Source organism: Periplaneta americana, chromosome 16 (assembly GCF_040183065.1).
Source record: "Periplaneta americana isolate PAMFEO1 chromosome 16, P.americana_PAMFEO1_priV1, whole genome shotgun sequence".
Classification (NCBI taxonomy): Eukaryota; Metazoa; Arthropoda; class Insecta; order Blattodea; family Blattidae; genus Periplaneta; species Periplaneta americana.
This window is the reverse complement of record NC_091132.1, coordinates 44,408,899-44,480,987: the sequence shown is the minus strand read 5'-3', so window position 1 is coordinate 44,480,987 and position 72,089 is coordinate 44,408,899. Positions and strand designations below refer to the sequence as shown.

The 72,089-nt window shown below is 34.9% G+C and overlaps 2 protein-coding genes across 2 annotated transcripts; both read left to right on the top strand.

Moving 5' to 3' along the window:
• The first annotated feature begins 20,588 nt into the window (after positions 1 to 20,588).
• Positions 20,589 to 26,455, top strand: LOC138716183 (larval cuticle protein A1A-like). The gene is made up of 3 exons (XM_069849022.1): positions 20,589 to 20,648; positions 22,629 to 22,973; positions 25,738 to 26,455. Exons 1-3 carry the CDS (start codon positions 20,634 to 20,636, stop codon positions 26,284 to 26,286), a joined length of 909 nt encoding a protein of 302 aa, XP_069705123.1. The 5' UTR covers positions 20,589 to 20,633; the 3' UTR covers positions 26,287 to 26,455.
• A 24,428-nt stretch (positions 26,456 to 50,883) lies between these two features.
• LOC138716185 (cuticle protein 7-like) lies at positions 50,884 to 66,978 on the top strand. The gene is made up of 3 exons (XM_069849024.1): positions 50,884 to 51,013; positions 60,443 to 60,616; positions 66,500 to 66,978. Exons 1-3 carry the CDS (start codon positions 50,999 to 51,001, stop codon positions 66,848 to 66,850), a joined length of 540 nt encoding a protein of 179 aa, XP_069705125.1. The 5' UTR covers positions 50,884 to 50,998; the 3' UTR covers positions 66,851 to 66,978.
• Positions 66,979 to 72,089: the final 5,111 nt, after the last annotated feature.

Below are 72,089 nucleotides of genomic sequence, written 5' to 3'. Positions count from 1 at the left end.
AGTAACAAAAAAATCCTTACTTTATTGCCCTTTTCAGAGATCCTATTCAGGGACGAACAGAAGTAGCGTATATTTAAAATGAAATTAATGGTTTGGAATCGAATTCCAAATGTCACTGAATACATCAACGCACTTATTTTCGTTTCAATACTACAGACAGTGCATTTACGACTGCAATTTGTCCCGAAATTTTACTCGTAAATTTTTATACAGCGAAATATTTTAACCCAAGAGCATTTTACATTTATATTTATATTTATTTATTTAACCTGGTAGAGACAAGGCCAGGCCTTCTCTTCCCCTCTACCAGGGGATTACAACTACAATATTAAGAATACATTTACAATTATAATTATAATTAATATTAAATTTAAAAATGCAATAAAAATCAAAGTACTAAAAGATTAACTGATTAATAAAGACTAGACAGTTTATTGTAGAAGTTAAGAACTTAGAAATTTTCTTTATTAATTAAGTAAAAATTAGACCTACTCTACGCTGTAAGAAAATGCTTGATAAGTTTGTTTTTGAACACTGCTAAATTCCGACAGTCTCTGATGTCACTGGTAGGGTATTCCACAAACGCGATAGCGAGATTGTGTATGAAGATGAATACTATGATGTCTTATGTGTTGGTTGGCTAGTATGCGGCTATTTTGATTGCGTGTAATGCTTCTTTCAAATATCTCTATCCAAGCATTTAAGTTGGGATAAACATGATTCTTCTTTATGATATAAAATTCGTAAAGAATTTATAAGTGTATTATTCTTCGCTCTTACATCACTATAGGCCTAAATATTCCGCGATTACTTTATACAGGTTTCGTTCTATCTGTCTCCCAATATGATATACGTAATTGGAGGGGGGAAGAACAACAACATTTTCACACTTTCTCCACTGATATTTCTTCAAAAGCGGATAATTAAAATTTATTTAAAGAAGTGAAGTGATCATCCAACAAATCAGGTTTAATAAAAATTTAGTTATTTCCAAATTTTTAATTATATTAAAGGCTTAGGTACAGTTTACAGTAGTAAACGTTTGGAAATATTCAACATTTCTTTCCTCCATTACTGTATTTTGTACAATAATGAAAATTAGTATGTGTAAAATACTGTCTTTCTGCTGTATAAAAAATATTTTTACGATTAAAAAAATTTATTTACATTTTTTTTTTTTTAAATTCAGTTCACTGTGCAGTGATGAAACGTTTCCCACGTAACTCAAAAACTATCCAACATTCTGTGATGAAATTTTTTGTGTGTATTTATGCATGTCATATCTACAATATAATGCAAGACCACTTTTCTACCTTTGATAGATTGTGTGATAAAAAATAAATTCATTTAAAAATAGTCAAATATCAGTATTTTCTTCTAACACAAAATAAAAAAAATATATTATTTATTAAGGAATGTAGTTGAAGGAGCATGATATTGTAAACATGAGTTTCAGCAGTAAAATAAAAAAGAGAGAACATAAAAAAGTTAACACGTTTATTAGTTATGAGGGAAATGCTTCATCACTGCACAGTAAACATTCACGATTTTGAATTTTGAAAAGAAATATATAAATAATTTTTATAATCGTAAAGATATTTTTTAATATAGCAGAAGGACAGTGTTTTGTACATACCAATTTTCATTATTGTACAAGATACAGTAATGGAGAAAGAAAATGTTGAATATTTCCAAAAATGTTACTGGTGTAAGTTGTAGCCTACCTAACCCCTTAACTTAATTACTATTTATATTTAGCTGAAATGTTATCTCTAATTTAAGTACACTTATTACTTTTCACTAGAATGAAGTAACAAACCAGTTCTCAGAAGTGGGTGATAGACAGAAAATGTTTGAGAACCACTGAAATAAACTATAAAGAATAGAAAACAAATTTTGAGTTTTTACATAGCAGTAGAAATTTTTTTTGAGGAACAACATATTTCTGTTCACTTTTTTATTAATGCAATATGATTCTCAATGATCAATTACTTAAGGGGTTAGTTACAGCTCACAGCAGTAAAATTTTTCAAAATATTCAACATTTTTTTCCTCCATTACTGTATCTTGTACAATAATGAAAATTGATATGTGCAAAACACTGTCCTTCTGCTATTTGAAAAATATATTTTTAAGATTTAAAAAAATATTTATATATATATATATATTTTTTTTTTTCAAATTTTCAAAACAGTGACAGTTCACTGTGCAGTGATGAAGCGTTTCCCTCATAACTCATAAACTTGTTAACTTTTTCATGTTCTCACTCTTTTATTTTATTGCTGAAATTCATGTTTACAATATCATGCTCTTTCAACTACATTCCTTAACAAATAATATATTTTTTTTTATTTTGTATTAGAGGAAAATACTGATATTTGACCATTTTTTTAAATAAATTTATTTTTTATTAGACAGTCTATGAAAGGCAGACAAGTGATTTTGCATCATATTGTAGATATGACATGCATAAATACACACAAAAATTTCATCATAGAATGTTGGATACTTTTTGAGTTATGAGGGAAACGCTTCATCACTGCATAGTGAATTTTTAATTTTGAAAAAAAAAAAGTAAATAATTTTTCTTTAAATCGTAAAAATATTTTTATTGTATACCAGAAGGACAGTGTTTTACACATGCTAATTTTCATTATTGTACAATATACAGTAATGGAAAAAAAATGTTCAATATTTCCAAAATTTTACTCCTTTAAGCTGTACTTAATCCCTTAAGTAATATATCTCTATTCGCACGTGGATGGTTAGCCAGTAACCCAAAGAAAATCAGCTATTGAAATGAAAGGAGGATGTAACCAGTTCGAAATTGGTATGCAAATGCAGCACGTTAGCTTGATTCTGTAATAGTAACGTATGCATTGGGTAACAATCACTTGTGATGGATGTAGTCCACTTCCTGAGTAAATACCTCGCAGTTCCTCCTCATCAGACGATATGTGGGATCGGAAGAATTCCCATGAAATTTACAAAACCATTATGGCCTACAGTTCACATATTTCCGACAGCGAGTCGTGCCATCAGCACGCATTTAATATCCATGCGCGTCACGAAAATCTGGGCATATATCAGTTGGAGAAGAGGAAACAGACAACAGTGCATTCACCTTTCAGAAAACCGGAGGTATGCAAGTTCCTACATGTATTTAAAAATATCGTCTGCAAGTTTAATTTCACCCTAAAGGGTACAATAAATCAAATACCGGTAAGTCAAGGAAAGTCTGGTCTACGAATGTCCCAGAACACCAGTTATTTCGCTCATGGTTTCACTCAAACGTAACATGATTCTGTAAGACACTCTTCTGGAGAAGATATTTCATTAGTACACCCACTGGATCACTTTACTTTTTTATCTAAATCTACGTATTACTCTGTGAAAAGATTTATTAAATCTACATACTTAGACTTCAACAAACAAAATTTGATAACACAATCTTAAGGGGAAAAAAATGGAACTCTCTGCATCATAATCCACAGTTAATTCCCGATTTACCACGCAAATCGTCTGTAGCTGCATTTAGATTGGCAACAGACCATGACTGTTTGGCCAAACACCTGCAAAGAATTGGAATATATCAGTCCCCTAACTGCCCATTGTGCAACTCAGACCAAGAAATGGATTCGGAACACCTCACAATCTGTGCTTCAGTGGCTGACCATGATAATATGAAAGAATTCCATATGATAGAATTTCTACCACTTAGTCTAAAAAAAAATCTTATTCAGACGCTTGTAATGCCCCGTTTTGATTATTGCGATTCCTTGCTAACTAATGTAAGTTCACTCTTAGCTGAGAGACTACAACGTGTTCATTATGTGTGCATACGATTCATTTAAAATACTCGTTAATTTGACCATATAACACCTTCCCTCCAGTTACTTTCAGGGTCCGTCTAAAGGAACGAAGAACAATACATTCGCTGTCTCTTCTGTTTAGAATCATGCATACTTCTACTCCGAATTATCTGTTATCGCGCTTTCAATTTCTTATAACTCTTCGAAACCGACATCAAGCACTTCTTTCTATCCCTCATCATAGAACGTCTTTATACTCATCTTCCTATACTGTAGAAATACCTCGCCTCTGGAATTCGTTACCTAATGACGTCAGGGACTGCCGGGCTTTATCACAATTCAAAATTAAATTGGAGAATTTTGTCTTAGTTAATGTTTTTAGGTATTGCTAGAACTATTGAATTGTGTTCTTTTTCTTTTCTTTTTCTTTTTTAATCTAGATTAAAATTGCAAGTTTCTTGTTTATGTTAGTTAATTAGTTAGGATACAATTAACTAATCATTTAAAATTTGTGTGACTGCAACCTGTGCATATTTTTGTGCGGCTTTACTTTGTTTATAGTGTTTTCTCTCTCTCTCTCTCTCTCTCTCTCTCTCTCTCTCTCTCTCTCTCTCTCTCTATTTCTTGTGTAACTTTACTTTGTATATGGTGTATTTTTTCTGTTTATTTCTATTATTGCATTTGTATTCCTGGTGTTGTGGAAGAGAAGGCCTGATGGCCGTAACTACGCCAGAATAAATAAATAAATAAATAAATAAATAAATAAATAAATAAATAAATAAATAAATAAATAAATAAATAAATAAATAAATAAATAAATAAATAAATAAATAAATAAATAAATAAGTAAATATATTTGAAAAATATTGGAGTGCAAGAGGTCAAGACTTTATTGTCAAAGCCTGGCATTAGAAAACAACTTTTTTATTATATCAGACAAGAAGAGCTGAGAAGCCAGTATGGTAGATTTATGTCCCTGATCGAGAATTCTATAAACAGTGTCGGTAATTTCTCATTCACTTTCATCAGTTACGGCTGTGAATTATAACCGCATTTGATATCGTCATTAAATGAAGTAGGCTATACTACATTCTCCGAAAATTATATACAATACACAAATCATGAATAAATAAGTAATACAATGAGATTTTATGTTATATGGTTCTTTACTTATGGGAATAAATGTATTTTTATTATTAATTATATGTTGACTAGACTGCGTCTTTACTGAAGATACAGATACGAAAAAAGTCACATATCAGGCATACATATATATGTAATAGAAAGCTGATAATGGCAATGATAGATAGGGAAATGGGAGGAGAAACAATTAAAAGGTACGTGAGCGCTCGTTTTAGCAAGGGAATTTGAGACTCAGAGGAAATTTCTATGTAAGCTCCAAGCCTGTTGGTGACTTTTCCCAGTTCCGTTTGAAGAAACACAAAAGAATTATGGAGCAGAAAAGCCGAAAATGGACGTAACGTAATAGCTACCACAATACGGGGAGTAATATAAGAATTAACAAGCAAACATTCTCATGGGGGGGGGGCAGGTAAAAAAGTTATTTTGTTTCTTCCACCATGTTAATAATGTCAAAACAGGTGCTTTTACAAATTTTGGCCAATCGAGCGCAATTACGAGGGCCGTAAAAATAAGTTCCCCTGAGGCCGTTTACAGAAAGAAAACACAATTTCATAAAAATATTTATTGGAACAGATATAACAATAATTGTTGAGCTATTTTTCAACATATTCCGCAATGAAATTAAGACATTTGATATACCGTGGGATCAACTTTTGTATCACTGTGTCATAGACGTATGCCGCCTGGGATCGGAACCAGTGTGTGACAGCCGTCTGCACCTCTCTGTCGATCTCACGGTATGACAAATGTCTAAATTCCAGTGGGGAATACGCTGCAAAATAGCTTAACAGTTGTTGTATTTGTTCCAATAAATTTTTCCAATGAAACTGTAAAGATGTAATTAATTCTGTTTCAAAATATGGAATACATTTGTTAAAGTGCTCAGTAATATAATGTAACTTCAATACATCTTCTAGAAACTTATTTATTTCATAAATAAATTAACATAAGACGATCATAAAAATTAGGTACATTTCATTCTCCCTGATATCAAATTAATAAAATAAAAAAAAAACATTGTTTTGAGACAGGCCAATTAACATAAAAGCTACAATACATTACAACCCGTTTTTGTACAACTGTTGAGCCTTAGATGTTCTATTCAAAATTATCTGAGTTGGTGTTACATTTTCTGCAACAGGAACCCGATAGCAGGTGCCCATGTGATTTCTGTTCATAATGAACTATTTAAATATTATAGTTTCATGCATTACAGAAGATTAGAAACATTCGCAATTGCATTGGCTGATAGTCCCTTTATTACTGAACAGAATACCACACCGCGAAACATTTCGTGCACGCATGCGCAATAATCAAACTTGTTTTGTTTGTTACTATACCATATTTTGGAAAGCAGAGAGTATTTATTTACTTACATATACAGAAAAACAAAGAATTTTTATTTATTTATTTATTTATTTATTGAGTGATTTATTGGTCTATCTATCTATCTATCTATCTATCTATCTATCTATCTATCTATCTATCTATCTATCTATCTATCTATCTATCTATCTATCTATCTATCTATCTATCTATCTATCTATCTATCTATCTATCTATCTATCTATCTATCTATCTATCTATCTATCTATCTATCTATCTATCTATCTATCTATCTATCTATCTATCTATCTATCTATCTATCTATCTATCTATCTATCTATCTATCTATCTATCTATCTATCTATCTATCTATCTATCTATCTATCTATCTATCTATCTATCTATCTATCTATCTATCTATCTATCTATCTATCTATCTATCTATCTATCTATCTATCTATCTATCTATCTATCTATCTATCTATCTATCTATCTATCTATCTATCTATCTATCTATCTATCTATCTATCTATCTATCTATCTATCTATCTATCTATCTATCTATCTATCTATCTATCTATCTATCTATCTATCTATCTATCTATCTATCTATCTATCTATCTATCTATCTATCTATCTATCTATCTATCTATCTATCTATCTATCTATCTATCTATCTATCTATCTATCTATCTATCTATCTATCTATCTATCTATCTATCTATCTATCTATCTATCTATCTATCTATCTATCTATCTATCTATCTATCTATCTATCTATCTATCTATCTATCTATCTATCTATCTATCTATCTATCTATCTATCTATCTATCTATCTATCTATCTATCTATCTATCTATCTATCTATCTATCTATCTATCTATCTATCTATCTATCTATCTATCTATCTATCTATCTATCTATCTATCTATCTATCTATCTATCTATCTATCTATCTATCTATCTATCTATCTATCTATCTATCTATCTATCTATCTATCTATCTATCTATCTATCTATCTATCTATCTATCTATCTATCTATCTATCTATCTATCTATCTATCTATCTATCTATCTATCTATCTATCTATCTATCTATCTATCTATCTATCTATCTATCTATCTGTCTGTCTGTCTGTCTGTCTGTCTATCTGTCTGTCTGTCTGTCTCTGTCTGTCTGTCTATCTATTTATTTATTTATTTAGTAATGGCGCAATCAATGTAAATTAAGAACTCCTGCCTCTTCTTATTTTCATTTTAAGTAAAACTATAGACCCTACATTTCTCAGTGTTAAACATAAAGAACAAAATTGCTAACATGTAGGGTAGACTACCAGCAAAGAGCAACTCGTCCTCGTGTAGCCTACTTTCAATACGCTGTACTACCCATAATAATAATATTTTGAAACTATCAATTTTTAAGGTGATTTTTAGTAGAGCCTATTTGAAGATATATATTTACAACAAAGCTTTCTTCTGTAGCTGTAATTTTATTGTTCTCATATATGATATACCATAAATGAAAATAGAAAATAGGTTGCGAATTCTCCGTGTGTCTGTATGTATATAGTGCAATATTTTATTGGCAACTGGTATCAAAGATGTGTTGTTAAACCACAAACGACAGTATCGTTATATGCAATTTTTCAAATATGCTGTAATATCATTAGAATTCAAACAGATAGAGTAAGGGAGGGGATTGTCGGATAGGTCTGGTAATGTCGGATAATCTCGGATAACATATTTCTTTTCCATCGAATGGTGCAATCTGATGTGAAAATAATGCATTACGTTCTCTACAAGTAGACGAACATATGCATGAATAGCCATTACTGTTGAGTGCTTCACTGTGTGTGAATAGCGTGTTTTCAACGTTTCTGCAAAAAAAAAAAAAAAAAAAAAAAAAAAAAACTTTGTGGGGGTAAGTAATGTGATTTATTCGTTACAAGTTATTCTTATATTTACACAACATGGTATGCACTGTTTGATATACCATAGATAAGGCTTCTTAATTCTCTAAATGCAGAAATGCTTCGACAATATGTTTCATGCAGCTGGCTTGTTTTACTGTTTGTGAAGAGTCGGCCAATGTCGGATACTAGCTAAGGGCAATGTCGGATACTAGCAGAGGACAATGTCGGATACTAGCCGATGGCATTGTCGGCTGTCTTTCAATGCTGCTCGCTACATAAAAGCTGCCTTAAACCCATTTATATGTTTTCTATAACAAACCACTACATGTTTACTCATGGGTACTTTTAATTAATGTAAGTAATTAATTTTATAATTAATCGAACATTATGAAGTAACGAATTCTTTCTTCTTCTGATATTTTTAGATGCCTAAAGTAAAAGAAAAAAGAGATTCAGTCTAAAAAAAATGGAAGTCTGAAGATATGGTAAATGCCATTGTCGCAGTACGGGAGAAAATAATGGGCTATCTTGCTGCTTCCAAAAGATTCAATGTACCTCGATCAACATTATTTGATTATGTACGGTCCAACTCTGAGCCCACCAAAGGCGTTAAATCGAAACTTGGACGAAAACCAATACTCCCAGCTTCACTTGAAGAGAAGTTAGTTCACTATGTGTTAATAATGGAGAGAAAAAATATTTTGGATGAACCAGAAATGATGTTAAAAGGCTTGCATATCAGTTGGCTAAACAGAACACTATTGTAATAGTTTCTGATATGCAATATATTATTTTAAATGCATTATCATACCTCCTACATAATAATGTCTAATGTATCCGACATTAGCTTCCCATTCTGCCAGTGATGATATTATTTCTGTTTTCTCTTTGCAAGTTATACAGCAAATACATATTATGTAAATTACCTAATACTTATGTACAATCTGCAGGAAACACAAGAGGTTATTATAATACTAAGTAATTCCAGTTCTAACTTTTTTCAATTACCTTTATTTTGAAACATCAAAATGGTATCCGACAATACCCTCCCTTATTCTACCTAAATATAATATTTACATTTACTTACTTACTTACTTACTTACTTACTTACTTACTTACTTATTTTCTTTTAAGGAACCCGGAGGTTCATTGCCGCCCTCACATAAGCCCGCCATTGGTCCCTATCCTGAGCAAGATTAATCTAGTCTCTATCATCATATCCCACCTCCCTCAAGTCCATTTTAATATTATCTTCCCATCTACGTCTCGGCATCCCTAAAGGTCTTTTTCCCTCCGGCCTTCCAACTAACACTCTATATGTATTTCTGGATTCGCCCATACGTGCTACATGCCCTGCCCATCTCAAACGTCTGGATTTAATGTTCCTAATTATGTCAGGTGAAGAATACAATGCGTGCAGTTCTGTGTTGTGTAACTTTCTTCATTCTCCTGTAACTTCATCCCTTTTAGCCCCAAATATTTTCCTAAGCACCTTATTCTCAAACACCCTTAACCTATGTTCCTCTCTCAAAGTGAGAGTCCAAGTTTCACAACCATAAAGAACAACCGGTAATATAACTTACTATTTTATAAATTCTAACTTTCAGATTTTTTGACAGCAGACTGGATGATAAAAGCTTCTCAACTGAATAATAACAGGCATTTCCCATATTTATTCTATGTTTAATTTCCTCCCGAGTGTCATTTATATTTGTTACTGTTGCTGCAAGATATTTGAACTTCTCCACCTCTTCAAAAGATAAATTTCCAATTTTTATATTTCCATTTCGTACAATATTCTGGTCTCGAGACATAATCATATACTTTGTCTTTTCGGGATTTACTTACATTTAGTAAGTGAAATACCATTTATAATACGTTCTTTTATTTTCTTCTTCATATATAAACTCAATTTCTTACATAATTTGTACTGTATTAAATTTTAATATTTTGCCAATAATTACTACTCAATTTACAGATAGTAAAAAGTGTCTTGTTAACTTAACATTCCACGTATTATCATGAAGCTTAAACTGTGGTAAAGAAATTTTAATAAAACTAAAATATATAACAAAAAAAAAGTTGCTTAATAAATTTTTACAGTTGACTAACAGCAAAATGTAGTAAACATGGCGTGATAAATACATACAAAGTAATAAAAAGTCACCTGATCTCACCAATCAAGTTGAGAATTACAAAATACATTATCGAATTATATAACTTACCACTACCGCCTTACACATATGCACCGAGTGACATGGTTTGTTTAGCTCCTTGTGTTACATTCGTTGTAAATGATAGAAATGTCCTCACACATGGCGCACAAAGACCTGATTCATGCATTTGGCACAGAAAATGTTTCCAAGATTCGAAAGCCTGATTTAGTAGTTGGATAATTTGACACGGCTGCATATAGGTAAACGTATCTATCTATTATGGGCGATAGCCACTTCTTTGCCGGATGATTGGTCACAATTTCCATTGTCATGTCTTGTATATGGCCAGAGATGCTATCGAAAACGAGATTTTTTAAAATAGATTCGTATATGTTGACAATGTAAGCGCCATATTGTTTGTAGACAATTGAAGGAGTGGTCATTCAATAGAAGACAATCACTCAGGCTTCATGTTTAAGTAAATTACGAGACATGTTAATCAGCTTCCATGTGCGATTAAGTTTAAATTACGTCCTTCTAATGCAATCAACAACAAATTTAAATGCGGAGAGATTACAACTGCGATAAATGTACACGACTTCCTACTTCAGTAAAAGGTGCAGACATTTTCAAGCTGCCACACTATTAATTGTAACATTTGTGTTATATAATTTTCTATATATGAATATATGGCGTAAGATTTATGTATAGAATATATTTCCTTTCAGGAAAGTTTCATTTTCACTACGTAGTCCTATTTTAAAATTCAGAAGAACTTTTAAATTCCTAGAAGGTTATTAGTAGTAGTAGTAGTAGTAGTACTAGTAGTAGTAGTAGTAGTAGTAGTAGCAGTAGTAGTATCAGTAGCAACAGTAGTATAGCAGTAGCAGTAGTAGGCCTAGTAGTACAGCAGTGGTTGTGGTGGTGGTAGTAGTAGTAGTAATAGTAGTAGTAGTAGTAGTAGTAGCAATAACAGTAGCAGTAGTGGTAGTAGCAATAACAGCAGTAGTAGTAGTAGTAGTATCAGTAGCAACAGTAGTATAGCAGTAGCAATAGTAGTAGTAGTATAGCAGTGGTTGTGGTGGTAGTAGTAGTAGTAATAGTGGTAGTAGCAATAATAGCAGTAGTAGTAGTAGCAGCAGTAGTATCAGCAGCAACAGTAGTATAGCAGTAGCAGTAGTAGGCCTAGTAGTACAGCAGTGGTTGTGGTGGTGGTAGTAGTAGTAGTAGTAGTAATAGTAGCAATAATGGCAGTAGTAGTATCAGTAGCAACAGTAGTATAGCAGTAGCAGTAGTAGGCCTAGTAGTACAGCAGTGGTTGTGGTGGTGGTAGTAGTAGTAGTAGTAGTAGTAATAGTAGCAATAATAGCAGTAGTAGTATCAGTAGCAACAGTAGTATAGCAGTAGCAGTAGTAGGCCTAGTAGTACAGCAGTGGTTGTGGGTGGTGGTATTAGTAGTAGTAGTAATAGTAGCAATAATAGCAGCAGTAGTATCAGTAGCAACAGTAGTATAGCAGTAGCAGTAGTAGGCCTAGTAGTACAGCAGTGGTTGTGGTGGTGGTAGTAGTAGTAGTAATAGTAGCAATAATAGCAGTAGTAGTATCAGTAGCAACAGTAGTATAGCAGTAGCAGTAGTAGGCCTAGTAGTACAGGAGTGGTTGTGGTGGTAGTAGTAGTAGTAATAATAGTAGTAGTAGTAGTAGTAGCAATAATAGCAGTAGTAGTAGCAATAATAGCAGTAGTAGTAGCAATAGCAGTAGTAGTAGTAGTAGTAGTAGTAGTATCAGTAGCAACAGTAGTATAGCAGTAGCAATAGTAGTAGTATAGCAGTGGTTGTGGTGGTAGTAGTAGTAGTAGTAGTAGTGGTAGTAGCAATAATAGGAGTAGTAGTAATAGGAGCAGTAGTATCAGTAGCAACAGTAGTATAGCAGTAGCAGTAGTAGGCCTAGTAGTACAGCAGTGGTTGTGGTGGTAGTAGTAGTAGTAGTAGTAGTAGTAGTGGTAGTAGCAATAATAGCAGTAGTAGTAGTAGCAGCAGCAGTAGTATCAGTAGCAACAGTAGTATAGCAGTAGCAGTAGTAGGCCTAGTAGTACATCAGTGGTTGTGGTGGTGGTAGTAGTAGTAGTAGTAGTAGTGGTAGTAGCAATAATAGCAGTAGTAGTAGTATAAGTAGCAAAAGTAGTATAGCAGTAGCAATAGTAGTAGTATAGCAGTGGTTATGGTGGTAGTAGTAGCAGTAGTAGTAATAGTAGTAGTAGTAATATAGCAGCAGTAGTAGTAGTAGTATCAAGTAGGCAAAAATAAGGTACAATATCAATTTGTTAGTGTATGACTTCCAAGAGGGAAAATCGTATTTCGGGCTAAAAACGCGATTTCTATAAACTTTAATAAAATCTATAAATTGCAACCGATTGTGCTAGTTCTTTCAGAAAGTGTTTAATACGCGTGTGTACACAGTATTCTTCTCACATTTTACAAAGCTTTAAATCCTGATATACTATATTCGGGGGTACGAAGATTTGCGGCGGAATTTATTTCTAGAACCTATTTGGTAGTACGTACGTATGTGAGCAATTTTCCTCACTTGTAAACCTAAAAAACCAGAACAGGATCTGGATTGTAGTAGTAATATAGCAGTAAGAGTAATAGTAGTAGTAGTATAGCAGTAGTAGTAATAGTATAGCAGTATCAATAGTAGTAGTCTAGAAGTAGTAGTAGTATAGCAGTATCAGTAGTAGTAGTAATAGTAATAGTAATAGTAGTAGTAGTAGTAGTAGTAGTAGTAGTAGTAGTAGTAGTAGAAATAGTAGTCGTCGTTACGCTCCTTTTCTGTTAGTTGAGGACAAAATTCATCGAAGGATAAGTATAGGCCTAAATCCGTGTTGACTGTAGTGTCAAAGAATATTGGACCGATAATGTGTTTCTCAGTGAAGATGGAAGCAACATCTCACATATCTAAGACCTCACTTTCAATTATACATCAATGTTCACTGAAGAGCGGACTGTGAGCAAATGCTTGTGGCCACCGTAGTCACCAGCTTTATCGACATGTGACTTTTATTTATGGGGGTACTTGAAGTGGAAATTTTATGAGCAGAATCCCTATACTATTAATGAACTGTAGGCTAACATTAGGGATAGCATCCGCACTATCATCCGTGAGGAATTGGCACGTGTCTATATGAACATGTTAGAACGTGCACAGAAGTGTCTAGATGTTGGTGGAGAGCACTTTCAACATCTATTATGAAGGTTAGTACAGGATACATTCAGTTATTCATTTTATTCAATTTTTTTTTTAAGTTTGTTCCAAATAAAATAAGCTGAGACGGGCTGGTTTAATCTGCCCAACCCTATAAAAGACCATGTTAAAATTTTATATTTTTTAAAACACGGCACACAGGAATCTTTACTACGAAGTCTAAAATCCAGTGTCATAATTAACTTTATGCTCGACCATGCCGAAATGTACTAATTATACACCCGGTAGCAGTCCTTTAATGTATGTCATTAAAGTACACCTACTCATTAAAGTACAGGTCTTCGGCCAATGATAACTCAGCTTACATGTGTTCAGCCAATGACAAGTCAGCTTTGTACCGTTATAAAACCGCAAGTATCGATTATTCTCGGATATGCAATCGAAAGAGAATTAGCGAAAAGTCAAGGAGGCTGGAAATCCAATACTGTCGCAGAAGGTTATGTTCTGTTACTATAATAATTAGCGTTAATTGTAAATAATATTCAAATAAATTCAATTTGTCATCTCGTTTTACAATGTCGAATTCAATAATCAAGGTTATACCAAGTTTAACGGGATTACACAAGGTCAATGACATTATTGTTCCTCGGAAAAAATCAATACTTTCGCGTCTGCACACATCTCACAATTCACGATCTAGAACAAGGTCACTTCCGATCTTGTCAGATACAAATAAAATGTATACATCTGAATAATTTCAAGTTAGAAGTATGGTCGAGCATAAAAAGTCGTATGAAACTCGCCTATAATGGTAATTAAGAAGCTCGTATGAAAATTATAAAACTCGCTTGCGCTCGTTTCATAAACATCCATACTCGCTTCTTAATTACTATCATTATAGGCTCGTTGCATAATGTACTATTGTTTAACAGTCTATTGGAATTTGCCGAATTGCCCCATACATATTTCGCATGCAGAAGGGGAAAACAAGGGATAAGATTCACGTCCTTTTACAGATTTGAGTATACGATACATTTAACTTATTGGGATTTTAAACAGAAATACGTCTTGAATATTTACAATATGGAAAAGTTAAATATTTTATATTCAGGCTATTTTCTTTCTCTAACGAAGCCTGTAGAAGGCCCTGTTGAAAATATTTCATCTTGCATGTGTGATTAATGTATGTAGTTTAAAAGAAACATTACACAAACAGATACATCTCGAAGCGCATTCATTAAAGAATTATACACAACTGATTTAAGAATATTTCACAATGTATTTTCAGACTGTAACCCATGTCACACTTCGGCATAACATAATTTCCGAGCGTGACTGAATAACCTGGTAGGAATAAGGTCTGTTAATACATAATCGTGCTATTGCCAGAGAATTAAACATGATTAAATTCCGAATCATTAGAACAGCACGATTCGTGGAGCTCTCATTATGAACTTGACTTAATTATTGGCCTACAAGAATTATTTAAGACTTCCTTTTATTTAATCTTATTAATATTCCTCGAATTCGCAAACAAATGTTTCCGTGGCAACACCTTCACTTTCTAAACCACACGGTTCCTAGTAATCTAAAACACAATTTAGAATTACTACATCTATGTATTTCCTATGGGATATGTTAATTATTAGTTTTAACAAAAATGTAAATTAATTAAAATACGAAAGCTCGTCGAGTCCGTGTTTTCACCGGATTGCTATTTGTTCTGTTCTCCACTATTTCGCCATGCAACGAAAATATTCTGTGTACGGTCACTTTCTCAATGAATTAGTTGCTAGTTTCTGACCAATAACAATCAGATTTGACTTCAGATATAGTCTGCGAAATTTTTAGTGTACTAAATGCCCCTAGAGAAGTTCTTTTCTTCTTAACTTTGGCTTTCTCTTCTGTTACTTCAAAATTAATATAGTTTAAATTCTCTGAATGTTCTCTATAATTGCAAATTGTAAACCGAGTTTCGTTAAGAATTGCCAATTATAAATTATTACCGCCAAAATCAATACACAAAAATTAATATACACGATGATTTAAGAGGAATAGTAGATATTTTAAGTGACGGTAGCATGATTATTCCGAGTAAAAGTTTTTTTAAACATGTGTTCCATTATTTTACAAAGTATATGATTATATCTCGTGATCAGAACGTAGAACGAAATGGAAATGTAAAAATTGAAAATTAATCATTTGAAATGATAGAAAAATTAAATTAACTTGGAGCAACAGTAACAAATATAAATGACACTCGGGAGAAAATTAAACGCAGAATAAATGTAGAAAATGTCTGCTATTATTCGGTTCAGAAGCTTTTATCATATAGTCTTCTTTCCAAAAAACTGAAAGTTAGAATTGTAGAAAAAAGACCAGTGTATTAAAGAGTTGTTCTGTATGGTTGTGAAACTTGGACTCTCACTTTGAGAGAGATACAGATGTTAAGGATATTCGGTAATAAGGTGCTTAGGAAAATATTTGAGACTAAGAGGGATGAAGTTACAGGAGAATGGAGAAAGTTGCACAATGCAGAACTGCACGCATTGTATTCTTCACCTGATAGACTATAATTAGGAACATTAAATCCAGACGCATGAGACGGGGAGAGCATGCAGCACATAAGGGCGAATCCAGAAATGCCTATAGAGTGTTAGTTGGGAGGCCGGAGGGAAAACGACCTTTAGAGAGGTCGAGACGTACATGGGAGGGTAATATTAAAATTGATCTGAGGGAGGTGGGATATGATTGTAGAGACTGGATTAATCTTGCACAGGATATGGATCAAACCTCCGGGTTCCTTAAAAGCCATTTGTAAGTAAGTAAGTAAACTATTTATATTTAATTAATCTGGCTGGGCGAAAGAGAACATTGTCTGGCCTGAGGTGTGCCATAATAAAATTAAATTGTATTTAAAAACAGTAACACCACATTTTAAAACTAAGTAGATATATTTATCACATATTAAATATGATGAACCGAAAGTATGATTTTTTGAACCTATAATCTATTATTACATGCATCATGTATGATACATGCATAGTGTTCTACCGAAGGGCAGGTCTTTCACTGCAAACCCAGCATTCTCCAATCTTTCCTCTTTTCTGCCTTCCTCTTAGTCTCCACATATGATCCATATATCTTAACATCTGATTTCTTATTCCCCGAACTCTTCTTTCGTTCACCATTCCTTGCAATGCATCCTTCAGTAGACAGTTTCTTCTCAGCCAGTGATTTAATTCCTTTTCTTCTTCCTGATCATTCTTTTTTCATCCACTCTTTCCAACACAGCTTCATTTCTTTGTTCATTTCACACCTCCATTCTTCTCCATATCCACCTTTCAAATGCTTCTAGTAGCTTCTCTTCACTTCGTCGTAATGTGCATGTTCTGTCCCATACAATGCCACACTCCACATAAAGCCCTTCACTAGTCCCTTCCTTAGTTCTTTCTCCAGAGGTCCGCAGAAAGTGCTCGTTGTTCTGTTAAATCTTCCTTTGCCATTCCTATCCTCCTTTCGACTTCTTGGCAGCAGCTCACGTCACTGCTTATAGTAGACCCCAAGTATTTGAAGCTGTCTACTTCTGTACTGTCTCATTACGAATTCGCACATTTACTGTCTATTATTATTATTATTATTATTATTATTATTATTATTATTATTATTATTATTATTATTATTATAGTCAAGATATTAATAAACTAATAGTACATTATGTAACGAGCCTATAATGAAGGTAATTAAGAAGTGAGTATGGATATTTATGAAACGAGCGCAAGCGAGTTTCATAATTTTCATACGAGCTTCTTAATTACCATTATAGGCGAGTTTCATACGACTTTTTATGCTCGACCATATTTCTAACTTGATATTATTAATTTTTTAGCAATGTCCCGTATGTTGTGAGATGTGCGCAGACGCAAAAGTATTGATTTTTTCCGAGGAACAGATGTCCACATTGACCTTGCTAGGCCATAAGAACCTACAGAGATAACATTGAAATGAAATTAGACATTGAAAAACGAGATGACAAATTGAATTTATTTGAATATTATTTACAATTAACGCTAATTATTATAGTAACAGAACATAACCTTCTGCGACAGTATTGGATTTCCAGCCTCCGTGACTTTTCGCTAATTCTCTTTCGTTTGCATATCCGAGAATAATCGATACTTGCGGTTTTATAACGGTAGAAAGCTGACCTATCATTGGCTGAACAGTTGTAACCTGAGTCGTCATTGGCTGAAAGACCTGACCTTTAATGAGTAGGTGTACTTTAATGACATGCATTAAAGGTCTGCTACCAGGTGTATAATTACTACATTTCGGCATGGTCGAGCATAAACTAATTTATATTATTATGATGTACCGAAGTACATATGATATTTCCGTCAGGAATTCTGCGTTACCATATGATGAAGGATGGATAGAACAAAGACAATTTCTCTCCGGCACCGGGACTCGAACCCGGGTTTTCAGTTCTACATGCTGAATCGAATCCCCTCAATTTAAGTTCTACCTCTCAGTTTTCCCTTTAATGGCCTACCCCAGCCATGTCGAAAATGCGACTCACGAGCACATTGTGGCTCGCAGTGCATTTCCCTTGCTTCCTACCTACAACCCCCACCCTCTCACTCACTGGAGTCAAACTCCGTTCCATTTGTATTTGTCTCTGACCTGCGAGTGGCTTATCGTAGCAATGTCTCTCTCGAAACCATGTACCTCTATAAAAACAAAAGTTTCAAGTAGGATGGGAGGACGCATTTTTTGATGCCAATATGATGAGAATATTAAATGTATGATTTGTTCACAAGTATTACGAGGAAAACGGTTGTATAACATAAAACGGCATTATAAGTTACTACATGTTACTGATGAAACATTAAAAGGTTAAGTGTTATTATTATTATTATTATTGTTATTGTTATTGTTATTGTTATTGTTATTGTTATTGTTATTGTTATAGTTATTGTTATAGTTATTGTTATTATTATTATTATTATTATTATTATTATTATTATTATCTCTGTACGTCAATCCTTTTTCACCAAATGTATGAGTAATACGGTTATATCTTCAATTTAAACTCACAGATTAACAATGTGATGTTAAATGAAAGGTAGATGTAAGGACTTGACAAATGTTGAACTTTTCAAATCTTTGGCAAAAAATAAATATTTGAAGCTTCGTTCTTTCGCTTGCTCTGTTGAAGCCATGTTCGCTACAACTTACGTTTGTGAAAAATTATTTTCAACAATTAAAGTAGTAAAAATCAAATTTAGATCACGACTGACAGACAAATATCTTCGTGATCAACTACGACTGGCAGTAAGTGACATAATTCCTGATTTTGAAACTTTGTCGCAGAGACATTCTGAAGACAGTTAATTTTAGGTTGTGATAATGTGTCCTGTTTTCTTGTTCATTTCTTTCTTCGTTACACGTACTAAACATTAGTTTGTAGCCTTGTACTGTATATAATTTAATTTAAGTGCTTGACTTAAGGAAAATGAAAATCCGTTAATAAGTCAGACAGTTGCTTCACTTTCCCTTCGGGTGTCTGCCTCCCTCCATAGGTGCTATGCACGTTGCAGCTTACTCAGTGGCTCGGCGCACGATGGCATTTTCGACACGGCTGGCCTACCCTCATGTACTGTGTCACAGAATATGTGACAGTGGCATAATGTCCAACGCACTATGTGCAAAGGTGCACTCATTACGAGTGACTAAGTGGCCGGGATCCGACGGGGTGAGCGCCGCGCCGTCTCGAATCACCAAGTGATAAACTAATTTAGAAATGAACTTTTTATTAGTGATGAAAATATCACATGGAAGCATAATCGTCAACCCTATTAAATTCTATGTATAAAAGTTCTTTAAATGATTATTTATTATGTTTAAAATGATTTTAGAAGTATAATAATGAGACACATAATTAAAAGTGAAAAATAGTAAACAGCTATCCATCTAACAACAGAACATAAAAATCAGGAATATAAGGAAATATTAAAATAAACAAAGAATGGAGAAATTTTAAAATTAAGTACAGAATTTAAGAATCATTTCAAATCATTATTATTATTATTATTATTATTATTATTATTATTATTATTATTATTATCATTATTATTATTATTTTTACCCATCTAACAACAGAACATAAAAATCAGGAATATAAAAAAATATTAAAATAAGCAAAGAATGGAGAAATTTTAAAATTAAGTACAGAATTTAAGAATCATTTTAAATCATTATTATTATTATTATTATTATTATTATTATTATTATTATTATTATTATTATTATTATCAGATAAAAATACAAGTAAAAACGAAACAAATTTTAGACACAGAAGTAAATAAATAAATTTATAGGATACCGATCAAATTAAAAAAAACAAAACAAAACGAAGATGATGTCAAAAAGAGCCAAGTAAACAACATTTATAAGGAAGCAGAAGAAAAACTTACAAACTCCATTCGAATGTATAACTGTGAAGATTTTGTTTCAGTCAAGATAATCAGTGATCTTTTTGTACAGCCCTGATTGGATCTGTTTCACATCTCTACATTCTTCACGAAATTCATCCGTAATACCAAATAACACCGTTGTTTTACAGATGACGTAACATATCGTTAGTCCTTTCCATTCCTACTCCTGATTACTATTGTCTTTACAAGGTCCAGATCGTTGAAAAGTATACAGTATCGGAAATCTTCTTTAACGTGGTTCGAAATACAGTATGTCCTTAAATCCCTTTCATTTCCCCATCACGCTTCGGAGGATTGCGTCACAAAACAATCCGTCAGTGGACACAGCTGTTGTTACTGCATTTTTAAACACACATTTGTAGCAGACTGGGTATAGATGGTTTCGTTGGCCTATTATTAGAGGGTACAGAGGAAACAGGGTGTAAAATTAATTCCAATCGTGTAAACAAGAAAGGAAGGCGTGGTGTTCTCTTACCGATGAAGTAGTAAGATTCGTTGCATATAAAAGGAGAGGAAGACTTGATACCATCATCACAACCAAGTCTGTTCTCAGAGGAGTGACAATACCACAGGCAGAAACAATGGCTTACTTCAAGGCAAGATTTAGTTATTTTTCACACATAAGTTTAAGCAGTTCTAAAATTTTTGTTTTTCAGTTTATATCGTGCAAGGTTACAAATATAAAAATCGTTCATTTTCACATCAATTGAAAAGGAAATTGTTGTCTACTTACACACACATTAATTTAATTAATTTTTCATTTTTCATTGTTTGCAACAACACAAAAGTTGTGAAAAGTTGCAAATATTTTTATAAATATTTTTGTGTTAATTGTTGAAAGTTTATATTGCTATTTGTTTTTATTGTCAAGTGTACTTTTCTCAAAATTATTTCGATGGGTTTGAAGTTCTAAAGAATAACAATGTATTGAAGAAGACGAAGAAACCATCTGGCAATATATAATAATTGAAAATATTAAGGATATACTCTTATACTCTGTTCAGCGTGAGTATTTTTTCCTTGCAATGCCCGAAGTGTATTTATGTTAGTACTTCGATTGCAAAAAAAAAGTTAGATATTTGTTTAGATTTTTCAAAATCTACTAACAACGTAGCTTTGGAATACTTGAAAGTTGTGTACTTTTACTGTATATTTGGACACAATGTATTTGGATACAATTTTGGAACAAAAGTTAGTAATAAAATCTATATTTAAAATTTAAAACATAAAAATTATTAAATCAAATCATATCCAAAAGCAGCCAAGAAGAAAATATATTAATATATCTGGTCTTTTAAATTACATCGAAAATTTTACGTGGAATTTGTTTTCAATGTTGTCTTTGTGCTTCTAATCTACATGATTTCAATAGCATTTCTGTAAAATATGTTATAGTGAATCAAGAAATAATAAACAATTTTCCGAATATATATATATATATATATATATATATATATATAAATATAAATTATTTGCAGAATATATTTTGTTTTTAGTGTAATATTTTTACAACACTGTGACAAGTTATAAAATTAGGTACATTGGATATTAAGACATTTCAGTGGTTATGAATTAAAAAAAAATACAATGCATTTGACATTTCAAAATTAACACAAATTTTTGGTATGAATTTAATTTCTTTTCTCTCTCAGTGAAAAAATTATTTCCATGTAGTCTACTGACAGACTAACCTACATCAATTTTTTAACATGGTAAAATATTTTATAAAGTTCTAAGAATACCAAAGGTCTCGGGTTCAATGCCCGGCCCCGAAACAATTTTTCCCTCGAAATTATTGAAATTAACTTTACAGGGAATTATACCTGAAAGCTTGATTTGCATAATACACGTCACTGTTCGTTAACAGAAAACCATAATTTAAGTCACACAGAGTTAGTATTTTAGTTATTTTAGTGTGCACTCAAAAGTTATAAGTTAAGAATGCCTAAAGATTGTGTATTCGACGCGCAAAACTATTAATGTAAAAAAGAGTTTGAAAGTATTAGGCCTATTTCAACATAACTTTCAGCCTAAATTATCTAATAAATAAGGACACCAGACTCAACTACACAAAATTTCTAGGACTTTTTATAGACTCCAGTTTAACATGAGATAAGCACATCGAATACATATGCACAAAGCTATCAAAAGTTTTATATTTGTTAAAGAAATTAACGACTTGCGTTTCTCAAAATTATTTAAGATGTGCCTACTTTTCTTTCTTTCAGTGAATAATCCGATATGCCCTAATTTTCTGGGGAAATGGAACCAAAATTGGAAGCGGCTTGATTTTACAAAAGAAAGCCATTAGAATTTTATGTAAATCAAACTATCTGGAATATTTTCGGCCACTTTTCAGACAATCACGGATTTTAACAATCATAAATTTGAATATATATGATCTAGTACTTTACACTCGACAAAATATCGACAATTACTCATTAGTGGCCAATATACATGATCATGAAATTAGAAATACCTAGTGAACAAATTAATATTCCAAATTGTACATTACACAAGAGCAACACAAACTTTTTAATTATGGGGATTAAATTATATAATAAACTTCATTTCAGATTGCAGTTGTGGCAGCACTGGTGGCGAGCTGTCTGGCCGAACCTGGCTATGAAAGCTCCCCTTATGGTTCCTACGCTGGCGGCAACGGGCCTTACGGTTCATATGCTGCCGGTTCCTACGCTGCAGGCAACGCTGCTTATGCTCTCAACGGGGGATATTCTCACGCTTCAAATCTGAAGTATTCAGGCTCAGGACCGAGATACGCTGGTGCCCTCAACTCAGGATACGCTTCAAATCTAGGCTACGCTCACCCTACAGGACTGGGCTACTCCCAACCTTCTAATCTGGGATACGCTCATGGGCCTGCGGGTTACAACTACGCCGCCGATGCTGCTGATCATTATGTAAGTATAGAGAAAGTTTGTCTATATAATCCTATTGAACACTTTGTGTTACGTTTTAGTTACACAAGAGGGATAATTAAAATAATTATTTACGTTAAAGCTCTATGCAGATAACTGTAGTTACACGTTTAGTACAGCTCTTAAGTATAGAAATCATTAATATGTATATACTTAACCCATCGTTCCAATGTTGGAGCATAGGAGGTTTCAGTTCCTACAAGGAATGTAGTTACACTGATTTGTCGACAGGGGGCAGAGCGAAAAGTGATAAGCTCTTCGCCTCAAACGCTATCTAGTATGCAACTAAGGTATTACTAGGACGCGAGAGAGAATAAATTTGGTCCAGAGGCTCTAATTTAGACTTAGAGGTTTTTAACGTGCCGGAAAACTTAGACACGAGGCAAACGGCTTGAAGTCCCTCCATGAGGACTTGGATTTCGGGTAGAAATGATTAATATATCATGATATTAAATACGGTAAGGCTATAGTTGAAATTAGCAGAATAATACTACAAAAGATGATAGAAATACTCAGGTTGTTATTTTAAAACTGTAGGCTTTGAATGAAGAACAAATTTACATACGCAGATATGTATTGTTGATAAACATGATTACTATAAAATAATACACAAACATAACTCAACATGTATGTTGACTTGATCTGAAAGTCCCATATATTCGAAAGGAGTACACATTCACATGCTTTTTTTTTATAATATACAGATACTAAGTGTAGCTGTGATTTTATATAGCCTAGGTTCTGAGTGACTAGGTCTTTATATAAAACTGTAAATGTCGTAATGATTTCCTTACAAACGGACAAATTAAGTAAAATATGTATTTATTCATACAGAATTAATTACAGTCATTTATTTCTGGTGAGATTTCACTACATTTTAATCTCGAATTTTTATATTAGAGTCCAAATTGTATTTCATCGTCTGAAATGTAAAGAATTTCCAAGTTTATACAAATAGTATAAATATAATAAGCAGAGTGAATTGTCTTTCAACCATACAAATTTTCTGAGATAAGTTTTCAGAAATACAAAGCTAATAATTTCTTTAGATTTAAGAGAGATCGTTCTGAATTTCGAGCAAGTATATACGTTTGTGCTAATTTGTGATTTCGTGCATTTCATATGTAATAGTAAAAGCTGAACGAGATAAGTGAAATGTGTGTTTATTTATGCAAGGGGGACTATGTTTCGTTTCATGTGATCAGCTACGCGTTAAAGTCAATTCTCGGATTTATATCAGAATTTGAAAATATATTTTCAAATTCTGCAACGCAAGATTTTGATAGTTGCTATAAACACTAAAAAAGAAATGTAAATGTACTTTCAAAGACTAAATGCTTGCGTCGTTTATATTTTTAAATATGAAATTACTACTGACCATTATAAAGGAATCAATTTCAGTTTCGAGTAAGTGTCTACGAGGCCAAAACTAACGTGAAATGAAGTTCTAGTTTGTGACTTTATGTGAATATAATTGTAAAATTTTCATGGCATCGTTAGGACTATAAACTCAAAAAATTAAATAAATACTTGTTAATTGATAGGATATCATTGAATTTGACTGAGAGCAAAATAGTTTTATTTTTTGCATTAGTTTATTATGATTATCGGTGTTCAGCCAATTATAATAAATGCTCAGTGATTACCATCAGCCTCAATTCACAACCGCAAGCGACGCGGTAGAATGTCTCGTATACTCTGGAAAATGTATGTCCTCTATTATTTCGGGAGCTGCAAGGATTCGTGTTAATAGAGAAAGAATACACCATGTTTTCATGTAGCCCCACAGAAATAAGTCTAATGGAGGGAGGTCCGGGCATCTTGCAGGCCAATTTACAGGTCCTCGAACACCAAATCGTCCACACCTGTGGAGTAACGGTTAGCGCGTCTGGCCGCGAAACCAGGTGGCACGGGTTGGAATCCCGGTCGGGGCAAGTTACCTGGTTGAGGTTTTTTCCAGAGTTTTCCCTCAACCCAATTTGAGCAAATGCTGGGTAACTTTCGGTGCTGGACTCCGGACTCATTTCACCGGCATTATCACCGTCATCTCATTCAGACGCTAAATAACAGCGTCGTAAAATAACCTACTTAAAAAACACCAAATCCAAATAACATATTCTAATTTGAACCTTATAGTATACGGTATATGATCCGTTCAGAGCAGAGGTGGTGTAAGACAGAAATGGACAATGAGGGTTAAAATATACATTCTATAAAATACAGCACAAAGTAGCAATTAATATTCAATTTATTTAATCCATTAGTAGTCAGTGGATAGCACGAAGGACATATTAATTGCTACTTTGCGCTGTATTTCACAGAATTTTTACGTTAAATCTCATTACCCAATTTTGACTTACACCACTTCTGCTTTGAACGGCTCATATAAAACATCATTATCAGATACGGAGTAATTTCAACTATCCTTTTTTCACAGCAGCATAAAGTCTTAAAATGCAGGTTTCTCTTAACCTGAAATTTTTCTTTGTTTCTCTTTTGAACTGGGCCGTCAAAAATGTCAAATAAATTAAAATTGCGTTTGCCCATTGCGTTACTATCGCCTGTACAATAAAAATATTTCTGATGTTACGTAAACAGGTTAAAGTTAATTATTTTAATTTTCTAGAAAACTTTTAAATCTTGAATTTGTATAAGTTATTTGACGAAAATTGTTTGTACCGATAGCCTCGTAGTGCAAAATAAAGTTGTAATAGGAATCCAATTACATACAAAAATTAATTTTCAGGCTCCACCAAACTATGAATTCAATTACGACGTGCAAGACGGCTCAACCAATGACATCAAGGAACAATCTGAACGACGAGTTGGCGACAAGGTTGACGGCCACTACAGCCTGGTTGAGCCCGACGGCACAACTCGTACAGTCCACTACACCGCTGACGATCGCAACGGGTTCAACGCCGTGGTCACTCGCTCTGGCGACGCAGTCCACCCTTCGTCTGCTGCCGTCGCTGCTAAAGCACAACGGAACCTCGCTGCTGCATCCGGCTACCCCTACGGAGGATACTCTCCTTCCGCCTCTGCCGGCCTCTACCCGCATGCTGCCAAGTACTCCGGCTCCTATCTGGGATCTGCTGCCCACCCTCACGCAGCTGGTCTGAACTCGTATGCGCAGGCGCCCTTCTATTCAGGATCTCCTAGTCCGAGCTACGCTTATGGTGCACCAGCTACAGGTTACAACAGAGGAGCTCTCGGAGCTGGGTACCGCGGGTCCTTCCTAGGGTCTGGGTACGCTAAGAAAGCTCATTTGAACGGCCATGGAGGATATTACTGATATCCTTGGATTACAAGGGCATATTCATCGTAACATTACAACTGGTGCTATTAAACGCTTATCACTGCTCATGTCGACAAAATATTTCACGAATACGCTGGTTCTCACTGTCATATTACTAGTAAACTTGCCTACATATTTTATGAATAAAAGATAATTTTGAAACTAATGTTCAGTAGATCTACTTACTTACTTACTTATGGCTTTTAAGGAACCCGGAGGTTGCCGCCCTCACATAAGCCCGCCATCCGCCCCTATCCTGAGTAAGATTAATCCAGTCTCTACCATCATATCCCACCTCCCTCAAATCCATCTACGTCTCGGCCTCCCCAAAGATCTTTTGCCCGCCGGCCTCCCAACTAACCCCCTATATGCATTTCTGGATTCGCCCATACGAGCCACATGCCCTGCTCATCTCAAACGTCTGGATTTAATGTTCTTCATTATGTCAGGTGAAGAATACGATGCGTGCAGCTCTGCCTTGTGTAACTTTCTCCATTCTCCTGTAACTTCATCCCTCTTAGTCCCAAATATTTTCCTGAGAACCTTATTCTCAAACACCCTTAATCTCTGTACCTCTCTCAGAGTGAGAGTCCAAGTTTCACAACCATAAAGAACAACCGGTAATATAACTGTTTTATAAATTCTAACTTTCAGATTTTTTGACAGCAGGCTAGATGACAAAAGCTTTTCAAAAGAATAATAACAGACATTTCCCATATTTATTCTGCGTTTAATTTCCTCCCGAGTGTCATTTATATTTGCTACTGTTGCTCCAAGATATTTGAATTTTTCCCCTCTTCGGAGGATAAATCTCCAATTTTTATAGTTCCATTTTGTACAATATTCTGGTCACGAGACATAATCACATACTTAGTCTTTTCGGGAATTACTTCCAAACCTATCTCTTTACTTGCTTCCAGTAAAATTTCCGCGTTTTCCCTAATCGTTTGTGGATTTTCTGCTGACATATTCACGTCATCCGCATAGACAAGAAGCTGATGTAATCCGTTCAATTCCAAACCCTCTGTGTTATCCTGAACTTTCCTAATTGCATATTCTAGAGCGAATTTAAAAAGTAGAGGTGACAATGCATCTCCCTGCTTTAGCCCGCAGTGAATTGGAAAAGCATCAGATAGAAACTGGCCTATACGGACTCTGCTGTATGTTTCACTAAGACACATTTTAATTAATGGAACTAGTTTCTTGGGAATACCAAATTCAATAAGAATATCATATAAAACTATGTACAGTATTAATAAATCAATCCACTAACTCCAATCACCCATACAAACTACACATCCTGATATACTTTACCTATTCCATTCATTCATCCATATCTCTCAATAATCCATCCATTAACACATTATAAGAATATTATCCACCTACACACGCATCCATTTTATTAATCTATTTCATCCATTTATCCATCCAACTATCCATGGTAGTCATGCATCCACTAATCTCATCCATCTTCCCTAACCATTCAATCTTCATACATCCATCTACCCTTCCAACTACACATTTATATATCCTATATATACTCGTATCAATAGTCTCTAGACACACACCTTCATCTCAAATAGCAGAAATAAATAAAATGCTCTCTCAACTAATAACATTCAATAAAAGAATTGTATTCCAATGGATACCATCCCATTGTGGAATCCTGGGAATCGAGAATTGGGACGCTTTAGCAAAGAAGGGCAGCACTGCTACTTACAGACCTGTTACTAAATCTACGTATTACTCTGTGAAAAGATTTATTGAATCTACATGCTTAGACTTCAACAAACAAAATTTGATAACACAATCTCAAGGGGAAAAAATGGAACTTTCTGCATCATAATCCACAGCTGATTCCTGATTTACCACGCAAATCGTCTGTAGCTGCATTTAGATTGGCAACAGGCCATGACTGTTTGGCCAAGCATCTGCACAGAATTGGAATATATCAGTCCCCTAACTGCCCATTGTGCAACTCAAATCAAGAAATGGATTCAGAACATCTCAAAATCTGTGCGTCAGTGGCTAACTATGACAATATCTTTGACAAATATTGGAGTGCAAGAGGTCAAATGACTTTATTGTCAAATGCCTGGCATTAGAAAACAACAACATATATCCTATCTATCGAACCATCAATATACTTGATTATTCATAAACAATATCCAGAATTCAACTTATCCTAGTCATTTCATACTCCTACATTACCAATCTTATGAACCTATTCCATCCATTCTATCCGTCCATCCATACGCCAATCCATCCCAGCATACGGATCTCAGTCTCATGTCCTTCATAATCAGAACGTGTGAACGCAACCAAAACGACATTAGGTTGTAGTAGGATCAATGAAACGTATCCTGGGCGATGGCTCGGTCGCGGTGGAATCATTTCTTGGCCACCGACATCATCCGACCTTACGCCATTGGATTACTGTGTGTGGGGTTGCCTTAAGAGCGAAGTCTACAGGCGCAAAGTGGAAACAAGGGAGGAATTTCTCGCTCGCATTTTACATGCTGTGCTCAAGTAAAGGAATGTCCGAATCAGCTCAGATCAGCAACACAGCAGCTGTCTACAAGAGCTGTAAAGTACCTTGAAATTGACGGTGGACTTTTTTAAAATGTTCCGTAAAGAAAGCTACACAATTAAACAGAACATTAAGAACAATGTTTTAATTTACTATCACCTACACTTTTCCCGTTCCTCATTGTTTCTATTAGTTTTCTCTGAAACTGTTAAGAAGAGGACTTATGTTCATATAAACTTTTTTGTTCAGAATCACTAATATTATCACCCCTCAAACTATGTACCTTTTTTCCTGAGTCATCCTGTATAATGCAAGGCAAAATAAAGAAAATGAGTGACAAACAAAAATATGAGGATTAAAATAGGTTAATTGATAATAATTGAAATAGTAAGGAAATGAAGTAGGCAGTACATACCTACAGAAACAAGTAACTATGTACATAAATAAGGACCTCATACAGACGTCGCACTGAGGAAAGTGCGTGACATGAATATTCATAACGATCTTGTCACGACATCAGACGAAGCCTTTTTTCTGGGTTATTAAACTCTTCGTAACAGTCTCCAATACGCTGAATTCTTCTCGCATAACTGAGATGTGGCTCATACGTAAAAATTACGTCACGTCAGTAACGGAAAGCCCCTCAGGCAGAGAGTTAAAATATGAGTATAAAATAAAAGCACATTAGATAACATAGAGAGTCACCTGTAGCTATGGCAGGCCATGTTAACAGCGTGGTACCGGGAACTTGAAATTCGCTACGATGATTATTTGAACAGGGACTCGAATGAGTTCTATTTCCTGTCTGTTTAATTCAAGTCCTATATAATTATAATTATCTTATACTGGCGACATAAATATTACAAAAACCAGTACTGCCATTGTGACAATCATTCACACCAAAGCATCCGCAACTGTCACCAGTATTTCAACCATCACAACCACAACACAGCAACAACCAAAACGTCGCAAATTTCTAGCGCAATAATTAATAATAGATCCCTATTAGAAACAACAACCACCAAGTTTCTTGGCTTAAAAATCGATAATGTGTTAAATTGGAAGGTGCCAAATCTAGGGAATCGTGTAGGGCTATTTTAAAAAAAACTACAAATAATGCCCATGGCTTGTCAGTATATCTTTCCATTAATAATCTTCCTCGTATGTAATCGTGAAAACTTTGTAACTAATTCAACAGTTCATAGCATAAATACACGTAAAAAAAAATGACTTCCATACTCCATCAGCAAGTCTATCGTGCTATCAAAAAGGAGTGCGTTATATGGCCTCCCTATCGATATAAAAATTAAACTCAAAACATAAAATTATTTAGGGCCAAATTAAAGAAGTACCTAATTTCTCAAGCCTTCTATACTGTAGGTGAATTCATGGCATTCAATAACACTTCATGAAATTGATACTAAAACTTTGGGTTGTACTAGTAGACTATATTGTAAATCTCTTCTGTATATATTCCAATTAGACTGTGACTATAAATTAAGATTTCATAAGAGAATTAAGTTTTTTGACTTGTTCCATATTCTAGCTGTAAGCAATGTATGAATACCATGGAATGTTAATAAATACAATACAATACAATACCATCAACAGCAAAGAAACCATCAAACTATTAACAGTACAAGAACCACCACCGCTGTTAAAAAATACATTACTATAATAATACCGAACAGCTGTATATTAGCAGCATTGATGAGAGTGTGAAATGTCGCGGAGCTGACATCTAGCGGACAGGTGTGGTGTTACGACCACAAATACAAATATTAACATAGCAAGAATCAGACTATTGTTTAAAACGTGAGTTACTAATGTGGAATAATATCTGGGACACTTAAGAAATGTTGGATAGTATTTAATGTGATATTATTATTATTTTATATCAAAGCTACATATTATGAGAAATATCACTTCGTATTATTTTCCGTCATTAATTTTTACAAATATGTTCTTTGCTTTAGTGAGACAATAGTAATATGCGTTACAAGAGCGGTATGTTGAAGTTTTCATGTTCGAGGAAAAGTTTGAAAAAACGAAACGTAGTTGAGCTTTTTTAATTTCCGAGAATTGAAAGAAAACATACCGCTCGTGTATCGTACATTATTTTGTGCGAAGATCGTTTATTACATACCTGAAAGAGGAATTTCTAATTAGTTGCAATGAAATCTCTATCTTGGTTTCTGTTCAATGACGGCAAATTTGCAAAACAAAAATATCTATCTTCAACACTGTTGCTTTAAAATGTTTTCTGTGTTTACTATACTCCAGCAGGCCGTGACATACGTCTGTCTTTTTTTCCCCAGTCTATAAATGCGAACTTAAAACAAAAGGTAAGGTATGTAATGATTTATTTTTCATTTTAATATTTTAACAATATTATTTATATAACATATTGCAGTAATAACATAGGCATCTGGAATCTTGTTGATTTTTTCACGGCTTCCTTAATGTTACTTGCATCACGAATGCAGTAACTTTAGTGGAGTTGTAGAGTTTACTTAATTTTTGCAAATATTTAAAAACAATAATTAGCAGTGCAATTTAGGTGAAATTGCAGTGGTAAATTTCAATTTATAATTATTACTATATTGAACGTCTCTAAAAATAATATGTTAAAAGCCTAAAGCAGTAAAATCAATATGTCACTTAAGCGGTAAGAAGAGGGAAATTGTTATGTGTGTTAGGTTGGGAATACTGAATGTGGAATTTTAGACTTTCCGCGGATTGGTTTTGTGCGGAAACCAAGCAAATACGCACAATCTCGCACAAAATTAATTCTGACATTAAGAATGAATTTATAATAACGCTTCATATACACATTGCTGACAGTTGCAAAGATAATCTTGGTATAGTAATCTGATGATTCTAGTAAAATTAGTAAGGACATATGGACAACAATAAAACTTAATTTGATAAAATTTTAAAATTTCCAATATATTTTAACTTCTATTCATTTATTAGGCCTAAATAAAAAACCTAATTTTTATTGTTCTATCAACACAGAGACGAAGGCATTAGGCCTAATAAAGAATTTTGTTGACTCACGTTTCATGACGCCTCGGAAATCAAAACTACGATTTGGAGCAGTTTGTAATGCTGTAAATGTAGCAGTTATAAACAGCACATATACACCTTGACATTTTAACACAGCACTAATTAATAAAACTATTTACTAGCACAGCAAAAATCTACATTATAGTAGATTACAGCTTGTTTCGCGAGTTTCAGCACACCCTGCCGCCTAGATAGCAGCACCTGCGCCATTCGCGCAAAGAACTGCTAGCTGTCCGGGATTATTATAGTAAGGTATTTGCTGTTAATACTACACCAATCTTCACAACTACTAATTGCATAGCTACCACATCAACTAATAACGCCACAACATTCACAACAATCATTAGCAGTACAGAAACCGCCAAAATCATCAACATAGTAATTACCACATACAGAGTGTTAAAAAAAACTGTATCGAATATTTTAAAAGGTGGATCAAAACAAGAAAATAATGCCTAATAAACATTGGTCCTACAACATATACTTTCTGAGATCTGAACACTTGTTCATAAGAGGTGCTCAATGTGACGTCCATTCATGGCAATGCATTCCTCTGCCCTTTGGCGTAAGGATTCACGCTCTCTATGAAATTTGTTGTTAATATGTTAATACGAAAGTCCTGATAACAACTCACAGTGTGTCATTATTTCATCAATATATTCAGTTAATCTCTGTGGTAGCACGTATGGCCCTATTAATCTATCACCAAGAACGCCTGCCCATACGTTGATTGAGAATCGGTGCTGATGCCTTGTTTCTTCAACTGCATGAGGATTTTCCTAATGACTTGAAACTACTTTAAAATAAATTATATTATGGAAAAGTTCCAATAAATAAGAAAGTTGTAGATGTCAGCAAAAGTATGCAGTACGTACTTCCTGAATATCATCAATTTTATGAAGAAATTCTGCAGTGGCCAATAGAAGAAAAAACAATGAAGATGACTGAAAACTTCATAGGAAGTGTTTAATGAATAAACTTAAAAACTTTTATGTTTTTAATTGCTTTATTTCAGAAGTAAGTGATATTGCCTTAGCAAAATAATGTTCTTAACAGTTAATATTTGTTAGCCAGTAATAGTTAAAACACATTTAAGAACATAAAAAATCATTTCATTATGCTTTACTTACTGTTTATTATTAAAAGGGTACAAGTCCATCATAAATAATATTTTTTACAGTTACGTTTTAGTGATATTAACATTAGTTCATGCATGTAAATGTAACTTTACACCTTTGTCGTCGAATAAAAAATATCTGATTATACTACAAAGTTCCATTAACAAAATAAACAGTTTTTGCTTCTCCTTTAAAATTGACAAAAGTGGACATATGACCTTTAAAAAATAATTGGTTCAATTAACGAAGACTATTTCTAGCTATCAGTAAGTAATATGTCTTGTGTCTTGAATAATCCTATATTCATTCATTCATTGTTCTGGCCGAGAGCAGGTCTTTCACTGCAAACCCAGATTTCTCCAATCTTTCCTATTTTCTGCTTTTGTCTCCTCATGTGATCCACATATTTTAATGTCGTCTATCATCAGATGTTTTCTTCTGCCCCGAACTCTTCTCTCGTAATCCTATATATCGCTCTTAATTCTGCAATAAAACTGCTTATTCATCATGAATTGTCGATATGAGGGCATGTAGCACTCCGTATTATGACGCCTTACATGCTATCGTTTAATGCTTATTTCAAGCCGCACGATCGTTAATCACTTAATTCTTTATTGATTAGCAAGACGTGTTACGAAAAGATTGCTTCTATGTCTATTATATAACGCATAACGTGAAAGAACTTTCGGAATTGCTTCACTTTCAAGGTCTCTATTGAAATGTGCTGGAAGCTAACCGAAGCGAATCCATTGCTCCAGACTGCAGTTGGTAATTGCGTTATAACGAGGAAAAGCAGCGAAACGTAGAGATGAATTTAAAGATCACAGACAGTAATAATTTGAATAACGGACATGGACCTTCCTCATGGTTAATACGTGTAGGAAAAACCATCGGCTCGAACAGCTTGAACGCCGGACTTTCACTTGTTCCGCACCCAACTCTAGCTCAGGAAACTGTCGGAAAAATATCAGTATTTTAAACGCGGTAGACCGCATTGAATGGTACAGTTCTCACGACTACTCTCATCCATCCTGCTTATTGTATTCAACTATTTTTCCACACGTAAACGTAATATATGCGAACTTCTTCTATAATTTAAAAGCCAAAGAAATACTTCTTATAACTCATGTGACCCTTACGGTAGCGAGAGGTTAACGTTCACAACTTCTGACTTCTTTCTCTCACAGAAATGCAAACACCCTTGTTCTCCTTGCACTCCATTTGTTTTTCTTCCCTTCCACTTCTTCTACTTGTATTCTCATTATTCTATTTGTATCCCCTTGTTCTCCTTCTATTCCTATAGCTTTCCTTGTATTCTCCTTGTCCTTCTCTCATTCCCCATGTTCTCCTTGCTATCCTCTTGCTCTCCTTGTGTTCCCCTTGTTCTTTTCGTCTTCCCCTCTCTCTCCTTGTATTATCTTTGCTCACCTTGTATCCCCTTGCTCTCCTTGTATTCACCTTCCTCTCTTTGTATCCCCCTTCCTCTCCTTGTATTCCCCTTGCTCCCTTTCTATTCTCCTTGCTCTCCTATTCTCCTTGTTCTTCCTGTCTTCGCCATGTTCTTCTTGTTCTCCTCCTTCACCTTGCCATCTCCTCACTCTCCTTTTATTCCCATTGTTCTTCTTGTCTTCCTCTTGCTCTCCTTGTATTCCCCTTGCTCTCCTTGTATTCTCCTTGCTCTCCTTGTATTTCCCTTTGCTCTCCTTGTATTCCCCTTGCTCTCCTTGTATTCCCTTTGCTCTCCTTGTATTCTCCTTGCTCTCCTTGTATTTCCCTTCCTCTCTTGTATTCCCCTTGTTCTCCTTGTATTCCCCTTGTTATCCTTGTATTTCCCTTGCTCTTCTTGTATTCTCCTTGCTCTCCCTGTATTCCCCTTCCTCTCTTGTATTTCCCTTGTTCTCCTTGTATTCCCCTTGTTATCCTTGTATTCCCCTTGCTATTCTTGTATTCCCATTGTTATCCTTGTAATCCCCTTGCTCTTCTTGTATTCTCCTTGCTCTCCCTGTATTCCCCTTCCTCTCTTGTGTTCCCCTTGCTCTCCTTGAATTCCCCTTGCTCTCCTTGTATTCCCCTTGCTCTTCTTGTATTCCCCTTTCTCTCCTTGTGTTCCCTTTGCTTTCCTTGTATTCCCCTTGCTCTTCTTGTATTCTCTTTGTTCTCCTTGTATTCCCCTTCCTCTTTTGTATTTCCCTTGCTCTCCTTGTATTCCCTTTGCTCTCCTTGTATTTTGTATTTCCCTTCCTCTCTTGTACTCCCTTACCCTCCTTGTATTCTCCTTGTTATCCTTGTATTCCCCTTGCTCTCCTTGTATTTCCCTTCCTCTCTTGTATTCCCTTACCCTCCTTATATTCCCCTTGTTATCCTTGTATTCCCCTTGCTCTTCTTGTATTCTCCTTGCTCTCCCTGTATTCCCCTTCCTCTCTTGTATTCTACTTGTATTCCCCTTGCTCACCTTGTATTCCCCTTGATCTCCTTGTATTCCCCTTGCTCTCCTTGTATTCCCCTTGCTCTCCTTGTGTTCCCTTTGCTTTCCTTGTATTCCCCTTGCTCTTCTTGTATTCTCCTTGCTCTCCCTGTATTCCCCTTCCTCTCTTGTATGCCCCTTCCTCTCTTGTATTCCACTTGTATTCCCCTTGCTCTCCTTCTATTCCCCTTGCTCTTCTTGTATTCCCCTTGCTCTTGTTGTATTCTCCTGGTTCTCCCTGTATTCCCCTTCCTCTCTTGTATTCCACTTGTATTCCCCTTCCTCTCTTGTATTCCCTTACCCTCCTTATATTCCCCTTGTTAACCTTGTATTCCCCTTGCTCTTCTTGTATTCTCCTTGCTATCCCTGTATTCCCCTTCCTCTCTTGTATTCCACTTGTATTCCCCTTGCTCTCCATGTGTTCCCTTTGCTTTCCTTGTATTCCCCTTGCTCTTCTTGTATTCTCTTTGTTCTCCTTGTATTCCCCTTCCTCTTTTGTATTCCCCTTGCTCTCCTTGTATTTCCTTTGCTCTTCTTGTATTCCCCTTACTCTTCTTGTATTCTCCTTGCTCTTCTTGTGCTCTACTTGTTTCTCCTTGCTCTCCTTGTAGTCCCCTTGCTCTCTTTGTATTCTCCTTGCTCTACTTCTATTCCCCGTGCTCTTCTTGCATTTCCATCGCCCTCCTTGTATTCCCCCTTGCTCTGCTCCTATTCCCCTTGCTCTTCTCGCATTCTCCTTGCTCTTCTTAAATTCTCCTCCCTCTCTTTGAATTTCCCTTGCTCTCCCTGTATTTCCTTTGCTCTCCTTGTATTCCTCTTGCTATCCTTGTATTCTCTTTGTTCTTCTTGTCTTCCCCATGTTCTCCTTGCCATCCCCTCGCTCTCCTTGTATTCCCCTTGCTCTCCTTGTAGTCCCCTTGCTCTCCTTGTATTCTCCTTGCTCTTTTTATATTCTCGTTGCTCTTCTTGTATTCCCCTTTCTCTCCTTGTATTCTCCTTGTTCTTCCTGTATTCTTCTTGCTCTCTTGTATTCACCTCCCACTCCTTGTATTCTCGGGGCAGAAAAAGATAAATCAAATGATAGACGACAATAAGATATATGGACCATATGCGGAGACTAAGAAGGCAGAAAATAGGGAAAAATTGAGAATGCTGGGTTTGCAGTGAGACATCCTGCTCTAGGGTAGAACACAATAAATGAATGAGTAGCTATGTGTATAGTGTGTGCACTTCTCAATCAAGCTGCCCGATGTTCGTTTCTCGGTATGGGCAATAAGTAACTCTCTTCATCGCTCACTACTAGCAAGAGTAGCAACAGGCATTCCAACCGTTAGAGTACACAAAACTAAAGTGACTGGAGTCTGTTCAAAAACAAACATCAGTTTCAATACGCAGCAAAAGCCTACGTCATGAAGGAGTTAGTTCATGAAAACAAACCCTATCAAATTCAAGCAAGGCGATTTAGAGATTGTCGAGAATGTACAGACCGGGAAAAAATGTTGGGTAAAACTTAATGAAATGAGAAGAAGTGCAATTTACTGCATTCAAAATCAGTGCAGTTTACATACAGGAAGTTTGAATTCCATTGCAATTTACCACCGCTCTTGGAGGGAACATGGAAAAATGGAAAACAAGAAATCTTCAGGTACGTCAAGAATCGTCACATCTGTTCCACTCGCAAGGAGACAATTGCGGAATTACAGGCTTCCATCCATGATGAAATTGCAGCCATTCCGCGCGACAAGCTGGCACGTGTGATGGATAGCTTCCTGAGTGGATTACAAACTTGTGAAGTGAATGGAGAGCATTTACCGGATGTAATTAAAAAAAAATATGCATTAAAGTAAATGAAAAAAATGTGTACATTATTTGCAAATAAACTACATTTCTAGGATGCAACATTCTTATATAATTCAATGTTCTTTTTGTACCATACATTTTGCTCCACCTTGTATTACTGTTTGCAAAAATAAAACTCATGTTAAGGCACTTGTGACAGATTTGTGATGATTTGAAGATATGAAAATGATGTGATGATTATAATGATGGTAATTATTATTATTATTATTATTATTATTATTATTATTATTATTATTATTATTATTCATTTTTCTGTCCAAGAGTAGGTCTTTCACTGCAAACCCAGCTTCCTCCAATTTTTCCTATTTTCTGCCTTCCTCTTTGTTTCCTCATATGATCTATTTTATCTTCATGTCGTCTATCATCTGATATCTTCTTCTACCCCGAACTCTTCTCCCGTTCACCATTCCTTCCAGTGCATCCTTCAGTAGGCAGTTTCTTCTCACCCAGTGACCCAACTAATTCCTTTTCCTCTTCCTGATAAGTTTCAGCATCATTCTTTCTTCGCCCACTCTTTTCAACACACTTCTTTTCTTATTCTGTCTTTCCACTTCACACGTTCCATTCTTCTCTATATCAAAATTTAAAATGCTTCTATTTGCTTCTCTTCAGTTTGTCGTAATGTCCATGTTTATGCCCCATACAATGCCACACTCCATATAAAGCACTTCACTAGTCTCTTCCTTAGTTTTCCAGAGGTCATCAGAAAATGTTCCTTTTTCTATTAAAAACTTCCTTGGTTATTGTTATTCTCCTTTTGACTTCCTGGCAGCAGCTCATGTTACTGCTTATAGTACACACCAAGATACATTAAAGATTATACATTACAGTTATATGAACACTAATAAATACAATAAAATTGTTAAAAAAAATTTAGTAATAGTCAGACATGTTTCGGAGATGCTTCTCCATCTTCAGTGACTATTTACCACGACGGATGGTTCAGGTGATCGAACCATCCGTCGTGGTAAATAGACACTGAAGATGGAGAAGCATCTCCGAAACATATCTGACTATTACTATTTTTTTATATTTTTATTGTATTTATTAATGTTCATATAACTGTAATATATAATCTTTAGGCTAATGTATTTTATCAAATCTATGAACACTGTATAAATGACCTAACATGTGTGTTTTATCTTTAAATATAGTACATGCCAAGTATTTGAAGCTGTCCACTTGCTATTATTATCATTATCATTATTATTATTATTATCATTATTATTATTATTATTATTATTATTATTATTATGAGTTTCTGCTCAGTCATAATATGTGATGAAATCTTATGTTCAAATTATTTCTGTTAAGTGATATGTTTGTTATGTTTAAGTCTTACTGGTACAATAAAGGTAAAGTCATTACATCATAGACCGTGGAGGGCCACAGGATAGAGAGAGGTTAAGACTCCGACGTGTACGGACAATTGCACTAGATGGCAGTAGAGATGTCAGTTTTGCTCGACTGCCGCCCTAATTCCCAAGGAAATGTCCATGTTACTCATTTCTGTTAGAGGTGGATAAACCCCAGAGCCACAGTGCGGTCAGAAATATTGAATCAATAGAGAAAAGTAATGGCCCCATAAGGGAATGGAACCCGCGACCTTCCGGCTTTCAGTGTTATGCCTTAAGCGCGCGTTCCTTACTGGAATATTTTCTGTATATTATTTTGTTATTATATTTCGTGTCTGATTACAAAAGCAATACGATTGAAATTTCCGAAATACAGTATGTTTGTCATTTACCGTAAATGGTAATATGGTTCTTTTTATACATACATCTTTGGACTCTATCGATCTTACTAATAAACCGTGTGTAGTTTTTATACGAGACTTATGCGGAGTTGAGACAGAAAAAGTTACTAATAAACCATGCATAAGGGATGGATGTATAAATAGTCTGTAACTATACAATGGGAATTGCTTTGCAGTAGTTATATACACGAAACCCCTTGTTTAAGTGTTGTATATAGAGAAAAAATGGCCGCCCCTCTAACAGCTGTTTGTATCGACTGACATTTTATGATGATGGTTGCCTTGTAACCACAGAAGAACAAACCAAAGAGCATAGATTTTTTTTTATGTTTAATATTGGTCGACCAGCAGACTTGCTATACAGACCACTGTTAAATTATGGAATATCACATGCAGAATATCATGCTGAGGTTCGCTCTAAAGGCTCCTCTAATTAATTTAAATTAATTAATTAAACATTTTTGTGAATTGTGTGAATGAAAATATGATGATTTTCCGTGTTAAATTTATGAAGAGTCGTCAGTATCACTAAGAAGGATATCTTGAGGAAGTTTCCTTTTGAGTCGAGATGGCTGACAAGATCTTGCTCCAATGTTATATGTCACAGCTTCAGAAACACCAGGAAGTTTGTTGAAGAAAGATTTTGACATTGAATGGATGTACTGTTCTAGTGGAGGAATTCCCAATTCTTGATGCAGTTGTTGATTTCTTACAAACCAGGGGGCATTTGAGTACGCAGGAACTTGTTCTGGAGAACTTGTAGGCGATGCATGTGAATCTTATTTGCTGTCCCCCACACTGGCGCTGCATAAGTTAAAAGAGGTCGTACAAGCGAGGTGTAGAGTAGCATTGAACAGTCCAATCCAATTTGTGAACGTCTATTAACCAAAGGGTATAATTTTCGAATTCTAGAAGAGGTTAGTGTAACAATGCGAGTTATATGGGCATTCCATGTAAGTTTCGTGTCTAATAATATTCCCAAATATTTGACAGCTTCTTGACTAGAGAGCCATGTAACTTGTTCATTTAGAAGAACCAAAGGAGGTGGATTATGAATAGGCCTTAAAGAGAAGATTTTAGCTTCTGTCTTGGTAATGCTGAGTAGTAATCTCCAGTCAGAGAACAATTTAGACAGCTCCTGTAAGGATGTCTGAAGAAAGAGCATAGAATAATTAGAATAATATTGCTGTAGCTTGTACTCTTTAACCAAAATATAGTGTGGTAATCGATCAGAGCCAGTTGTACTATCGATACTTAACACGGCACACTAGAGCTCTCTACCGGATGCAATAGAGAACCTCAGTTATTCTATTATCTTTCGTAATGAAGTAATGACGAAACTATGACGTAGCTGTGTAACAGTTATACTGTTATACACGACGTATGTAGTGATTATTAGTAAGCAATTTACACACGACTTAATAAACGAGCTACTCACTCTATAAGACAGTTAAACGTCAGTATATAGAGTTTTTATTAGTAAGACCGTATATGTACATTCACTAGATAATAAGATCTAAATTTGAAACTTGAAATGCTAATATGCGTAACAGATCGTATGTTACAATAAAAGAATTAACGTCTTTCACTACTCCGCACCTTACAAACTGTACAAGGCACGTATTATGTTAAATTGTAAACAAGGATAGTTACTGAGAGCTGGCGTGCAAAGAATATAGCGATGTAATATCGGTATTATGTAGAGTAGTGTTAATGGGTTTATATAACACTGGAATATTCAACAATAGGCTAGAAGCAGAGAAGGTGTGGGGAGGGGGAATTATAACTGATGCTTAGAAAACTCAGCAGGTGAGCTGACGAGAATGGTAGAGCCTTTAGAACTAACGTATAGTAATTTATACATACAACACTGTGCTTCAAATCGAAGTTCATGAAGTGAATTAATAAAATAAGACCAATAAGAATACTACAATATAAAGAAAGATATCTCCACTTCGATTTCAATCAACACACACCATGTCAAAAGAGATATCATAGTCATCCTCTATAACAGAGCTATCCATCTGCAACAAGTCTTATAAGCGAGTGCACCGATCTCGGTTAGGAGCGTTTAAGTCAGGGTTGGGCACCACGAATTTTACTCTCTCACGGGGAGCCATATGACTTCTCTTCAAGTCCACACCTGTGGAGTAACGGTTAGCGCGTCTGGCCGCGAAACCAGGTGGTCCGGATTCGATTCCCGGTCGGGGAAATTTACCTGGTTGAGGTTTTTTCCGGGGTTTGGCCTCAAGCCAATATGAGCAAATCCTGGGTAACTCTCGATGCTGGACTCCGGACTCATTTCACCGGCATTATCACCTTCATCTCATTCAGACGCTAAATAACCTAGGATGTTGATAAAGCGTCGTAAAACAACGGATTAAAATAAAAATAAAAACTTCTATTCGATCCCTTTCTTCCCTGCTGAATACCGCACAGCGTTGATGCAGTGACGGATGAATATTAAGCGTTCCCGTTTAGTTTTTCCATTCGCTCCCGGTGCTCAGCCCTGGTTTCAGTAAAAGATATTAGTTAACCATACATTAGTTGTTTTTGTGTGACAATATTCAAGAAACGCGAACTCTCACAAATACCACAGCCTAGTATATACAGTCACGAAGCTTGAGTTGTGAGGGTGTTAGGAACAATAGACTGTGCTGGTACTATTTCGCATTGTCTATAATGAGGCGATATTAGCGATCCTAGTGGTGAGCAACTATCTATGGATGCATATTTACTATGTATTGAGCTTCGTGACTGTATATACTAGATTGTGCTAATAACCCCTCTAACGAAAGGATATGCAAACAAATTCATTGATAAAATCATAAGAAACACAAAAGCAGAGCCTAGCAGTGTTCGATAATGAAAATGTATAGGGGGAGATGATTTGTAGTTGATATACTGATTTTTACGTAAAGATTAATTTTTGGTCCTACAGAATATATCTGTTATGGTAATAATGTTTATTAGAGGAGAAAAATTCGATCGAACCCGGGTCCTTGGTTCCACATACCAAGTGCTCTAACCATTGAGTTACGCCGAAGTTCAAAATATACTATCGTGCAAAAAAATACTGTACAATACACTCGCTCAGCTTGTTTTTCAAACTTTTCTTCGATTTTACAAAAAAACACTTCCCAACCTTGTATTGTAATATACTATTTCCACACTTTTAATTTTATTGCATTTACTCACATTGAGTCTTGTCGACGTGCTGAAGGGTCGTCCCTATCTACTCCCAGCCACTTAATACTATTACTGAACCTACTACCCCTGCTGCTACTGGCTACTCACATTCAAGTACTACACGTTCCACCAAATTTCATGCTAAGAAGTTCAAATGTTTAAAGCGCGTTCTGAAAAGTATGGTTAACAAAACTACAGAATGAAGTTAATATTCTGAAAAGTACAAAATAGAATAAACTATACAGATACTAAAAGAAATATATATATATTTAAACTGGCTCGTTCAAATTTTTTCAGCTCACTCAGACATTCACAATTCAATTTTGGTTTTGCTGTTAAATGTTATGTATGTCAAATATATTGTAAATTTTGTAGGAATGGAAATTATATTTGGAAGATTTTGAAAAGACACAAAATTTTTAAATAATATTAATAACTCATTTCATGCCAAGAAGTTGAAATGTTTTGCTGCATGTTCTGAAGAGTACTGTTCACAAAACTGTAGAGGCTTTTTTAGATAACGTAAATATTTTCAAAATTTAAAAAAATAAAATTTAGCCTACTACTTGGACACTAAAAAGTATAACATATTTAAACTGAGTGAATTACCTTTTTTCTGGTCATTCCTACATAAAAAAATTCGAATTATGATTCTGCTCTGTTAAGTTATATGAATGTCAAAGATCCTGTACATTTTTAGGCCTGTAACTCTATATTTTGTGTGACTTTGAAACGATCAATTTTTTTTAAACAATTTTAATAACTCAGAAAATATTAAACTAATACTAATGAAAGTTGGGGGCATTAGTACCAATAAGAAGACTTGCTGTATACAAGAAATAAGTATCTAGTTTAAGGGGGAGATATACAGGTCTTTGAAGAAAAAAAAGTCATTTTTATATAAGGATTGGACATTTATCTTTATGCCAGTGAGGGAATTTTTTCGATATATAAAATATTTTGGTAGCTATGACCATAAACGTGCGAGCGTGCACTTATTTAGCTCTCCATACATAAGATATATTTTAGCTCATTTCCCGCAACTTGTATTTTTCAGAACCGTTTTTTGTTAACTAGATAAGTTTTTAAGATAACGCAGTAAAATTTTGCATGTAGCTGTCTTTCATAGTCTTGAACAAGATGAACTACAATTGGACGGGGTTACGCAATAATAGACCAAGCGCCAAAAACCTGTTTCGAGATATTGGCCATTGAAATAAATGTTTTTTTTATAAAGCACTTTATTCAAGAAGTATTATAAGATCCATATTATTAAAAAAAAATAGTACAAATAATACCAAAAAAGGTATTGTCGATTTTTAATAAGAGACCAGCAGTTGAATTAATATTTCAAAGCAAAATAAATAAATTAATTTTATGCAACAACGAATTTTTGCTTATAAATAGCAGCAAAATTCAGATATCGCATTCTTTCTTGAATTTTTCCGAGTTAAATTAGCCTGCCACCAACAGATTTGTGGAAATATCTCTTTTTTATATTGTCGGTTGGTCTATTATTGAGTAATTTTTCCAATTATTGCTTTGACATTTATAGTTCATTTTAAAATATTAACTAAGAAACATTAAAAATTTAACTCTACTTTTATTGTAGACGTTTCAAAGATTGTAGTTCATTTTGTTCATTTGACATTCAGGAATAAATAGAAAAAATTAATGGCTCAGAAATATTCATATTTGTGGACATTATCATAAAAACGGCACATCAGTGCACAAAAAGGTCCCTTTTTGTTATGATAATTACTCATAATGGTGAAACTTTTAGTAAATCTTAAAATAGTCTATAATTTCAGAAGCAGTGAATACTGAGCATATCAAATTGCAAAGTGAAAGATTCATTAGTTGCTGAGAAAAAAAAAATATTGCATTTACCCAATTTTTAGTGCTCAAATCTGTATATCTCCCCTTAAAAATAGAGAAAATAGAAATTTAACTGAGATAACGAAATATTACAATCTGCATAAATTTGTGTGGGGACTAAACCGTAGGCGATACAGACAGAAAAGTAACACGAAGAAAAAATCTTTATAATAAAATTATTGCAACACACAAGTTCACAGGTTTTCAAGGTAAATGAGCGGCAGTAAAAGCAATATAATTACGTTATATTTCAATCCACTATTACATAAGGAATCGTTGTCTTTCAAATTCGGCGTATTGTTATATAACAACATTATTAATGCTCTGGTTCAAAGAGACGGCCTAAAAAATCAGAGCATGTAACCTACGCCCAGAAGGCTAACAAACGTACGTATACTCATTGCTTCTGCCATAAACAGATGCAGCAAAACTCCTGTCACCATGGAAACAAGTCTAGTAGTCTTCTGGGAGCGCTAACACACTCGTGCACATCTGAGGAGAAAGGGAAAGTCCGAACATTTTTTAGCAATAAAAATTAGACCAGAATAAGATCAACATGCCTACTACATGTTACACGCTAACAAACTTCCCTCCTTTCGTCCCTCATGCTGACCTGCAATCTTCAATTATAACTACGTGCGAGGCCCTATTACATCGAGTTCAATAAAATTCATAATAACGGTCGATCAACGAATAACATATTTTACATTTAAAATATGTGTTACATTGCAGGTATACATATTATGCAGTATCACATTATATAATCTGGATATCTAAATTACAAGATTTAAACACAAGATTATACAGGCATATATTGTAAATAAAAAATTTTGCGCCAGTACCTATAATATACTGGGTCAATGAAAAAGTTCGTAACTTCTTTTTGCTGTAACGATTTTTTATTTGAGATGAATAGAAAACAGAAATTAATATATTCCCGTATCTTGTGACTCTGTCCTTTTCGCTTGGGAAAGCCCTCCTGCATTCCACTGCAAGACATTTAATTTTACCTACACACAACCTCAAGATTAAAACAATTAACTTAATACAACTTAAAATTAAATCTAATGAAGGAACTAAACAAAATCCTTAAGGAACTAAAAGCTAAGAACTAAACAGAGGTATGAGGCTTCTCGCTTTCCAGTATCTGGCACATTCTGTCAGTGATTTTAGAGCTGGGCAGCGTTGGAGATGATCCCTATTCATCGCTTCTTGAAGATCACAAAGGGTATAGGTTGGATGTTGATAAATACCGAAACGGTGGAGATGAAGCGCCAAGCAGTCATGTCCAGTTGCAAGGTGGAAATGCGCAACTGCCAATCTTCTTGGTCCGTTAGGTATTGATAGAAGGCCCCTTCTCCAGTGTATAGGTAAAAGATAAGTTATCTATGTACCTGTCATTCGCATAAATAAATAAATAAATAAATAAATAAATAAATAAATAAATAAATAAATATTGTGACTCTCTGCCAACGTTGGAGTAGTTTATCGATTCTACATCTGAAGAAATCTCTTGGTCTGAAGATACATCTGTACCTAGATCATATATGTCATCATATATATACCTTTCGTCTCGTTTCTCTTGTCTATACTCTAACCACGACGTAAATACCAGATCACTTATCTGTGGCACGCTAAGTATACCTCTTCATAGAACATCTTGTTATTCCTCATCTTTTACAATATCCACCTCGCGTCAATGGAATTCCTTGTCACAAAGTATTAGGGGCTGCAAGACAACAAACACCTTTAAGAACAGCTTAAAAGATAACCTTATTAGCATTTCACTCCAATCATACTGATTTAAAATATCACTGACTACATTGCTACTTTTTTCTTTAGACATCATCCTGATAGTGCTGTATTTTCAAAATTGTCTCATAATAATCTCTTTCTATTATCTAATATTATTTTAAATATATTAACATTCTAAGTATTTTACTTTAATTCTGCTACACAGTTTATTTCAGTGTTTAATTAATACTTCATAGTATTTTGTTGTTTAATTTGTAAATAACTCTTGTATACATGTAACTCTCATCTAAATCAAATTGTTGAATTCTTTGTAAGTTCATGCATATGTATATACACTTTTTGCTGGTTGAGTGGAAGAGAAGGCCTTACGGCCTTAACTCTGCCAGCTAAAATAAATCATTATTATTATTATTGTTATTATTATTATTATTATTATTATTATTATTATTATTATTATTATTATTATTATTATTATATGTAACATAACTCTTCGCTACGTTAAAATCGGCAGCACTTTGAAGAGAACGACCGCCAGGATCGCCACCCGTCCGCCGTAAACGAACACGAGATGGCAGCACAGTCGCTAATGTAATTCAAATGGGAATTATGACGTGACTCCTTATGTACCAAATAGATGGCAGCGTAGTAATCCTGACAAAAGTTGTTAACCTCAAAGCCTATAAGCCAGACATATCTGTTACATATATGATCTAGGATCTGTACCTAAGAGCGAAATGGATGGAAGTCACAAAAACATAACTTTTCAGGAAAGCAAAGAACCCCAAAGCAAGTAAATGAAGAGTAATGGCCTTTCCATCCTTTGATATCTGAATTTAAAGAAAATACGGATTTTGTGCATTTCCAGCTTTTTACAACTGATAGAGGAAGAAATTCTGATCAAAATCATATGCTTTTCTCAAAATCAGTAAAATTGGGCTTCCATCTTTTTCACTGTGAGTACAGAATATACCTTGAAAATCTCATTAAAATAGGTCCAATAGGAAAGACATGGTAGTCAGTCTACCATGTAACGCCAAGATGAGAAGGCCACATCATCTGAAAACCTCCACTGAACATCTTTTACATAATGCCTCTCACCACGGCGAATAGACCGAGATTTTCTTTTACATCCACTTCATACAGTCTTCCAATACATTGAACGTCATAAAGAACAAGCCTAGTCTTCAGTTTTATATATAATAATTTTAAATGTTTTTAATTCATAATTCAGGCACAATGCATGCCTCTCAATATATTGTATTATAATTATGTTCACTGGAAGGCTTTCTATCTGTATGTCAATTTAATTTTAAGACTATGTACGCCATTTAACCATTTTATGTAAAGTATGCATGGTCAGACTATTTACAAGCGTTTAATAAATGTGTTTAAATAATATTTTCACCTAGTTCAAATGTTTGTTTGTTAGAAAACTATCACCTGAAGATGACTTAAAAATAAGTCGAAAATATTCGTGATGTATATTACCATTGTATCTTGATGTAACAGAATCCATAACATGATAAGTGATTGACTGAAAAATAAAAACTAATTTATATGATATTATTTCACAAACTTATCTGAACTCAACATGACTTTTAAATTTCTTGCATTGAAGCTGAGAACTCAAATGTAAATATGATTATGAAATGTGTATTTCTAATAGAGGGATAAAAGCGTATCATGTAAAATAATTACTTACGAGGAATTTAAGCTCAAAAGAACAAAATGGTAGATGTTTTTCCATTCATACTATGCTAAGGATTGTATGTTAATAGATTCATTTACATTTTTAAAACTTGTCAACATATCACTGCAAAACATTAAAATGAATACTAAAACATTAAAAATTACAACTAAAACTTTAAATATGATACTAGCATTAGAACATATTGTACACGGACAACTTACGAACTATCTCGACGAACACAAACTCCTCGATGACTATCAATCGGGTTTTAGGCATGGACACAGCACTACTACAGCCCTACTTAAAGTGACCGAGGACATCCGTGAAGCTATGGATAGGGGTGAAGTAACGGCACTAACTCTTCTCGATTTCAGCAATGCCTTTGGGTCTGTTGATATCGACTTGCTTCTTGCAAAGATGAAGGCTTTGCACCTGTCAGACAATACCTTGAGCTGGATGGACTCCTACCTACGGGACCGCCAACAGTGTGTTTCACTTGATAATCAGTTCTCCCAATGGCGATACACAAAGGCGGGAGTGCCGCAGGGCTCCGTATTAGGACCACTACTTTTCTCTATCTACATTAATGACGTATCAAAGAACTTACAGTATTGCCGATATCACCTCTATGCCGACGACCTACAACTTTACATACATTCCAGACCCAATACGATCAATGAATCGATTGACAAGTTAAATTGTGACCTGGCCACTGTCTCCACTTGGGCGGCCAATTTCGGACTCGCGCTTAATCCAAGTAAGACTCAAGCCATAATTATTGGACATAAGCGTTTAGTTAACTCCCTTAATAACAGTAATCTTTCAGTTGTTACCCTTAACAACACGCTAATCCCTTATTCATCTGTCGTAAAAAATCTTGGCTTCTTTTTTGATAATAATCTAAGTTGGAATTTTCAAGTTAAAGAAACGATAAAAAAAATCTGTTCCTCCTTTCACTCTTTGAGTCGCTTGAGGAACTTCTTGCCCCAGCAACTAAAACTTACCCTAGTACAAACCCTAGTAATGCCGCATTTCGATTATTGTGACGTTTTGTTAAGTGATCTAAGTTCTGAACTGTCAGTCAAGTTACAGCGAGCTCAGAATATGTGCATCAGATACGTGTGCAACATCCGACGTTATGATCACATATCACCGTCCTTCGCAAGTCTCTCGTGGCTCCGACTTAAAGAACGCAGAACTTTACACTCTTTGTCTTTACTCTTTCGAATTCTGCACACCTCAACACCAAATTACCTTTCGTCTCGTTTCTCTTATCTATACTCTAACCACGACGTAAATACCAGATCACTTATCTGTGGCACGCTAAATATACCTCTTCATAGAACATCTTGTTATTCCTCATCTTTTACAATATCCACCTCGCGTCAATGGAATTCCTTGTCACAAAGTATTAGGGGCTGCAAGACAACAAACACCTTTAAGAACAGCTTAAAAGATAACCTTATTAGCATTTCACTCCAATCATACTGATTTAAAATATTACAGACTACACTGTTGCTTTTTTTCTTTAGACATCATCCTGATTGTGCTGCATTTTCAAAATTGTCTCATAATAATTTCTTTCTATTATCTAATATAATTTGAAATATATTAACATTCTATGTATTTTAGTTTAATTCTGCTACACAGTTTATTTCAGTGTTTAATTAATAGTTCATAGTATTTTGTTGTTTAATTCGTAAATAACTCTTGTATACATGTAACTCTCATCTAAATCAAATTGTTGAATTCTTTGTAAGTTCATGCATATGTATATACACTTTTTGCTGGTTGTGTGGAAGAGAAGGCCTTACGGCCTTAACTCTGCCAGCTAAAATAAATTATTATTATTATTATTATTATTATTATTATTATTATTATTATTATTAAAACCATTAAAAATAATACCGAATTGACTTTAAATGCAACAAAACCTTTACAAAGCATAAAAAACTTGAAATATTTGTCGAAAAGCGTAAAATCGAAACAACATAGAAAATATTAAAATAATACAACAAATCTTTAAAATTAATAGGTACCGAAAACTTTAAAATTTTTACTGAAAAATGCCATCAAAAACCTTGTAAAAGAAAAAAAACGAGCCTCTTAAAGGTTTAACATTGAAAACCTTATAAAAAAATTGAAAATATTCAAAAACAACATTTATAACATTGAAAAATGATTAGAAAGGTAGCCTATAAAATGTAAGAAGATTGTAAAGTTACGAAAAGACAATGGTAGTGTATTATGACCAGGTCTGTTAAAGGAATCCCATCTAAAGCATTTAGATCCGTCAATGAATCTTGCAAAAAAGTTTGCTTTAAGAATGCTTCTGTGCCACAACAAATTGCATTTTTCAATTACTTCTGGAAACCTGCAGATAAAATAATGTCCAATACAATATTGCAGTTCAGGGTTTAGTAGCAACTAAGCCGAAAAGAAGAGTGATAATAAAGAAGAAAATGCATTTTCAATGTGAACGTATCAATATGCAAGGAATATGTTTTAACAAAACTAATTTTCATCTACTGGTTACTCATGTGTCTTCAGATAAAATATTAGTGTTTTGGTTAATACAAAATAAATAATTAATATAAGTATATTTTAACACTGCTTTTCAATCAATAGAAAAAAGGGGTTTTTATATTTTTAATGTCTAATGTAAATGAATATGATGTACTTTCTATATTTTAAAGTCGTTCAACATGTAAGAATTGTATTAAAAACATTTGTAGAAACATAAATGTAAAAACTGAAATGGATAAACCTTAAAACAAAGCAATTTCTAGATTTAAATAATTCAAACGTATTTTATTCCATTTAGAAAAATTTCCTTTCATTCCATCCATCTCCTCAGTTACACCTAATTAAAAGAAAAAACCAAGAACACACGTCCCTATTAGTAAACATGTTTCTCTTCAACCATTGATGATCTTGCAATCCTCTTTCATACATTCCTTTGTATAGTCTATTTTAAAATAATTTTCTGTGTTTCCTGCTTTTTTTGTGCACTTAAGATACCAATTCACCGCAAAATTTCGCATTTTGGGACCATCGCAATTGTTTCATTTAAATATAACCAACACCACATTTTAAAACCTTAAAGAAGGTCATGCTGTAATTTCTCTCCTGTTGTTACAGACTACGTACGTCTAGTGTAAGAAGCCTTCAAATTCTCTAAGTGCAGTTACATAACTGAAGACCTGGTATTGGAAGGAAGAGAAACAAAAAGAAAAAAGAAGCGCAAATAATGTGAGGCAGTGTCGAACCACGCATGGGGGGCGTTCCTGTCCTCTTACCGGCCTGCAAGGGTCAGGGAATATATAAGTCGTGGCTCTTGAATGGATCACTCAATAAGCAAACACGGTATTCTCAAGACAGTGTTAGTTCACTCGACACCATGCTTAAAATCTCTGTAAGTACGAATATATTTATCAGCTATACTTGTAGAGCATATAATAATAATTAAATTGTGAAACAATTATTTCTGCATAAATTAGAATATCTTCTGACATTGATCGCGTATTTCATTGAAGTATGGATTAATAACTTTTAGCTTAAAATTGACGTTGTTCTGAAGTATGTACAGTGTATGAATGGCAAATACTTAAGTGTTATTGGTTAATACTTAAAATTTCCTTACATGAGAAACTTTTCTGTGTTAATTGAAACTGTTACGGAATCTTACCTTAGTTAATGACTAGTTTCGGTCTTGATATCCGCCGGGATCCGCTGTAAAACAAAAAAGACAGAAGGTAAACTTTTTTTTCAATATCAACACAAGAAACCAAAAGGTTCAACCTACTTGTCTTAAATCGTACTAAAACCACGGTTGTACAATTTTCGCTAACATCTTTTGGTATGAAAGTTCCTGATTCGCTCTTGTATTTTAAAATTCATACAACCAATAGAAAAGTGCGATCCCAAAACGCGTTCAGTTCATTTTTATGAAAGAACTGGGCCAGTTTTTTTTTACCTAGAGACTATGTGCCGTATTCATAGACATTTTTAGCGCGGGCTTTAGGTGGATTATCAGCGTTTTTCGTATTCATAAACCAGAGTTAGCGACAGGATATGATTTGAATTCTGTACAAGTAATCAGTGGATGGCCGGGGCTAGCTTAGTACGCTCGTAGCGCGTGCTGCGAAATGTCTGTGAATAGCACCCTAAGTGAATTTTCAAGTGACAAGCACAATAACACAAGCTTTTAGACAAGGATCGGCGTGTTTTGGAAGAAAAGAAGCTTTAAGGGGTTAGGTACAGCTTATAGCAGTAAAATTTTGGAAATATTTAACATTTTTTCTCCATTACTGTATTTTATACAATAATGAAAATTAGTATGCGTAAAACACTGTCCTTCTGCTATCTGAAAAAAAAATTTTCGATTTAAAAGAAAATTATATATATATATATATATATATATATACATACATACACATTTTTTTTTTTTTCAAAATTCAAAATGGTGGCAGTTCACTGTGCAATGATGAAGCGTTTCCTTCATAACTGAAAAACTATCTAACATTCTGTGATGATTTGTTTTTGTGTATTTATGCATATTATATCTACAATACGATGTAAAATCATTTCTCTACCTTTGATAGATTGCCCAATAAAAATAAATTAATTAAAAAAAATGATCAAATATCAACATTCTCTTCTAACACAAATAAAAAATAGGCCTATTATGTATTAAGGATTATAGTTGAAAGAGCATGATATTGTAAACATGAGTTTCATCAATAAAATAAAAGAAAGAGAACATGAAAAAGTTAACAAGTTTATGAGTTACGAGGGAAACGCTTCATCACTGCACAGTGAACTGCCACAATTTTGAATTTTGAAAAAATATATATATATATTATATATATATTTAAATAAAAGTAAAAAACTTTTTTTCATATATCAGAAGAATAATATTTTAAACATACCATTTTTCATTATTGTACAAGATACAGTAAAGGAGGAAAAAAAATGTTGAATATTTCCAAATATTTTACTGCTGTAAGCTGTACCTAACCCCCTAAAATATAATAATACAAGTCAAAATAAATCATATGTACATATAAATAAAAAAATGGCCAAATGGGATCAAAATTTTCTCTTCTTTTTCTAATAATAATTGAAGGGTTCAGAACCATACTGGGCCAAGCGCCATTTACTAAAACCGTAGCCATGAAAGGACAAGGTCGAATAGCCAAAGCTGGTCTCGTATAGCCTACATGTGCCTCAGCAGAGGTGAGCGATCATCCAACCAGTACGTGGATAAGATGTGGTGAACATGATGATCCCCTTAGCCGCAATGACAGGATTTCGCTACTCAAAATGGGTCCCAAATTTCTCATGGTGCTCTGTAGTTACCTTTTCCATACACAGCACAGTGTGCAATTTTCCCAGTCTAGGTGGACAAAAATCAAATTTCGACTTGTTTAGTTAGGCATAGATGAGTATGAATTCGTGCTATTTAACATTTCAAGTTGTAAGTAATAGCTTTTACTGATTTATCAGCGGTAAGCTATATTTTGAAAGGTATGAACAAGGAGTTCTTCCTCCTCGCTCCTGTTCAGTCGTAGATAGAGAGGCTTACTATATGGATGAAAAGAGCCAATTTTTAGTGATTTATTGTGTTGTGAGACATGGAATCTGTTCAGATAGGTACGTTATTACTAATATAACGTCAATTATAAGTTTGGAAAATATTTTAATTTTTACAGTAGGGTTTAAATGTTACTATTTGAAAAATATATGTTTTTAAAGTTCTCCAAATATAATGTGAGTCTTAGCATAGTCGGTCACGTCCGGTTACAATTATTTTACCATTTAATGCAGTATCATTTAGAGTTTGAATCCTTGTTTTAAAGTGTGCGCGTTCTTGCGTATTTATCAGTAATTTTTTTTTTTCAGTGGTGGGGCATACGGTAACTGTTCCATATTTCGCTTAAAGCAGAAAATAATCATGGGATGAGGAAGTATTTAATCATTGTGTCAGTGTTTTCGGCCTACAAAATTATTCACATAATATCGAACATCATTTTAAAAATACATTTGACACATTTTTGTCTAACCTTAACAGACGCACAGTGAATCAGAATTTAAATCATTAGCCGGACAAAATTAATAAGTTCTCTGCACTCTAACGCATTGTTATGAAACTTCGTACATACCTTACAGGTGGCACATATATTTTGTGTACAGACCCTGATTACGTTTGCACGGGTGCTTTTATGGGGGGTGCATTTAGACAGAACTAATAACTTCTCTATCTAACAGATTTTTATGAAATATTGAACGAAAGTTAAAGGTAGCATATATTTATTTATTTATTTATTTATTTATTTATTTATTTATTCTGTGCACAAACTATATTCATGATTCCATAATAGGAATTACTCCTTTATAAGGACACATTTAAACAAAATTGATAAATTTTATCTAATAATTTTTTATGAATATTTAGGCCTATACAGAAGTTACGGGTGGAATATATTTTTGTCTACAAAGTCTAATGATGTGTTTTATAAGAGGAACTGCATCTTTATAGTGGTGCATTTAGACAAAATTAACAATTTCTGTCCTATATATTTTATGAAACTTTGTACAACAATTAGGTCTACGGGTAGCATAGAATACAGATGTGATCAGAATTTGTACACAAAAAATAACTTATATGCTACCTGTAACTCCTGTATAAAAGAGTGATGGAACGGAGAAAAATTCTCTCCGGCGCCGGGATTTGAACCCGGGTTTTCAGCTCTACGTGCTGATGCTTTATCCACTAAGCCACGCCGGATACAACCCCGACGCCGTTTAGAATCGTCTCAGATTAAGCTCCATCTCTTGGGTTCCCTCTAGTGGCCAAACAGTCACTCATCTGAGTGCACCTCAACACATGTATGGACTTCGGTCCTGCGTTCATAGACATCTATGACGTAGTGCAGAGGGCGGCCACTAGAGGGAACCCAAGAGATGGAGCTTAATCTGAGACGATTCTAAACGGCGTCGGGGTTGTATCCGGCGTGGCTTAGTGGATAAAGCATCAGCACGTAGAGCTGAAAACCCGGGTTCAAATCCCGGCGCCGGAGAGAATTTTTCTCCGTTCCATCACTCTTTCATCATGTGATGACGCAGAATATCTGCATGGAAATATCATATGTACTTCGGTACATCAAAATATATATGATATGCGTAATAAATCACTTTGTGATTTAAGACGGCGCCCATACCGTCGGATCCCGGCCAAACAGTCACTCATCTGAGTGCACCTCAACACATGTATGGACTTGGGTCCTGCGTTCATAGACATCTATGACGTAGTGCAGAGGGCGGCCACTAGAGGGAACCCAAGAGATGGAGCTTAATCTGAGACGATTCTAAACGGCGTCGGGGTTGTATCCGGCGTGGCTTAGTGGATAAAGCATCAGCACGTAGAGCTGAAACCCCGGGTTCAAATCCCGGCGCCGGAGAGAATTTTTCTCCGTTCCATCACTCTTTCATCATGTGATGACGCAGAATATCTGCATGGAAATATCATATGTACTTCGGTACATCAAAATATATCCTGTACAAAGTTTCATAAAAATCTGTTACGTTGGAGAGAAGTTAATTTTGTGTAAATGCATCCTCAGCAAAGGGGTACTTCTTCTTATGGAACCATAAATAGTTTGTACATAAAAAATATGTAAAATGCTTCATAAAAATCTGTTAGATAGGATAGATGTTACCATTTTTGTCTGAAACCACACCTATAAAGGGATAGTTCCTCTTACACAAACGTAGTCTGAGTTTGTACACAAAGAATATGTGCTACCTATAAGATCTGTATAAAGTTTCATAACAATCCGTTGGAATGCAGAGAAGTTATTAATTTTGTGCAGCTAGATTTGTGTTAATGCACACTGCGCACGGGGAGAAATTTCATGAGAAAATGTATTTCCTCATGAGGATTCTAACCAGCAAGGATTCCTTACTGCCAGTCCAAGGCATGGAGCTTTAAATCACTCGGCTACTTCGTTAAATAACCAAAAAATTGGCTGAACTTTAACTGGGGCCGGAAATGTTACAAATTGACTTGAAGCATTCTATTTGTTTGTGCATTAGTTTACGTCCTCGTGAGTAGCCTGGCGTTGGAATGGAGATGAATACGCACCCAACAGCTGAAACTACTCGGTCAGCCATTAGCAGGCAGGTCATGATCAAGAACTGGTTTTCCTTCACATTGCACCGGCGGTCACTGCCTTTCTATCCCATTATCCCTCCTCCCCCCTCCCTTCTCTCTCGCGAACTTCTATCTTTCTGATTCTCCAGGCACCGAATTGTAACAAAATAAAAATCGGTCTTGGGTACATAAAATTAATTATAATAAGCAAGAGAACCTTAAATCTGGTATCAAAATGTCACCCTCAGGGTCGATCGGGCCATATGTTAAATCGAAAAATCGAAAAAGAATTGGGAGGAAAAATTTTAAAAGGTACGCAAAACGCGTCCTTACAAGGGGTTGGGGGCTGTACAAAGCTATATATGTGAGCTCCAAGCCTGTTGGCCACTAGTCTCACTCCGGGTTACGCTGCTCCACTGAAGGAACTCTAGAAAATTTTGAAGGGGAAGCCGAAATTGGACGTAACCTCTTAGGTACCACATACGCGAGGGGGACTGAGATTTGATCAACCGATCACGGAACGGGAAGAAGAAGAGCTGGCTGGTGTTTGCCGTTAGGATGGCAAGACGCATGTGAAGGCCGTCGGAAGAAGCGCCGTGAAATCTAAATCTGCAATTTGAGAGGTCCCTGTCCTTTCAATTGCGAATAATTGAGTGACCTCCTATATTTAATAGACAATTTATATAAGTTCTGAACTAGGGCATATTTCGTTTATAATAAAGGGAATATATATGGGGAAGGGCATATAGGTCCGTGGCCCATTTCTTAAAGGGCTCATCCCGACATTTGTCTTACGCCTGAGGAAAACCACGGAATACCTTAGGCAGGATGAGTTGTCTCATATAAGAGACTAGCCAATTTGGCTATTATGTAGGAGGTGATTGTTGTCATGAGCCTTGTTGATTTGTCTCAATTCCGAGACCAGCCATTTGGCTATATGATGGCTCAATTGCGAAGAGGGGGGAGAGATGTAATGTTAATTAATTTAGAGTTAATTAGGGAGATTCATGGGGATATGAGTGGAGGTCCGTGGCCCATTTCTTTTAGGGCTCATCCCGACATTTGTCTTAGCGCCTTAGGAAAACCACGGAAAAACCTTAGGCAGGATGAGCCATATGTTATTAGTAGGGATGGTATTTGTAGGTTTTTACTTTTTTTTTTTTTCCTTGCTTCTGAACTTCTAATTTCTTCAATACTTTTCCCAATCATGATCATAGGAGCCGTATATGTGAATTCTGTTGAACCTTAAAAAACCTAAATTGTACCTTAGTAAAAGGTATCCCCGTAACATGCCATGGAGGCACTTTTGGGGGGCATGGAGATAGAGCCCCATGCTTTCCATGACCTCGGCACTAGAATGAGGTGGTGTGGTCGGCACCACGCTCTGACCGCCTTTTACCCCCGGGAAATGCCCGGTACTCAATTTTATAGGAGGCTGAGTGAACCTCGGGGCCGTTCTGAAAGTTTGGCAACGAGAAAAAATCCTGTCACCAACTGGGATCGAACCCCGGACCCTCGAGTCCGTAGCCAGCTGCTCCACCAACGAAGCTACCCTGCCGCCAAATTGTACCATAGTACCTACAAAAAAACTAAATCATTGTTGATAAGCGTTACCCTGTATTTACTGCGTTTTATATTGATTTTTTTTTTATTTTGAGAGAAATATCAATATGTAATTTCATTCTTCATATTATAGTTGTAATCCCCTGGTAGAGGGGCAGAGAAGGCCTGATGGCTTTATCTCTACCAGGTTAAATAAATAAATAATAATACTAAAATACATTTCAAGAGAAAGAGAGAGAGAGAGAGGGAGAGAGAGAGAGAGAGAGAGAGAGAGGAAAGAACACTCTCGACGTAGAGGAGGCTACCTGAATCCCTAAGCTAAAAATCTATACTTAGCTCCCTTGCTTTCCTCAAGGCACATTTCAGTGACCTTCCAAAATATATTGAGTACTTGGAATCTTCGTCGCTACAACTGAAAGATGCAATTGGTGTCATTAACTCGCTTCTACAGGAACAAGTACCAGGACCCGTGGGTGAAGCCGTCACATTAAAACTGAAGAAAGTATTGCAGAGGAATCCAGGGTCTGAAAAAATAAAAAATGTATGCTCCATTCTCTCAATTGTGAGTTGCCGTAGGTACCTGCTGCAGTGTCAGCAATAAAATTTGCACCTATGACGTCATGTGCTGTCAAAAGAACCTTTCCGTCCTTCAAATGTATTTTGAGAGACAATAGAAAAAAACTTTTCGGTCGAGAATCTTGAAAAGTATTTGACCATATAGGGTAAAGGTTGCTAATGTTGTGATACGAGTAATATTTTGATAGTTCTTTTTGAGAATTTATTACAATTTTACTGAGCGAGGGAAGGACTAGTTTTGTGCAGAAACATGTCCACGAGCATTCCCTTAATACGTTGACGCAAAAAACCGATCTTCCTCTCGCTCTGTAAAATTGTAATAGATTCTCAAAAAGAACTATCACAATATTGCTCATATCACAATATTACCAACCTTTACCCTATTGCAACCAGGAACAGTATCAATAAATAATGTTGTTTTGTTTGTGTGTTTGTTATTACTTTTTAAAATAATTCTTGATCAAGTTTGAACAAATGTAATTCAAAAGTTGTGTGTATACTATATCTTTTATCTATTGAAAATTAAAATAATTATGCATGTAGTTATATCAAGGCAAATTATAGTAGATGAAATGTTAATTGCTACAATAATTTATTTAAACTACAAATAATGTAAAGGGAAAGGAGCAAAAATTTCGAATCTTATAAATTTTGAAAATAGTTTGTTTCTTGAAAAGATCAGTTTCGTGCTCCATGTTGTCTTATTAAATAAATATTATTTTTTTAAGAATGACTGTAAGGATACATTTTTAACGTTAGGGTAGTTTTTGCGTCCCCCTTTCAGAGGTTGGACATAAAACCTACAAAAAACCTATTTCACCTAATCCAAAAACCTAAAATCGTCTTCTTAAAAACTTAAAAATCCGGTCCCTAGTCATTAATCATCTTAGAGCAAATTGTCTAGTCTGCTAAACTGTCGTGAGACAAATTAACCTGCCTGTAGTTTTCAGTGTTTTTCCTTACACACTAAATAGTAGTAGTGTTTGAAATGGCGCGTCAGAAGCTATGGCTATTTGAACTCTATAACGAAAGTCGATAAATAACCCCTAAGTACATTTATATCAGATTGACCACTCCCATGTAATAAAATGACAACACAAAATATAAACAACCACCAGAGTCTCCACCGTCGAAAAGGTATTTTTTTGATAACGACCTCTAGTTGGAAGTATACGTGCTACTGCAGTTCCATTAATGGTTATAACGTGACCTCATTTGCTGTCGACAGATGGCAGCATTGGAAGTCCATTTGGCCTAGGCTGATCACTGATCAGTCTGTAATATGTGATTAGGGTAAATAACTAAAGTTCAATAAGAGTAGACACAGGCCCAGATGTATAAAACTCACTAACTGTAGGTTATTTTTAACTTAACTTTCGTGAATAATTCGAGGTTAGTTCTTACACAATAACGGCTAAGAAGTGATACATCGTATCTGCAAAAATGACCCTTATTTTTATATTCACAAAACTGGACAGTGATTACTATTTTGTTCTCAAGTAGAAAAACTTACAAAGCAGAAAAATACCGTATTTAAAATGTTTGTTTCTTTTGGAAAAAAGAAAATATTTTTTAAACAGTTTGTTTTATTAAACTTCAAATTTATCACGTCTTAACCATCAATATTATGTTGTGTAAAATTAACTTACGAACATGTAAACTAGGTTTAGTATTACCTTATAATTTGCAGTAAAATATATGGTAACATCGCGAGACATGAATTAAATTCGTGTGTAAAGCGAGTTGATTTTTTAAATGTTTCGCCAATGACAAAGGAAATATAATCTTCACCGCCTCCTGAATATGCGTCTCTATAACTGTGAGGGTAATGAACATTGCATTCAGAGCATGATTTCGTTTTGTTTGCGATTGTAATCGAGGACGTAACATTTGTTTAAATTCTTTTACTACAAATTTTCGTAACCGAAGTCTCATTTTAAATTGTTTGCCAAGAGAATTTCAGGTAGGTATTATATGGCGAATCCTTGGCCTCATCTCACCAAAATACCATCTCAGCATCACCAATTTCATCAACGCTAAATAACCCAATAGCTGATATAGTGTCTTTAAATAACCAAGTAAAACAAAAGAAGAAAGACCAAATAATAAAAAGTTAATCGAAATTTTACCCAAAATACAATTCATTTAGTCCTTAAGAAAGTAAAAAGGATGTAGAGAGACATAGATGTGGAAATTAATACGATAAATCTTCTTTTAATTCATGAATTTTTAAGTAGGTTATTTTACGACGCTTTATCAACATCTTCGGTTATTTAGCGTCTGAATGAGATGAAGGTGATAATCCCGGTGAAATGAATCCGGGGTCCAGCACCGAAAGTTACCCAGTATTTGCTCATATTGGATTGAGGGAAACCCCCAGAAAAAACCTCAACCAGGTAACTTTCCCCGACCGGGAATCGAACCCGGGCCTCCTGGTTTCCCGGCCAGACGCGCTGACCGTTACTCCACAGGTGTGGACTAATTCGTGAATAATATGTAGGATCAGAAAGAGATTGCAATTAATGAAACTTCTTATTTTCTTTGCTTCAGGTCGTCGCTATTCTAGCATTGGCTGCATCCACAGTGGGAGTTCCCGTGCCACCATACGACGAATACGACCACTACGCGCCGGTCAAGTTGGCCGTGTCGCACGCACCGGTCGCTATCGCACACTCTGTGGCCGTGCCAGTGGCTCACCACGAGACCGTGGAAGTCGAGCACTATGTAAGTCTTACAGCAACACACGAATTAGGCTTTCTTAAAATAATGATTGATTCCTTAGACTTCTCTAAAACAAATAACAATGAAAATGGAAATAATTAGGGACAGGATTTTCATGCACTGTCATATCGTAAAATATGCATGCATCCTTGCACTATCAAATGACCAAATATGCACAAGGAAGGAAAAGAACACTGAAAATATGCACCATCAAAATTGAAACTTACATTTTATTTTCGATGGCACAATGTACTACTAACAGTTTTTAAAAATTTCTAAGATATTCTTTCCCTTGATCCACTGTGCCACAAGATCTCTTCTCGAACATTTAATTCGGGACATTACACCGCTTCACAGATCACCACAGATCACAAATACAGTAGCTAATTCATAAAACACCTGTACATGTAGCCTACTAGACCTTCTACCTATCTACCTTTCCAAATTAAAAGCATATTAGGGGAAGCATGTTAGTGCTATTATCGACAAACTACAAAGTATGGGAGGGAGCAGAAGAGGCATCCTTCTAATAATAATTTTAGCCTCAGGGTAAGGCTTGTATAGAACAGGAGTGTGGAATTCCAGTGTGACAACACAATGAGAGGAGTAGCTGGTAATGTTCAAAGTCCTCAGGTAGAAACCATGAAAACCGTTAGCATTTCACTTATATTTTTCAGTACATATACTCAAATATTGTACGAGGTAACATTTACAAAATGCAGTATCGTGCGATTTAATATAAAATATGCAACAAAACTATACAAAATATAGAAGTAATATGCAACATAAACCTCAAACTATGCATTATTAAACTTAAAATCTAAAAAACATGCATTGTGCATGAATGTACCACTAAAAAGACCAAAAAATGCGAATATGCACGGAAAAAGTATACATATCTCGAATCACTAAGCCATGAAACGGATATTTACAAAGTTTGAGAACTGTAGCAAGCTTATATAAAAACATGCATTTGCATGGAAATCCTGTCTCTACTTATAATATATAATAACAATGGTAGGTATTACTCGGGACAAATAGGAATACCGCTGTTGTCCGAGGACGCCACTATCATGTTTATATGCGTGTTAAGGCGGGAATGAGGAGTGGAGGGGAAGAGAGAGAGAGAATGTACACATGAAGTAAGGATGTAGTACCTACCCGAGACATGTAGCTCAGAGCGTAAACTTATATCGAAGATATAATCGTAGCAGAGAAGAGGGCCTGGAGGAAGGTAGTAGGCTACGTGTCAAAATGTTATCTATAGCTATGAAAATGCGCTATGTTATAGGCACAAATTGCGTGTCCGAAATGCTAGCTTTCTCGCATTCTTTTGTTATATTTCACACCGATTTTTGTACCCTTTTCCACCGCTTTCGCTGTTCTTTCCACAGCTCTTTTCAGAGGAAAAGCTACACCACTCTTTTTTCTTCTTTACGAACTTAAATACATTATATCATTTTTCTACTTTGCGAACGTACTTTTCCCGTGGTGACTTCTTAAGCGGAGTTTCCATGTTTCAAAATTACACACAATGCTATCACTACGCATAGAATACTTCCGAGTGGGATTCCGCTATGATATGAAGTATAGGAAGACGAGTTGGATATATCGCGTGTGGTAACACTAGCTACGGGTGAATACTACTAACATAAACATTTCTGAATCTTACATTGAAAAATGTACCTTGAGACTATTTGATGTATGTATTATTAACAAGATGGTTACCTCTTTTCACTTTTATCGTGAAATAGTAGTTCACCTTGTGTACTAGAGATGTAGCTCTCGCTCGCTGTGTTCGTTGCATTTGTCTTTCAAATCTCGTCTCGTAATTCTCGTGCGCTTCGAGTCTTGCTCATCATTCTCGAAATAGCATTTGGTCGACGTGGAAAGATTTCGTAACTTTTAATAACATACATCATTAAAATAAATAACATTATAAATGTTTAAATAAGACAAAAAGACAAAACAGAACAGTATTTTAGTCATCAAAATGTTCTGGTTCTATTATATGATATTACCTATGTTATATAAAAAAAAAAACAATTCTCTAATAAATTTGCATTTCCAAGGAACACAAAACATAACGTTAATATTTTTTTTACTTGAGGCTGTACACTTGATCTCAAACATATGAAAAGGAAATTCCTAGCCTTTTAATAAGGCCTAGTAATTAAATAAAGATTGGGGAACGGATTATTATACACTGGAAGGTAGAGATGTTGTTTCACATAGGCTACTTGATTGTTTATACATATATAACAGTTGCCAAAGTATGCCTAGATAAAAGTTCAGGTATAAACAACTGTGGCGATTCAAGACTACTTGACGTTCGGGACTTCGGGAGTGATTAATCTCGACGTCTCGAAACACTCACAAGCATCTTTACGTCAACGAAGCGACGTATAGAACACTGTCTTGCGGGTTTTCGGCTTTGCGGGCGCTGTTAGCATTGCTTTCTCGATCGTTATTGTGCATCATACAATAGTACAAACAAGAGAACAATTGCTTCCCTTTATTTTGAACGCCCCTGAGCTCGTCAGCCGAGCAAAGTCATGAAATGCTTCGCGCGCGTTTCACATCCATTCGCCGAAGTGTGTTGATGTGGAAAAGGAATATTCTAAAATCTGATTTCAATCTACAGTAAGTTATACTTATTACCTGTTCAATAACGTATTTTTGAATAATCATTTTTGTATTTTAAATTCACTCATTCTTTCAGTTTTCGATCAAGGACAAGTCCTTTACTGCAAACCCAGCATTCTCCAATCTTCCCAATTTTCTGATATCCTCTTAGTACCCGCAGGCGGTTCATATAGTTTAATATTTTCTATCATCTTATATCTTTTTCTGCCCCGAACTTCTTCCCGTTCACCATTCCTTTCAATACATCCTTTAGTAAGGATTTCTTCTCAGCCAGTAACCCAGCCTATTTTGTTTTTCCTCTTCCTGACCAGTATCAGCATTATTCCTTGTTCACCCACTCTTTCTAGCACAGCTTCATTTCTTCATCTGTCTGTTCATTTTACACTCTGCATTCTTATCCATATCCACATTTCAAATGCTTCTAGTTGTTTCTCTTCACTTCGTCGTAATGTCCGTGTTTTTTCCCCATACAATGCAACACTATACTCTTCCTTAGTATTTTTCCAAATGTCAGAAGAAAATGCTACTTTTTCTATTAAAAACTGCCTTTACCACTGCTATACTCCTTTTGACTTCCTAGCAGCAGCTCATGTTACTGCTTATAATCATAGATAGAAAGTTCATATCCAAAGAGTAGATGTCATTTGTGCCTCGCCCTACTCCCGCTCGCTACAGATGATACACTGTATGTTCACATAAACAACGCATAATGGCATTCTGTGGAGCTGTGTAGAGTCGTGAATAGTTTGCAGAATACTGTTAATTTATATTAATATTTTAGATTCTGAACAAAGTGAACTCTTCTGTTATTATTCTATTATTTATGTAATGTTAATATTATACATGATTCCAAAAAAGTTGTTGTTTTCTAATGCCAGGCGTTTGACAATAAAATCATTTGACCTCTTGTACTCCAATATTTTTCAAATATATTATCATGGTCAGCCAATGAAGCACAGATTTTGAGGTGTTCCGAATCCATTGCTTGGTTTGAGTTCCACAATGTTCAGTTAGGGGACTGATATATTCCAATTATATGCAGGTGTTTGTCCAAACAGTCATGGCCTGTTGCCAATATAAATGCAGCTACAGATGATTTTCGTAGTAAATCGGGAATTAACTGTGAATTATGATGCAGAGAGTTCCATTTTTTCCCTCGAGATTGTGTTATCAAATTTGATTCCAAAAATGTAAACTCATCTGTTATTAAATATTAATAGAAACAGGAGTGTGTAACACATTTATTTTTCCCCGATTATTCTTCGTTAAATGTTGACGTCTCGTGCTGCTATGCATTCGGTTGCGTTACAGTCCAAGTTGAACATCGGAATTACGATACGAACTTCCACCTATCATTACAATAGAAATGTAAATTTTATTGAAAACAATTATAGGTTTAATATTACGTGCCACATACGAGATTCACTATTATATTCACAAAGTAGCTGTTCACCTGATGTTAGTAGATATAGGCCTACTGTATCATATTTAAGATTTGCTCCATTAACGTCTTGTGACGTAGAAAGAATATTTTCAGAGAACAAATATTGTTTTTTTTTCTGAACATAAAAGAAGTAATTCCTTTAATAAAATGAAAATGTTCATTGATATTTGTTATAATGAGGCTAGAATCTTAACTGTATATTTTGTATGTTATTTTATATGTATGGGTAAATTATTTTAGTTTAGGACGATTGGAATATATGTTTGGTTATACCAATCGTCTGTACATGTTTGTCGTTCTGGTTCACTGACATCGAGAGGTGTAATATTACTTTTCATTCGGTAGAGATATAGTCCAAGCTCACACAACTTAACGGTTTTGGTACCAACTTCCTAGTTCTGCTTATAATACAGCCCAAGCTATCCACTTCCTCTACTGTCTCATTTAGAATTCGCACGATTAACTTCTTTATTTTTCTTCCGATATACATAGTATTCGTCTTCTTTAAATTTATCTTCATTCCAGATTACTCACAATTGTCACTGAACTCAATATATATATTTTCAATTGATTCCCTTTATACTGTCGACACAAGCGCTTCTATTTTTTAGGATTCGAACATCTTACTACAGGTATCCTACAAGCAAAACTCAGCTCGAACTCCTCGCGACGCGCATGCTATACCCCTCTTACTCCCCCTGCATGCTGGGAACAGGAGCATACATCATCTGCGCGAGACAGTGACGCTGGTTTCTGCGCACTGAGTTTTCCTTGTTGGATGCCTATAGCTCCTTATATTACATTGATCATCAGACCTGTGTTCATTTGGCATACTTTGCTCAAAATGAATTACAGAACTTGATTTCTATAATGTTGTCATATTTCATTAATCACTCTGTGTAACAGTAACTTGTTCAACGTAATTTTAATACACAACACATTCAATGATTCTAATAGAGTATATTTTACAACTATTGCAGTGTATTTTTACTTTGTTCTTTAACGACGCTGTATCAACTACTAGATTATTTAGCGTCAATAGGATTGGTGACTGCGAGATAGTATTTGGCGAGTTGAGGCCGAGGATTCGCTATATGAGCCGTTGATAGCAGAAGTGGTGTAAGTCAAAATTGAGTAATGAGGTTTAAAATAAAAATTCTGTAAAATACAGCTCAATGTAGCAATTAATATGTCCTTCGTGCTATAGATTGACTACTAATAGTTTAAATAAATTGAATATTAATTGCTACTTTGCGTTATATTTTACAGAAAGTTTACTTTAAACCTCATTACTCAATTTTGACTTACACCACTTCTGCTCTGAACGGCTCATATTAAGTGACATTTGCCTTACGGTTGGGGAAAACCTCAGAAAAATAACCCAACCAGGTAATCAGCCCAAGGGTCCACACCTGTGGAGTAACGGTTAGCGCGTCTAGCCGCGAAACCAGGTGGCCTGGGTTCGATTCCCGGTCGGGGCAAGTTACCTGGTTGAGGTTTTTCCGGGGTTTTTCCTCAACCCATATGAGCAAATGCTGGGTAACTTTCGGTGCTGGACCCCGGACTCATTTCACCGGCATTATCATCTTCATCTCATTCAGACGCTGAATAACGTAAGATGTTGATAAAGCGTCGTAAAATAACCTACTAAAATAAAAAATAAATCAGCCCAAGGGGGATCGAACCCGCTCCCGAATACTGCAGTGGTAAAAATAAAGTGGTAGTGGATACAAAACACCTGCCTTCTATTTTCTGTTGCCCAAAACACTAAATCAAATTTCTGTCCTTTATTCTAGGCTGCCCCTCACTATGAGTTCAAATATGGAGTGAAGGACGAGCATACCGGAGACATCAAGGAGCAAGCTGAGAAGCGCATCGGAGACAAAGTAGAAGGATACTACCAGCTGGTTGAGCCCGACGGCACCATCCGTACTGTTCACTACACCGCTGACAAGCACACCGGGTTCAACGCCGTGGTCCAGAAGTCCGGACACGCTAGTCACCCCGCACCCGTCCTCAAGAAGGTTGTGGTTCCAGTCAAGAAGGTGGTAGCAGCCCCTGTCATAGCTTACAGCCACGCTGCGCCCGTCTACAGCCACGCTGCACCTGTCTACAGCCATGCCGCCTCTACGTATTCTTACCACTAGCACCATTATTGTTGAGTTAAGAGCACCTTCACCAGTAAATACCCATCAAGCTTCATTATATATCTCTCTTCTTGTTATATGACACGTGTTTTATGCTCTGTTGTAAATAAATGCTTCATTTGATTTTATTCTGTCTCAATTATTTCAATAATTCCAGGAGAAAACTCCCCCCCCCGCCCTCTCTCTCTCATACACACATATACAGGGTGATTCACGAGAATTTACCGTCCCTTACGGAGCTTATTTCCGAAGACATTCTGAGCAAAAAAATGCCATATAAACTTTTGTCCTAATCTCGTTATTTTCAGAATTACACTAATTTCAAGTTATTTGTAAAATACCATTATTCTTTAATTTTAAGGGTAAAGGCTGGTTCACAATAAACCGGGAACGGAAACGACAACGAGAACAAGAACGGAAATATTGTTAAAATAAATGTATTTAACAATATGTCCGTTCTCGTTCTCGTTGTCGTTTCCGTTTCCGGTTTATTGTGAACCAGCCTTAAAGAATACTACACATAAAGAATGAACTATTCAGGAGTATCATTTCTTTAATTAGCTAGACTAGACGTCATTTCGGAAGGCGGTTAACTTCTATATGCGCCGTAGCATTTCTGGTATGTGACGTCACAAGCTTATACAGTAGAACCAATCAGAATCAGTCTATAACAAGCACTTCCTGAGTTCGTTTGTTCACGTGCGAGTGTTTCAATACATTGAATAAGTAAAACTAACATTTACTGTGTGTATGTAAGGTAAATAAATGGAAGAAGAGACTGTAAAAACACAAGTATTACACAAGCAGGCGCGGAAAATAGTGTTTAAGGTATATAATTATTATAAAAACGTTAACGAGCAGAACGCTGCCGGCCATCTTGATGCTGGCAGCAACGTTGCCAACATGCAAGAAACGACTGCAGAAGCATGTGGTGTGGGATTGAGAACCGTGCAAAGAATATTGTTAGTGGAGGAAACAGGGTTTGTTTGGTGTCATGCTTACAGTAATCAACGGCTAAGGTCATTATTGTCTTTTGATAATTTAAATTCTCTCCTGCGCTATTTGTATTGCACGTGCGTGAAGTACGATGTGGCAATGTTGTACGCTGCCTTGCTATCTCTATCTGTCTCTCTCGACGCAAACGCTAGCAGACTACCGCCTTCCGAATTGCCGTGGACTCTAGTATACTGAAGCTAAAAATGTGTTGTGAATTCCATAATTGCTTGGTACAGAATTTTTTTTTCGATTTTTAATTACAAAATAACATTTTGTTACGCATTTATCACAACAAATGTTACAAATCACGCCACTCTTGTAAATTCTTTAGGACTGTACTTTAGGATGCATAATTAAACTGTAAAGAATCAAGTTCATAAAGTCGTATGATTTGTAACAATTTTTGTGATAAGTGCGTAAGAATGATGTCATTTTTAGTTAAAAATTGACATTTGCACATATATTTTGGTTACATCCTGTATATATGACCGACATTTTTTTATGACCGATACCCTCAAAAATTTTTTTATTTACTTACAATTTACATTTACAATTTACATTTGAAATGAATACATAATTATGAATAGATACCCGAAATGAGCATAATATGCGCGTGCTCGGGTAAAGTCCAGTACCTAGTCTACATAAATTTTACAGAGATCAAATAATAATGCTGATAATAGAAATAATAATAATAATAATAATAATAATAATAATAATAATAATAATAATAATAATAATAGAATAATCGTGACGGACATGATACAAATATAGTAATACAAAATAATTCATTAATAATAATAATACTAATAATAATAATAGTGTTAAAACAAAAATATTTACAATAATAAAACAAATACTAACACGGATAAAATAAAATATAAAACCATTAGCGAGAGTTAACACAATTTAAATAAGCATATAATAACCGGAAAAAAATGACGAACTCGAAAATCAACAGAAAAGTTCGTTGTATCGCAGACGACAGCAACCGCAGTATTGACATTGTGTTATGCATTAATGGTAGTAGGGAGGAGCAGAAAGTCTACGTAACTGCCGTTCTCTTCGAATCTTCTCGTACAATCGTGGGAAGTTAATGCTGCATATAAAAGTTGTTTCGAAAATAATGGTAAAAAATTTAGGAATGAGAAGTAAAACCGAAGAGAATAATAATAATAATAATAATAATAATAATAATAATAATAATAATAATAATAATAATAATAATAACAATAATAATAATAATAATAATAATAATAATAATAATAATATCTGTAACTAAGTGTTTAAAATTCTCTTAGATCACTATCATAACAAAGTATAGCAATTTAGATCTAATTCGTTTACATACAGAAAACCATTACAAATATAAAACTAAACACATTTACAATAGGTAAACAAAGTACTGGCATACCAAGAAAAAAACTACTGGAAGTCAGTTTTGAGAATGAATTGATCTGTGCGAAGACGTAATAGGCCAAGAAGTGTAATCCGTGCAGTATATAGTATACTAGCTGAATTTAAGTTATTACAGATACATGAGAAGGATCGTGTACAACGCACTTACTACTAATTACTCTTTCAAACATCAACTTCTACAATATGTGGTCAACAGTTCCATAACTGCATAAGCAAGCATACAATCTAATAAAAACTAGACGTTATAAATAAACGCACGCAGAAGTAGGGCACGTGTTGGTCAGCGATTATCTAGCGTTACGGAATGGAATGTGGCAGAAAGAACTGTTGTAATTACTGTTTTCGTTCATTTTTTTTTTGCGAAAAATGACGTTAAAACGATGCAATTCTTTTCATTTGCATTATTTTATACCCTGTCGTTAATTTTCTTCGCCTTCAGTTAAAGACATTCAGTCATTTGAAACCGTTTTATTTCTTTGAAAGCCTGTGTAATGTGCATTTCCCTCCAAAGATACCAAGCATCTTTACTTTCACTCTGTTAAATTAGTTTCCAGAACGTTTCATAACGAGCTTGAAGTATAGGTTTCACAATGAGAGATAATATAAATATAAAAAGGCAAAACCCTTCCAATAAACATACTAAGTATAAGCTTATCCTTGTGTCTTATATATGAGAAGCTTATTTTCAAAACGACTCTTCTTCATTCCCATAATTTTTGCGGGAAATCACGAAAAACGTTTTTAGATCTATTTTTTTACCAGCTAGAGAAGAGATATTATGAAACCAAGGAGGTTGGGTGCATTTAGAATCAAATGGGAGCCCGAGACTCTTTGAGTCCAAAGCTGGAACTAATATTTTGTCGGAATTTTACTGTGGACAGGAATCAGTTTGATTACAATAGCCACATTTAACGCAAGATTTTAGTGATTTAGGTGTTCTGAAGTGAAATCATGACAGTTGTGTGTAGAGCTATACAGGGTGAAAGTGAAATAGTCTTGTAGATTTTCAAAGCGAACAGCTCATATATTTTTTTTTTTACAATAGCTCATATTGCATGTAACAAAAACTATAATATTGTATTGGTGGAAAGTCCATAGTTTTTTCTCAAGTGTTTAACAGCCTTTTATTCGATAACTAATACAAGTAGGATCATGATTTTTATCCATATCGATAGGAAAACTAATAAAGAATAATTTATCCGTCTGGTGTATTTCAATAGTGTGGGCAGTTTTCGTGTAAATTTAATTTTAAAAATCTCAAAATTCAAGCCACTGTATGGTGTGAGTTGGTTGCAACACAGCGCCAGAGAACAGCTCTTCTAGCGAGACATACCGAGTTCGTTGATCTCTTACATCTGTATCACGACAAGACTGTGTTAGCGGCGATGTTGCCGGACTGCTGAAACTTCGAACTTAATTTTCTAATGAACCGTGCATTTAATCACAAAACTTAATATAGGTTTTCTATTCATTTCAGAGTACCCTATCGTCCCTTTAAACTTGTAAGGTTATTTCACTTCCACCCTGTATATGAAGAATGCATGGACATAGGAAGTTCATTTTCGTTATCAGGTGGGAAAGAGACTTTTTTTTAAATGAGTTCCTCATATTATTGTTTTACAGTTTGGTAATTTAACTAATTTTGTAATATTCTACGATATGGCAACTATTCGATAGACAATTACAACTCATTCTGCAAGACGAAAAAGATCAAAATAATCAACCGATAACTCATTCCAAGTCATTTTAAAATACGTTCAGATTGTCAACCACTTTGAATATTAAAACTGATTTGTAATATATTATATCTGTAATCTTGAACGCATGGGTACTCAATGATTCCTAGAAACGAAAAATATTAGCATTTAGAAGAAACATCAAAAATAATTTAAAGCTATTATTATATACGTAATAAGATAGGTTAATTACATAAATTAATCCAGAATTAAAATTGTATAAATGCTATTAAGTCTCAAAGTCGTAGATGATTCGGATATGTAGACATAGAATGAATAGGAAGAATTATTAAATACCGGTTCATTCGATAAGTAATGGCAACAATGCTATAAATCAGTGCTCCTAGCGATGATCTTTGAAATCTTGTACTAGATAATAGAGCAACGATTCTTTAATAAATTTGCAATATTGAAAGTCTCAAAGAAGCCATATTTTGTAAAAACAGTGGCTGTTTCTGATTTATAATAAACAATACAGCCCTAAAGATACCAACAAAGATGTTTCATAATATACATCCAAGCTGCAAGAGAAAAAAATGTAACTCAGTGCTTTAGGGCATTACAAGAAGCCTATGGGAGAGAAATCCTACTATACTGAACTATTTCAAGTTGGGTGGAAGTGAGGCATTCGCTTTCAATCAAGAGTTGACATCGGAAGAGCTTTAGATTGATCAGTGAGAGAGATATCCAGAAATGCTGCTGCAGATGAAGTCCGCGTCTTCCAAGGAATTTGGCAAGGTTTTGTTGACACGGCAGGAGACTATATTTGAAGTGTGTGATGTCAAAAGTAATCTAAATGAATTTAGTGTGAAACAGTAATTATGTTGCCATTACTTTTCGAATGCACTAGTGATGGGCGAAGTTGTTCTTTTCCCGGAACAGTTCCGACGGTTCCGGTTCCGAAAAAATACTATGTTCCAAATAACAGTTCCGAAATAACAGTCACCAGTGGTGATGAGTCGGAGTCGTTGAGTCGTTCAAACGAACGGTACAGTACCCTCCCTCTTCACCATGCTGATCACACTGGAGCACTCATAGGCATGACATAGTACACATTCTTATCTATAGATGACACTGCAATGCACATT

Excerpts from the sequence above, each read along its gene's own strand:
- LOC138716183 (XM_069849022.1), top strand. Across the intron at positions 22,974-25,737 it reads CCGATGCTGCTGATCATTAT|GCTCCACCAAACTATGAATT; the intron begins GTAAGTATAGAG and ends ATTAATTTTCAG.
- LOC138716185 (XM_069849024.1), top strand. Across the intron at positions 60,617-66,499 it reads CCGTGGAAGTCGAGCACTAT|GCTGCCCCTCACTATGAGTT; the intron begins GTAAGTCTTACA and ends CCTTTATTCTAG.